Source organism: Parasteatoda tepidariorum, chromosome 10 (assembly GCF_982258835.1).
Source record: "Parasteatoda tepidariorum strain Cologne lab strain chromosome 10, Ptep-v5.0, whole genome shotgun sequence".
Classification (NCBI taxonomy): Eukaryota; Metazoa; Arthropoda; class Arachnida; order Araneae; family Theridiidae; genus Parasteatoda; species Parasteatoda tepidariorum.
The window spans coordinates 19,902,969-19,975,057 of NC_141764.1; the positions used below are offsets into that span (position 1 = coordinate 19,902,969).

At 30.8% G+C, this 72,089-nt stretch overlaps 1 long non-coding RNA gene across 1 annotated transcript; it reads left to right on the forward strand.

Annotated features, from left to right (window-relative positions):
- Positions 1-2,067: 2,067 nt before the first annotated feature.
- On the forward strand, positions 2,068-37,865 carry LOC147802208 (uncharacterized). Its single transcript, XR_015429643.1, has 10 exons — positions 2,068-2,232; positions 6,281-6,378; positions 9,798-9,904; positions 14,008-14,145; positions 14,235-14,301; positions 17,437-19,899; positions 20,106-20,163; positions 22,669-22,756; positions 32,389-32,479; positions 35,499-37,865. It is a non-coding gene; the product is annotated as an uncharacterized LOC147802208 (long non-coding RNA).
- Positions 37,866-72,089: the final 34,224 nt, after the last annotated feature.

Sequence of the window (72,089 nt, forward strand, 5' to 3'; positions counted from 1 at the left end):
TCTGAAAAACTTCATGGCCTCAAGTATACGAACTACATTGGGGATTGTGACTCTAAAACTTACCTTGCACTGTCTGAAAATAATCCATATGGTGACAGCTTCCCTATTCAGAAGGAAGAATGTGTAGGGCATGTTCAAAAGCGAATGGGCTCCCGGTTACGAACGTTAAAGACATTGTCCGGTAAAAAAAATTTGTCAGATGTTAAAACTATTGGCGGTAAAGGACACTTGACAGATTCCCCTATACAGAAACTGACAATATATTATGGTAATGCTATATGTGAAAACAAATAGTGTGGCTTCCATGAGAATGAGCAGTAGGGGGACATATCTTTTCAACAGATGATGAGCCAATGCATTGATTTTGTCCTAAGGGTGAAAATACTTGGCGATATATTGACTACCTATATATTATGGTAATGCTATACGTGAAAACAAAAAGCAGTGTGGCTTCCATGAGAATGGCCATATGGGCAGTTAGGGGCTATACCTTTTCAACAGATGATGAGCCAATGCATTGGTTTTGTCCTTAGGGTGAAAATACTTGGTGTAAGTATAATGCTGCAGTTATCAAAGGTGAAACAGTGAAGTATAAACACAAGCAATGGATTGCTAAAACAGTGAAAGATGCAGTAAAACCTGTATTCGCCGAACTGTGTAAAACAGAACTTTTAAAACTTTGTTTGGGAGGTAAAACTCAAAATCCCAATGAAAGCATCAATTCAGTTATTTGGAAATATTGCCTGAAAATTATTGGTTGCGGATTAAACGTTGCTGAGATAGTTGCAAATCTAGCAACTTGTGTATTTGAAGATGGACATCAGTGTTTTGGTGCTATTTTTAGTAAACTTGGGATTAAAATAAATAAAGACTTGTGCTTAAATTTGAAGAACATTGACCAAAGACGAATTACTGTTGCCGAAAAGAGGGCTTCCGCAGCTTCTTTTGAAGCTCGTAGAACCAAAAGAATGAAACTTGTGATTCAAAATGAAAAACATATGAAAGATGAAGGTGTAGTTTATGCAATAGGAGTGTTTTAACAGTTAATTTTATGTATAAAAATCAGTTTTACACTTTAAGTTCTAATGCAAGCAAGGAAGTCGAATTTTTAATGTTTAGTTTTATTATACGCTGTTTTTTTCTTTTTATAAGCAGCGCAAAAGTTTTTTTATAGAAATGTTTAGTATTTGTTCATCTTATACATATCCTAACTATGTTGTAATATATTTTAAACATTACAGTGTTTTTTTAAATAATGAAATACTTTTGACAAATAAAACATTATAAATTTGTTTTTCTTTTGAATGATATTTACGTATTTATTTTCTTCTCGTGCACTTAAAATCATACAAGGGAAATATAAATTGTTATTTTTCATATTTAAATTCCTAATTTTACTTATCAAACTACTAAAGTTCAATAATAATTTAGAGTTATACTCAAGTTTTAACAATGGTTCACATTTAATGCAGGACAGAGATACATATTATTCTCAAATACTCTTCCATTTTTAAACTGTTTCTTCAGTTTTTTTTCTTCATATTTTACTAGTGTATATTTAAACAATAAACTCTAAAACAGTTATCCACGAATAATAAAATTTACCATTATGCTTGAAGGCGTTTTTTTATAATTATTTATTTCAAGTGCAATTTCATTGAAATAGAATTACATTGTTTATAAATTTAATGAAATGTATACAAATTAAAGGTGTCATTGGAAGTAATATTTTCATAATTTGATTTTCTAAAAGAGTACCATAATTTTATGTCAATCTAGACATATAAGTATACAGAGAGCAAACCTCTCCAAAGAGAACCATTCACTCCAGTTACAGTTACAAATCTTAATTAAAGTCCAATTCTACAAAAACAAAATGTCTGCAGCTGTGACTGTTCAACCTACAAAAAAATAAAAGACGTTCCCTCCTGCTGTTACTTTACACTCATTTGCAAACAATGTAATAATATCTATATTGTTTAATTCCGTTTTCACTAAAAAGTTTAAAATAAATGTTTATTTCATATGCATATCATATCTCATTACTGTTAAACATTTCAGATGTCATGAATATTTTACAATAATTTGAAAAAATAAAGTTTTTTTTCAATAAAGGAAGCTCTTGAAAGGTCATGAAAAAAAATTTATGAATATCCACGGTATAAACTCTGATTTTTTTGAAACTTCAAGAATTAGGATTCAACAACCCTCTTTTTCAAACAAATTGCCTCTGTAAGTTTTTTATTTTTCAATTATCTTATTCATGTTATGTTTATTATATTCACTTATTGCATTTTTGCTTTAATTTTTTCATTTCATGTAGTTATATATTGATATTTCAGTTATTCCAGCATAAATAGAACACTTGTAAACAAGGACCAAATTTCAAAGAGCTTTAAGCAATAGCTTAATCGATTATTTTTTAGTTATTATGTATTAAATTTTAACTTAGTTTTAAGAATAAAGTTAACTAATAAATGTTTACTTTTATAATAGATGAAAATCCTTGTCACAATAAAGTTTACATAAGAATGAAATATTAGAAAAGTATAATTTACTTTCTCAAACTGAATATAAATATAACATTGATTTATAATTCATTTTACTAATATTTGATTATCATAAATTTGAGGGTAAACATTCAGAAATTTTCCTTCTGGGAATTATATTCTACTTCAATTTGTTTGATTGAAAAAATGTCAAAACTAATACAAATCTGATTATCTCAATATATATTTTCAGTAAAAAGCTAATTGAGGCTATGCTTGTAATTAGTAGTGTAATCACTATGACTTTTTAAGAAGCAATAAAAACTAAAAATTCAGTTTATTTTTTCTGAGTGGTTGAATCATATTAATAATGTTGAATAGGGAGTCCAAATGAACCACCCTGAATAACTTTTGATCCAATGATCGCATCTCCGCGTTTTAGGACTCAATCTTTATGGCTCGAGAGGGTGACCTCAAAGATGCTAAATAAGTGCAGATGCTATTTTAACGTAAGAAAGAAGACGCAAAAACGTATAATCTCTGAATAAATTTTTTCCCCGGCGGATTTGGGTTTCTCTTATCCCCAAAACATAAGGCGTAGCCGCTATATAGGAAATATGGTCCTAACAGTTTGAACAGTTTGTTTTTTCACTCAATTAAAATGGTCGCAATTATAATGACACGAAAATTTTTTTAATTGTTAGGTAGAACATTTTTGCCTCATTTTAAAGAATATAATTTTACATCACAAAATACAAAATTTGAGCAAAATCGGTTGAATAATTAATGAGAAATCGAATTTTGTAAAAGTCAGATATCTAAAATTTGATTTCTCAGGAACTATTAGTTTAGTAGTACTCTAGTAGTTTTTATAAACAGTTACCCTTGTTTTATCCTACCCTTTGCTTATCAAATCAGCATTATGTATCTGTTTTTTGAAAAAGATTTGGTTTCCTATTTTCGATAAGAAATATCACTAGATTTTCATGGACACCCGAATTTTGTTTCAATTCGCTTCAGACTTATTAGTGATTAATAGTCTATTTTATCTCTTATCATAAGAATACATACTTTTCATATCTTTAAAATAGGTATTTTTACGAGAGACTCGTGTCTGGTAAATAAGAATCAAAAAGTTCTGCATCCCCAAGACCCATAATTTCCTTAGGAATCACTTAACCACACATCATTTTTAAGTAAATGAAGTATATTGTAAAACCAGATAGCAGACCACCTAATAAAACTAATAAGTTAATGACCTATATTTCATTTTCTTGTATTTTCTTTCGTTTTTATGCATTTTAAGAGTTTATCTCTGATTTAAAACTGTTGTTTGTCTAAACACCAATATTTTTAGATGTGTATATTTGTTTTTAAACTGATTTTTTTATAAAAAAAAGCAAGTATTTTGATGTCCAAAATGCATATAGTATAAACAGGGGTCTGTCCAGGCCGAATTTACTACCGTTTAGCGGTACCTTCACAAATTCAACTTTAGGAAAAACGGTAGTTTCACAAATTCAACTTAAGGAAAAACGGTAGTTTCACAAATTCAACTTAAGGAAAAACGGTAGTTTCACAAAATACTTTTTCTTAAAATTTTGTTTTTGTATCCCTTAAGAAACGATAAATTCATATTTTTACCATATTTTTGTGTTGATTTTTTAACATAATTTTAAATTTTTCACAAATTATGTCTAAATTTTCACAAAATAGGTACCTCTCAGAAAAACCTAGACAGACCCCTGATAAATAAATATCAGTATCACAAAATCTTAAAGTATCAGTACACAAAAACATTTATGAAATTAGAAAATTTATCATGATTTTCATTTCAACTTTTTTAAATCTATTATTATGCTTACAAACCTATATTTTACAAAAACTCTTTGAATTTTTCTCTTGGAATCCACTCAAGGTTGGCTTTTGGGGCAATTATACATATTCAATGAAATTCTTATATACAACGTGAAAGCATTGAAAACTTGTAAGAAGTTTTCTTATGACAACTTATGAAAAATTGAGAATAAGAAGATAAATCTGACTTAAGTAAATAAACAAGATTGATTGAATAAACAGATAGAATAGACAGGTTAGTCAGGTTAGAAAGGTTTTGCTTTATTTAATATATGAAACAAATTTTATTTCTGGATAATAAAGTTAAAGTTGCCCGGATTCAATTCTAAGCAAAAGGTATTATTTAAATTCGTTTATATAGAATATGCAATTTTATTCTACTTTAAAAACTTCAAATTTTGTTATTGCCAAGTGTTTTTTTTTTTTACACATTGTTTTTATGACATTGGTGTTCTATTTCTACTGCGAACAATGCTAAAATTTGTAAAATATATAAAGTTGTCTTGCAAGTTTTGATTAAAAAAATTCAGCTTTTGGCTTTTTAAATATTTTATAATAAAAAAAATTTATGTATTTTTGTGAACTTGTGGCTTTTAAGTAAAATGTTTAAAAAAGAAAGTACGGCATCAATTCAAAGAACTACTTGTTCTGATATGTGATCGGTTTATTTTAGCTTAAAAGTTTGTGATTTTACATTGCTTTGTATTTCGTGATGTAAAATATTTTTAACATTTTTCATATTTTAGTGTTAGATAAAAATGCAATAGTATGCGTTTATTTTTTCTGTTTGTAATTTCTTTTTAATAGTTATCTATGATTGTAGCATTTCTTCCCAATGTGGTTTTAGCTTAATCTTAGCTTTATTTTTTCCCACTTTCCTGACTTGGTTAATTATACTTTTTATTCATTAATGTGAATTTTTTTAATACCCATCAGAAAAATTGCTTCCATTTGTTTTAAAGTAATGCCGTACATAGCAGCAAGCTTATTTGAAAACATTCTCAACTATCAATGAAATTTGCAAAATTCACCAGCAGTAAAATACCTAAAACAAATTTTTCAATTATATTCAAAAATATAACCTCATGCTTTATTGCTTGAACCAATTTGGGAATTCAGTCATTTGTTCTAAAAGAAAAACTAATTTAACAATTTTAAATCATCTTATTTTTATGGCTATAGATTTAGGGGTCATACGCATACTATTATTTTAAGCTAATGCAGTCACACAACTTTAGTGTGAATTTATAATTTCACAATTGATTAGTCTCTTTCATATGATTTTGAAATTATCGATTTCAATCATCAATACAGTATCATAAAATTTTAAAATAATCATTTGAGAGATCATCCACTAAAATCACTTGTGTACTGTATTGAAAATGTCATATTCACCGTCTTTTCAATTCGAGATTGTTGACACCTGAATTTATAATTGTTTGATTAAGGAAATCTTGAACTCAATTAAAAATGCTACTTACGCATTTTCATGCAGGAATATAAATTCTACTGGTTCTTAAAGCAATAGAACTACAAAACTTTTCCATGCATTGATTTGAAACTATTGAATTGTTCAGTATTGATAAAAAATGCTGGATAACTTTAAAACTTTTAGCTCTAATGATTCTGAAATAAAAAATATAAAAAATAAATATTTTATTATTTTTTGTGATAAAATTTGCTTTTATTATAATTTTATAAGCAACTTATATTTTCTTTAGTTTGCCTTTTTTAAAAGTGGGCTGGTATATGTGTACTCCTTCAAAAAAAAATGTCCTGACTGTGTTTTAATATTTTGAAAAATCTTTTTCGCCCATCTGCCTGATTTTCCTTGGCCCACTCTGAATCCTGCATATGTCACGCATGTCATTTTCTGGTAGCTGAATAATATGACTTTATTCATGTATTTTTCTAATGTGGTTGTTCATTTTTAGGGAAATGAAGTTGGATGATTTAGATGCTAAACCACTAAAACCATCATCTGATGCTCTTAAAACTTTGCTTTTGATGCAATCAGTTACAGTCGTCTCAGGTAAAAATTATGAAAAAAAATTTGTTGCAATTTATTTATGATTCACTATATTTGCAATGTTTTGAACGTTTTATTTTCATTTGCATATTCATATTTTTTTTTGTTTAATAATGTGTTTTTAAACTCAATTTACTGAAGATAAAATATAATTGTTACACCAGCTTCCAGGGTGAACTGGTCGTAGACTTGAAAAAGCGATTGCCTCTTGGGCCTTCCTTGAAGATGAAGCACCCTGAACCCATGTCATTTTGAACAAAAAAAAGCATTTAAAAAAGTCAAAATAGTTTTAAAACATACTTTGTCCTAATTTTATTTTTGATATTATGAATAAAATATTTATTTAGAATTTTATTTAATGAATAAGTCTGAACTTACATAAGTCAGTCACAATTTAAATAGTTATAGGAATTGCAATTTTAGCCTAATGCATGATGTGCAAAATACTCGAAAAATGTTTTTGTCATACCAAATTAGTTTCAAATTTAAAGAATGTAAATTTACTGGGAATTGTATTAGTGATGTTTAACCTATTTTCTGTGTAATTATTTACATTAATTATTCCTGTCAATAAAAAAAAGTAGCAGTATACAATGTTTTAGAAAAAAATGCTATCGGAAAAGTGACAATTTGTTATCTGTTAGTAAATTGTTTTTAGTAGATTGACAATTGCAATTTTGACACAGTGCAATTTTCAATTTTTCATGTACTCAATAGGTAAAATTTATTCTCTTTTCCTCACCAAATGGAATTTGTCTTCAATATTAATTTTTATCACTTTTGAATTAACTTGAATTCTTATATCTTATCTGAAGGTTTATGTTTTATGACAATACAAAAATTCAAAGCAATTTTATTTTTATCAGACCTAAAACAAAAATTGTAGGGGCAAACTTTTCTAATGTTTTTCTCCTACAAAACTCCTCCTTCCTCTTTGTTTTGAAAGTAGTATGTCTTATATTTTTCAAGTTTAGTTTTTAAATAGTTTTTAAGATACTAAAATTATTGCTCAGGAAATTTTGCAGATTTTAATTCTTAATATCTTTAGTATGTTTAAATTTAATTTCTTTTCATTTTTAACGTTTAAGTGTTAAATTTATTTGTGCCTAAAAATTTTTCTTGTACTTCTCAATAACTTTCCTAAACTTCAGAATTTTTTTAAAGTTATTTCTTTTTAAACAGCAAAACCCAAAAAAAGCATTTTCTTTTTAAATTTAAAGGCTTAAAAACCTTTAAAAATCAAGACTTTCATAGCTTATATATAATTTAATGAACTAATTTGAATGATTATTGTGTAAAGTTTATCTTAAGTAGTTGACGATTTTTTTTCAATTGTTACAAATCAATCTCACGTGACCAAAATTTAAGATGAAGTAATTTTTCAATGAAGCAAAATTTAAGTATTTTTTTAAATTAATTCTTTAGATTCTAATTGCAGTTAGCAGTTATTTTAGTTTTGTTATTTTAGTTAGTGGTTTGTTTAGTTAATAAACATGTTTTTTCTAGTTATAATTATTTATCAACACTTTACATTACTTCTTCAAAGAGTTTTTGAATATTTTAATTTACTAGGAGGCTTCGCTCTCCTACTCTTATGGTAAACTCAAATCATTTATCTCAGTCTTTCATTTTATCTCAAACTTAGATAAAATGAAAAACTTTTTGTGAGCACAAAATTTCAATAAAAAAAATTTTCTGCAAGCATTGATTTCCTTTGAGAACTAGTTTCTACACTTTCGTTGCCACAACATTTTGCAAAATTTCTTTGAAAATCCCAAGATTTTTTTTTAAAAATGCCCAATGCAATGAACGGTGAACTAAAGATGCTGTAGTGCTGTCTAGCACTACAAAAATACAATCCCAATTCACTTGTATATAAGACTTGTTAACTCGATTCTATGTTGGAGTATCTCTTCATAAATGAACATTGATGACCCGATCATGAGAAAATTAGTCATTGCAATTTATTTACGATATTTTTTATATTTGATTTAAAAAAATATCGTTATATTTATCATTATATTATGTAAAAAATATCGTCTTATATTTTGATAAATGAAACTTTATTCGTGTTTTTCGTGATTTCCATTTGCATATTCATATTTTTCGTTTAATAATGTGTTTTTAAACTCAATTTACTGAAGATGAAATATAATTGTGACCAGTTTCCTTACACTCGACTGCTAATGAAAACACAGGAGCGACCACGACAATGAACTTAATACAGCTTTCACGATCAGCATCAAGAAAGTCCGGTGATCTTAATACAGCTCTCCCGGCTTCTCACAAAACAGCAATAAATTAACTAGTATCCGCTTATCGAATTCTGTCACAGATATAATTCTGGTGGGTGCGTATTTTAGTGTTTCTACCACTGAAAAAATAAAGTTCCAATTCACTAGTATATAAGACATGTTAACTCGATTTTATGTCGGGGTTCCTTTTCACGGATCAACGCTGACAGCGTGGATAGCTCCTCTCCCCACATGATGACGTCATAATGAGGTTACACTTTATTAAATTAAATTAACATGCTTTTCATTTATATATGTGTAAGTGTGAGTGGCATTTTTTAGTACAGTAAGGAACCGATTATCCGGACCATCGGGACCGTCGCTATTCGGATAACTGATTTTTCCGGTTTCCTGAATCGCTGCAAAAAGCCTTTTTTTTTTATTGCTAACCCAACTAAAAAAAAAATATTTGAAAATAATCTTAAAACGAAGAAAAAGCGATGAAGTAATACACTAATGATAATTTCCAAAATGATGGTAAGGTAAACATCGTTCAAAAAAGAAGGTAAAATTCTAAAATCTTATGAGGAAAAAAAACAATTTTTTTTAAATGGTGGGAAAATTTACCGAATTTCTTTCCGGTTTTCTGATTTCCGGATAACGGGTTTTATACTGTACGCATTTTTTAGGTAGGCATTTTGTTATACTGCAAATCGGGGATAAACTGTTAAAACCAGATGAGTAATTTTTCTGCTTGCCAAATGAAATAAAAATTGGGTCAGTATTCATCAGCAAAATAACATTATTTTTATTTAAAATTAGGATATTGTGTCTGAAATCAAGGTATATACTTTTACACGTGTTTGATTGTATGCATAAAATTTAGAATCACAATTTTTCTCATATTATTGTTTTCTACTTTTTCTATTATTTGATGGGATATCGAAAAATTTCCAGATCATGAATAAAATGGAGGTAAAAAATTTACATTCTGCTCCCTATCACCAATATTTTATATCTTGAGTTTTAAAAATCAATAATATTTTCTCCCTTTTTCTTTATGTTTAAATTTTTGAGGCATTATTCATGCTATAAAAACATTTTTAAAAAATTAAAGGATAGTATATTTACTCTAAATTGAAGAAAAAGTTTTGTTTCTGTATTTATTTTGTTTACTTTGTTTTCCAGGAAAATGAAAAATCTTCTGGTCAGAAAATTGAAATGAGAATTCAGAATTATTTATCAAAATGATGTAGAATAGGATTAACTATCCAAAGAAACATTGAATTATTTCAGTAAGTATAATATTTATACATGTTTTGTGAAACATTTCTCTTGTTACAATTACAAATATCTTTCCGGGAAACAAACCTACATCTCCTGTTAAAATAACTGCCTTAATATTTCGAAGAACGAAGAATATTATTTGCATAAACAGAGTTTTAATAATGTAAATTTATTGTGCTTTAACATCTATTAATACAGGTACATTTTTATAATTTCTTTTACTGACTAGAGTAGAGTTAGAAAAATCTTAAAAGAAAAGATTTACCAGTGCTATTAAAAAATGTAAAAATTATATTCTTCTGAATAATTAATATTTTTATTACAGATACGAATTATATTTAAAAAAATTACTTATGCTTATTTTTGATATTAAGTGTTAAAGAGAATATGAAAGATTCAAATTTTTTAATGGAAATATGTATAATCTTCCTTATACACTGTATAAATTACGATATAAAGAATCTTTTGCAAGGTTATGACATGTAAAAAGGATTTTTTTCTAATATTGTAAATTTATTTGTTATAAAACAATTTCTAAGTTTAATTAGCTAAGCAAATACATAACCTAAATTTGATTCTTTTTTTTCTTTTTTTTTTTTGTTGAAAAAAGCACTTTCCATTTTAAGTTTTTGTAAATGTTCTGAAAGGTTTGTCAAGGATTATGAGGAAGAGAATAAGTCTTTCTCACAATCACACCTTATTGGATGATTGCTGATTTTGTTAGAGTTTGTGTTGTAGGTAAATTATTTCATTTCATGAGAAGAATTTGAATTCTTGATAGTAATTCTAGATAACAAAGTTAATCATGCTCTAAAAATATATAAACAAACAAGAATAGTAAAAAACAGTTTTTTTTTCTTCAAATGAACCGAAAAAATTGGTTTTTGGGGTTCAACTAGATTTTTCTTGGATTATTTACAGCAAGGTTTTGAATAATACTTCATCTTCTAAATTAAAAGTGATTAAGTTATTATAAAGTATAATTGTGATAACTTAAACAATCAATTGATAGTATAAAAGGATAATTATATTATATATAATATCCTATTGCGTTTCAAAAACAAGCATAACCAAGCCTAACATACTGATACGAAGCTTTTGTTCTTAACTTGACCCAAAATTACATTTTAAAGTAATTTTGAAAATTATCAGAACTTGAAGTAGATGATGGTCTTTGTTATTTTTAAGAGTTTTTAGTAGCATTATGACTTAACTTTACTAACATGAATTATTGTATAAAATTATATTTTCTGAAGAGCAAAATATTTATAAACATTTAAAAATTTCATTTATTTGTTTATATAAAGTAATACAGACTCACATTAGCAGTTAAGACTCCATATAAAAAATTTTATTAAAAAATATCACTTTTTTTCATTTGGTTATTTTTGAATTGATGATATATACTTAAATAAAAGAAAATAAAGTTACTTTAAAAAAGTTAGGATTTTTTTTTAAGTGTTTTGTTTTAACTATTGTTTAAATTGGCTAATCTTGTCGGAATAATATTGCTTAACAATACCATTCTCCCTCAAGAGTATTTAATTTTTACTAGGTAATTCCAATCACTAGCATTGCTTTCATCTGATACTGTATTAGTAACAAATTCTGTTATCTGAATAATAAAAGTTAATTTGTAATCAAATGAAATTTTTTGCATTTTTTTTACCGTGCACCGATAAATTCATTGTTATATATGTTATGTAATTTAGAAAACAATTTTTTATAATTAGTTTTAATCTAATAAGGAAATCTCAAACTTTTTACAAGTAAAAACTCGTTGTTGAAAGACTATAAATTTCTTAACTTTTCTATTTATAAATTTGAAAAATCATATTTTTAAAGAAAATTTATGGAGTGTTATCACTTCGCCTACTGTCACTCTATGGAGTGTTATCACTGAACCTATTGTAACTCTAACAGATATATTTTAATGGATACTTTCATTTTAGAGATACATAGTAGTTATATTGGTATTTGTCCTTTCTTTTTTTTCCTTTAAATTGAAAGAGATATTCCTAAAGGCACAGCAGTAATTTCTAGGGCTAATATAATGAAAATATTATGTTTATTACATACCCATTTAATGTACCCATACCCATTAATCTCCACCATGTACTTCTATACTTTGCTGTAAAAATTAGACCACTTTTAAATAGGGATGCAACGAATATTCTGCCCTTATTCGTATTAGGCCTTTTTGTCGAATATTTTATTATATGTTTAGCCTAGCATAGACAAAGTATTTTTCGAAAATTTTTTTTTTTTTTAATATGAATTGATTTATTAAAGAGTAATCTAAAATTATATTTTTTACTATATACTATTTGAAATAGTATTTTACACAAATTTGTTAATCTTAAAAACTTTCAAATTTACATTCTGAAAGGCAATTGAAAGAAATGATTTTTTAAAAAACTATAAGTATAATTGAAAAGGCAGTGCTGCCTTTGTCTCTATTTGTTACTGTATCTTATCTAATATTTTCGTTAACCCAACTGAATAAAATACTAAAGAATTTTCAATGATTAAGTCTGTAATATGATTTTCTTAAATTAACTATGATTGTATTTTATGGTTTTAATGTATAATTGATCTACACACAAACAATCCAGAGTTTTTCTAGATTTACAGTAATGCTCAGCCTTTCAAGTTTTATTAAAACAAAAAGGAAAAATAAGCATTTATTTGGTTAAATCAGTCCTGCTAAGTTTACTAGGTTTAACCTAGAAAAATATATAATGATTCCAATGTTGCTAAAACAGGATTTAGAGGATTATAGTTTGTTTGAGCCCAAAACTATTATCTACAACACACATTAATCATTATCATAACAATCTCATTAAAAATGTAAATGTATAGAAGCAATAATAACCTGCACCTTTAAAAATGTCAACGTATGGACAAAATAAATATCTCTTCAGCTTAAAAAAAACAGTATGGGAAGTACAAGACAATGGCCCTCAATATATCTTTAAGTTTTAAACGTGTCAGAACTATTAGACCTAGAACTAGCTGTTTAAAGGTAGAATCATGTGAGATTCTTCAAGTTGTAACTAGTTAGAATGAATTGTATTTAGATATTGTATGGACTTTAAAGTATTTTGTTTGCTTGATCTTCTGCCGTTACTTCCCACGACAAACTGTAAATCAAAGTTTATTTTATTATTTATTTTATTTTATTACAAAGTTATTCATACTATTTGGCAAATTTGATTGCCTAATAGCATGAAAGAACTCTTATTCTATTTATTTATCCTATTAAGATCTATAAGTGAACATGAATAATTTTGCGTTTAGTAATAAGTTTTTTGTAAAGAGGTGAGTTTACAGTCTTATTTAATGTCCTTGCTTGCCAAACATTAAATACCAATCGTGCATGCATCACAATGTATATGAAACAGATCTTTAAGCTCTAAATTATGTAACGAATATCTTTAACTTCAACTTCTTGAAGTATATTAATGTAATTTACGCCACAAAAAATTCTTACACTGTTGAAAAATTTAGACACCAATTCAATTATCCTAAAAAGCAGGTAACATCATAGAATTTTGTTATAATAAAGAAACAACTCTTTTAAGTTATTAATTTAGGAAAAATAATGATGAAAATCATAATGACAGAATAAATATTATTGTTAAAAACCTTTCAAATTTTGGGATGCAAAAATATTTTACAGGAAAACACTACTTTTATAACTTCAATTATTTTTTGTTTATGATAACAAAAAATATGGAAATTAATCTGGATAAACTGGATCCTAATATTTTATTTTCCTGTTGTCAAAAAAATGTACCGATAACAATAAAAAATTGCCACACCATCGTTATATTTCAATATATATTTAAATTCATAACATATAAATAACTGAAAACAGAAAAATAATGAATTATTTAGTTCGAAAACTATATCCAAGACACTTTTGCTTGATATGCATTGTTATCAATCAAATTTCATAGAAATGAATGATTTAAAATATTTTTTGTTATAATTATTTCTGAAAAATAGCAATGATGCATTTCTAAAAGTGTCCACAAGATATTAAATGAATGGATTAATGCCGATTATATTTGATATTAAGTTATAATTGGGGTTTGTTTCTTTCTAGAGGCTGATTCGTATAACTATTTAACTTATACTTGAGCTACAGTATACCTTGCTACAGTATATTGAAAGGAAAAGATTGCCTCAGCATTGAAAGATTTAAGTAAAGATATCAAAATCAATCCAGCTAGATTTAGCAGCTGTAAGTTTTCTTTCTTTTTTATAGAAATTTATATGTAAGTACTTAATTGAACATGAAATCTTTATATTGAAAATTTTTGATTAATTTAGACTCAGCTACAAACAGGAAATGTTTACTTGAAAAAATGAAGTTTTGATGATTGACTATGGAAGTGTGGTATGTAGGTTTAAAGTTCTTGTGTAATGTAATTTTTTTAATATAGACTTAAAACAATAATAAATTCTCATTTTTTTATCAAATATTTTTTTATTTTATTTTAAAATGTAGTGTAATCCTAGTATTTATTTTTTAGTATAAAATCTTAGATTCATACTATATTTATAGGTATGATTAAATTTTTTAATATCTTTTTTTCTTTAAACTAACACTTGTTTTAAATAATCGATTATGAATACGAATTTCGCAAATTATTGCGTCATACAAAAGAATGATGTTGCAAAAGTGAACCTTCTTAATATTTTCTTTATTTCCCAAATTGAAATCGGTTTGAACGAAACATATTATTGTTTGAAAGCTAAAACAACTAACAATTTACCTAATACTACTTATCTAAGCTTATTTCATTGATTTGTTGATAGCGGTATCAAGGATATGGGTTGGAAACCCCTTTTATTAATATATACTATTGTGGAGTAAAACTACCACTTTTGCCATTACTTATACTGCTCTACATTTGGGTCTTGGTCATTGATTTGCCAAGAATTTTATACTCTTAAAAGTAATCACCTGTTGGTTTTTTTAATATTTAAACAGGTTTCATGTGGTCCTTAAAGAAACTAAGTAAACCGAAGCTTCAACTTTGAAAATATATGTATATATATATATATATATAAAAAATTGAAATATTTATACATTTTATGTGTTGAAGCAACTGGTTTTAATGAATGTAATTTAAAATCTGAGACTTTATTCAGGTTTATTTTTATGTTTTTATTTTCATGCTAAAACAAGGTTACAAAAAGTTTGACTTTTTCAATTTCTGAGGCTAGCATGTTTGTTGTAAGCGAAAAACAAGATTTGTGTGAACTTTTTCCAAGAAAAATATCCAGATTGGATTCAAGATTAGCACCACCGAAAAAATTTAATAATATGCAATAAATAAACCTTTGCCTATTTTTTTGGGTAGTGTCCAGTTTTGAGCTTCGCTATCTGGACTAAATTCAATTGATTGGAGTGCCTGATTAAATTGAACTTTCTCTCATCATGTTTTTGTGGTTCAGTATCCATTCTAATGTATTGCTCTTCGTGGTTATTGAGGCAAAACTCCATTAATTTTTTAAGAGTTTCTAATTTACTCTTCTGAAGAGTTAATAGTATATCCTGGTATTCTTAATTTATTAGTTTTTTTTGCCCTGATGTACCTCAATTTTTATTTATATATTCAGAATATTTCATTACCTACAAATAAAAATGCGCGATTTAAAAAAAAAAAAAAACAATTCAAAGAATCGAATGAGTTACATTTTTGATCCAATATCTTTTTATTTTAAATTGATATTGATAGTAAAAAAGTCGTTCTTACTCGAAGTTAATAGTTCAGAATTTGGGACTGTTCAAGTATATTTTCTTAGCTGCAGCATTTACTGCTTCAATATAATATGGAAATTAACATTTTTACCTTATAAATTTTTAAGGGTGAAAAATACTTTGGTGATGCACAAACTTATTTATGATTTCCAGGAAATATTATTTAAATATTTAAAAATGTTTTTAAATTTCACAATTTTTAATTTGTATGATTTTAAAAATGACAATTTATGATCAACAGTACAAACTTATCATACACTTTTTAACTGGTGAATGTAGGAATTATCTATTAAATCACTTTTGTACAATAATGTCAAGCAGCATATTAACTTTGTTTCCGTTTCAATATTAGAAACGAAGTAGGAAATTTGATGGAATACAAATTTAATAGAATTTATACAGAAATAAAAAATTTGAATCCTACTTTAGAATGATTTGATTCAAGAAAACTGTGATTGTAAAATCTAATTACATAATTATTGCTGGTAGGAAATATTAACAAATTAAAAGGTTGTGTTTTAATCCCCCAACAGTTCAATAAAAATTTATCTATTTTGATATCAAACAATTTTGAGTTGTTCATTGCTTTGACCAATAAAAATATTTTGGAAGAAAATATTAAATTAAAATTAAGTGAAAAATATTCTGTTATGAAAAAAGTAATTCTAAAATTAAAAATTTTGTCGTTTTATTACTCTTTTGCTTTACTACTTATTTAGAGAAAACAAGTATTTTTTTTTTAGTTTCCTAATTTCCCTGATTCAAAAGTCTGTGTATCTGGTTCCAAAAAAAAGGCCTGATTGTTTCATGTAATATTGTCATGATTTTTTCTTTTGCAAGTCCTGCAGTAATTGACAGTGAGAAAGAAAAAATAAAAATAACTTGGCAACAAGTTTAGGATTAAGTGTTATGTCTAGTGTCACATTTTAGATGTTTTATTTTTGAAAATGTTACACTACATATAGTTTTCACTACAACAATTTTACACCTCGGCCTTACCAAAAAATATGGAACAAGGAATATGGGATTTATCCTATCTCCCTTTTCTATGAATCTTCCTCTACCACACACCCGTGTATATTACTAATTTTAACATAAATTCAACATGGGCTGCATTCTTATGAAAATTATACATGTCTGAGTATAGACATGTTGCTAACTTTTTTATATTTTATGGATAATGAATATTCTATATCCTATAAATAAAATTCTTAGAAAATGTTTAAGAATTTTAACACCTTGAGTATCAACTTTGTGGAATAAGTTGTCTTTTTTTTATTAATATATTTCTCAATACATAGTTGTGCTCATTTAATTAATGTTTTACTCTACTTTTCAGTAACATAATTGTTTTATGTACATGTCTGAAGTTACTTTCTTCACCATTGGCTACACGAAAAAAAAATTTTAAAAATATTTCAAGTTGGAAATTATTATTTTTTTCAAAATTAAGAACATTAAATGTTATATATACAGAAGAATATTGGGTTTTAATAGGGAAGAATAGAATGAATTGATTAATACAGCTTAAAAACGATATAATAAAATTAGCTTCCGTTGTTTTCAATATATCATAATATGTAATTGTTGGCAGAACAATGTTATGAAAATTTGACAATACTATTTTCTCGTATTAGCTCAACAAGTTTAGCAAAAAAACAATGTCGTATAAAAATTTTTAGCCCTTGGTATATAAATTGTTTTAATTAACTATCTTTCCTTTTTATTTCTTGAAACTTAAATACATATTTATTTTTTTCATAGGGTCAAGAAACATATTTTTGCTCATGGCGTCTTTTGCTGACAATAAGAAAATGGAGGAATAATGTTGCCAAGAATGGTGAAAAATCCTTTTGCCTTTTAGTGGAGGTGTATAAAGACCATCATCGGAAGATAAAAATTAATAGAATTATCAGCTGTACCGTTTGCTTATCTTGAAGAAAATTGAGTATCCAGCACCGTGGTCTAACAATATTATCAAATACTTTTGAAAGAAAATGTTTTTTTCGTTCTATCCAAACTGTATGGGCAATTTAAAACTTGTGGCGTCTTTTGCTGACAATAAGAAAATGAAGGACTATTGTTGATAAGAATGGTGAAAAATCCTTTTGCCATTTAGTGGAGGTGTATAAAGATCATCATCGGAAGATAAAAATTCATAGAATTATCAGTTGTACCGTTTGCTTATCTTGAAGAAAATTGAGTATCCAGCACTGTGGTCTAACAATATTATCAAATACTTTTGAAAGAAAATGTTTTTTTCGTTCTATCCAAACTGTATGGGCAATTTAAAACTTGTGGCGTCTTTTGCTGACAATAAGAAAATGAAGGACTATTGTTGATAAGAATGGTGAAAATTCCTTTTGCCATTTAGTGGAGGTGTATAAAGACCATCATCGGAAGATAAAAATTCATAGAATTATCAGTTGTGCCGTTTGCTTATCTTGAAGAAAATTGAGTATCCAGCACTGTGGTCTAACAATATTATCAATTACTTTTGAAAGAAAATGTTTTTTTCGTTCTATCCAAACTGTTTGGGCAATTGAAAACTTGTGGCATCTTTTGCTGACAATAAGAAAATGAAGGACTATTGTTGACAAGAATGGTGAAAAATCCTTTTGCAATTTAGTGGAGGTGTATAAAGACCATCATCGGAAGATAATAATTCATAGAATTATCAGTTGTACCGTTTGCTTATCTTGAAGAAAATTGAGTATCCAGCACTGTGGTCTAACAATATTATCAAATACTTTTGAAAGAAAATGTTTTTTTCGTTCTATCCAAACTGTATGGGCAATTTAAAACTTGTGGCGTCTTTTGCTGACAATAAGAAAATGAAGGACTATTGTTGATAAGAATGGTGAAAATTCCTTTTGCCATTTAGTGGAGGTGTATAAAGACCATCATCGGAAGATAAAAATTCATAGAATTATCAGTTGTGCCGTTTGCTTATCTTGAAGAAAATTGAGTATCCAGCACTGTGGTCTAACAATATTATCAATTACTTTTGAAGGAAAATGTTTTTTTCGTTCTATCCAAACTGTTTGGGCAATTGAAAACTTGTGGCATCTTTTGCTGACAATAAGAAAATGGAGGACTAATGTTGACAAGAATGGTGAAAAATCCTTTTGCAATTTAGTGGAGGTGTATAAAGACCATCATCAGAAGATAAAAATTCATGGAATTATCAGTTATACCGTTTGCTTATCTTGAAGAAAATTGAGTATCCAGCACTGTGGTCTAACAATATTATCAATTACTTTTGAAAGAAAATGGTTTTTTCTTTCCATCCAAACTGTATGGGCAATTTGAAACTCGTAGTGTCTTTTGCTGACAATAAGAAAATGGAGGACTAATGTTGACAAGAATTGTGAAAATTCTTTTTGCCATTTAGTGGAGGTGTATAAAGACTTATCATCTAAAGATAAAAATTCAAAGGACTATGTGTTGACCTTTTTGCACAATTCATTATCTCAAAAAATCTTTATGTGCCATTCAGCTGACTTGTATGGATTGGTATAAACAGTTTCTTCTGCCTGAAAAATCTTGGATTCCATTTTAACTTCCAAGTATCAGCAGAGAAATGTGCGTAAAGTGCCTTCTTTTTTTCATGCAGGGATCTAATGATACAAAACAGAGGTCATGAAGTTTATAATGAATATTCTACAAGAAGACAAAACCTCTTTTCAGTTAAATGCCATCAAATCTTTTTTTCGACATTTTCCTTCAACACTGGTTATTATAACTATCCTGTAAGCACCAGCTATATTAATATGTGCATCAAAGTATTCATCTTACTGAAACTGCAGTTAATAATTTGATTCAAAGCTGCTCCGTTTGGTTAATTGAGTTCAAATTAGATCAATTGCTTGAAATCAATGAAATGAAAAACATTTTATTTAGTGTGTGTTATGGACAGAGTGCTGTACCCAGGAGCCGAAACGAGACCCATTACTGAAAAAAATGAAATATCAAAGATGGATTTGAATGGGACACATACTGCGAATACCGGCTACTGAATTTATTGGTGCTGCTCTCACATGGGCGCAGGAAGGACGAAGAAAGCGAGAAAGTCAGAAAATGACATGGTGACGAATGATAGTTGGTGAAAGAGATGAGCTTGGAGGAGCTTGGCTGTTTTTGACTGCAAGCGTTGGAGGACAAGCCTTATGCCTCATACTGACATAAGAGAAATCTTGATGGTGATGATTATTGATCATGTTAATGGTAAGTCAGTTTCATTGAAGTTCTAATGGAATTCAATCAGCAAAGAAAAGCTAATTATAAAGCTCATTAAAAGCCCTCTATAACTTTTGATTTATAGATCACACATCATTTTTCAGTGTTCTAAGATTAAACTGTAAATGTATAATCAAATATTCTTACTAGCTAATGCTATCTATAATTTAAGTTCTAAAATCATATTTTTCTAGAGGCTGCAATCTGAAGAATGGGGATCCAAATAGATTGATTACTTAAAAGCTGTCAAAAGTAAGTTTCAACCTAAATCTTTTAATGGTTATTTCACTTTTTCCACCTTTTTTTATATTTCTTTGTGAATCAAGATATTTTTGCACGCATTATAAAACTGATTTTTCAAAAAATAACTTCATCCAAAGATTAGTTTTTAATCATTAATTTTACTATCAATTTCTTAATGTACTAATTATTGTTAATAATAATTTTGTTATTGTTAATAATAATTTTAAACTATAATTTATAAAAATTTTAATGTTCTTAAACAGACATTTTAAATTACAAATTTGGAAGAAACATTTTTTTTTTATAAACAATAACTTTTCTAAAAAATCATGTTTTTAAGACTTTATTTCTAGATCTAATTGCTAGATTTATAAAAAAAATGTCTTTAGAGGAACACTAATACTTTAAACATTCTGAATAATTATTATAATCTCATTAGCATGCAAAGAAGGGGTAATTGTCTCTGACAAAGGAGGCATCTAATTGACGACTAATAAGAATACCAATCTTAAATCTGTTTCCAAATTATTAATACCCATTTCTCAGGATATTAAAGTTTTAAATATTTTTTTAAACTAAATATGTCAAAAAGAGTCTTTCAAAATTTAAAATTAAGCTTTTAGTCTTGAAATTTAAATACTTTTACATTTAGGAAAATTGAAAACATTTTGGTTTGAAATAAATAAATTTCTACAAATGAAAAATTCTGCTGCCATACATGAAATTTAATTTAAACTATGAAAATAAATACGTTTCTTTTTTTTTTTTTCCTCCTCCTTACATTATTTTAATCCTTCTTTCAAAAGCATGTACTAGAAACATTTGGCCCTGGTATTCACATACCTGTGTACTCCATTGTTTGACCTTGCTGTTGATATTCATTAGAGCTCAAGAAATTTAATCTTTTGTTTCCTTTATTTCTTTTTCCAAATCTAGAATTACAATTATTAAATTTATTTGATGTAATTTGATATGAAAAATAGTTTATTTCTAAGATTATTATTAATAGAGGTTCATTTTTTTCTATTGAAGAAGCTTTATTGTGTTCATTTTTTATTATGATTTTCAAACATTTTAATTTTATTTCTTCATGAGTACAATTTTTAAAAGAAATTGAATCTGTACCGTGAATTGCACAGCTTCATCAGCATAAATTATTTTTCTTTTCTTTCCCTTTTTTTTCATTTTTTTTTTTCGTAATTTTATATCAAATCCACTGATAGCTCTTCTGACTTTAAATTTTGTTTTTAGTCTGAATTATTTTTAGCCCTTTTAAAAAACTAGAATCTTTATAAATTTTTCTAGTACTCACTTTCATTGAAGAGGGAATCAGTTTGTCTACTCATGGTGAAAAATTGCAAAAACATGAATGATACGAAAAAAGAGAAGGTTTGAATCTTCGAAGCAAATGTTACAATTCAGAAAGTTGAATAGAAAATACGACCTACCAAAATAATGTCCATATAATTACCAATATAATTAAATAGTTTCTGTAAAAGTGTAAAAATTGATTCTTTTTATATCAGCAGAACAAAATTTGTCGCTAAACAAGATTGTACACTTTAACCTTTGAACTATTCAATAATCAGCACACTTAAAAAATGTTGAAATTTTTTTAAATAAAAAAACCATATGAAATATGTTATATTAATTCATTTCATTATTAAATATTTTTTAATATATATTACTTTTTTAAAAGGTAGTGTGTGTGTTTTCTTGATACTGGTTGAAACCTATCTTTGTCTTTACAAAATCATTGAAACATAACTTTAAAATTAGTTAATTATGTTTGTTACAAATTTTAAATATACATTGGTATTATGGAATATTAACAAATTGAAACTGAAAATTTTTTTAAAGTAGCAGTACCATGAAAGGGTCTCAAACTTTACTTGTTCAGTACTTAACAAAAAAATTGAACTGTAAACTATTCAGACTTGTTGCTCTCAGCTAAGTTATTCTGAAATTAAAACAAATATACTTATTATATATTATTTTTTATATATTATTTTTTATATATTATTTTTTATATATAATAACTACATATGTTTCAATTTCATATATTTACAAATATATTATTTTTTGCAAATATGTGCCTTTATTATACTAGAGTACAACAAGTTTTTATTTTGTTGTTTGCTCTTTTTAAATACTATCTGGTACATGTATACTGTACCAAAAATTATCAGGTTTTATTTTATTAATTTATTTCTTCATGTGTTCATTTTTTATTTTATTTTAAGAATTTTTTTCTTCACATTTTATCCTAATTTTTCTTTGGTTGAGCCTGAAAAAATAAGCCAAAATCCTGTTTATAATAATAAATTAAGATTTTGTTTATGATTAATTTTTACTGTCAACTTAGTTGTGGTTAATAGCCCTCCTTGTAAAATCATCCTAATTTAACAAATCTTTTCAAATTTGAATATTGATTTATTAGTTTTGAAAATTTTTTGGCTTTGATTTAGTGTTTATTTTTTTATATATGAAATTTTTTTTTTGTATATCGCATAGATTTAATATTACAAAGTTGTCATCTATTCCTGATTTCAAGAAAGCCGCAGTTAGTTTTGATTCCTGAAAATTTACTACCATTTATATCGTAAGTATGATCAATTATATCAACATTTTTAATTGATGAAATTTTTATCACTTTTAACATATTTTTTTATAGGTCATCTTTTTTGTGAATGTATAAAATGTTGTTTAATTAATTTAACACAGAATCTTATGTATTGGAAAGAAACTGGGAAGTTTCTGCAGAAAAGTTTCTCTTAAAAGTAAAACGGTGCGAAATTCGGATGCAAATCAGTTTAGTTTTGATAATATAAAAACTAAAATAGAAATAGAAATAATAGGAATAAGTTTAGAAACAGAAATAAGTTTATGTTAGATTTTCAACTCTTTTCCATTTTTTGATTGGTTTGTTCATTCTTTTAATTAACTCTTGCAATAAGAACATTTGAAAGATAAGTTTTTAGCAAAAGAAAGGCATTTAGGCATTATAATTATGCCTTAGATTTTCCAAAGCATTAATTTTTGCATCAATATAATCCTCAGTATTGTTTCCATTAAGGTTTGCGGCACTATGTTTGTTTTTATAGTAAAAATAAGTTTATCTTACAGTTTCACCTCTTTCTTCCTTTTTTATTGGTTTGTTCATTTTTTTAATTGACTCTTGCAATCAGAACAATTGAAAAATAACTTTCTTAGAGAAAGAAAGACATTTTGACATTATGCTTGTTTGTCTCAAATTTTCGATTGCTTTACCGTTGACATTAAATTTATCCTTAGTATTGTTTCCATTTAGGTTCACTGCCCAATATTTCTTGTTAAGGTAAAAGCAAGTTTCTGTTAGTTTAAACTCTTTTAAATTTTTTTATTTGTTTTTTCTTTTAATTGATTCTTGAAGTCTGAACAAATTAAAGATAAGTTTCTAATGAAAGCATTGGCATTTAGGAAATCTAATTATAAGCCTCAGATTTCTAAATCTTTAATGTTTATATCATTCTCATCCTTAATATTGTTTCCATATAGTTCCACTGCATAATGTTCTTGTTTCTGTAGTTAAAATAAGTCTCTTAGAAATTCAGCTGTTTCCCATTTTTTTATTTGTTTGTTCTTTGTTTTAATTGAATCTTGCGGTTAGAACATTTGAAACATAAGTTTCTAGGTAGAAAATGATAGAAAGGCTTTTAGGCAACATAATTTTGAGCCTCATATTTTCTAAAACTTGAATTTTTTACATCAAAATAATCTTTAGTATTGTTTTCATATAGGTCCTTCGCACAATCTTTCTTGCTTAGTAGAAGTAAGTTTATGTTCGAGTTTTAACTTTTTTCCATTTTTTGAATTGCTTTTTTATTCTTTTAATTGACTCCTGCAGTCAAAACTATTAAAAGATAAAATTTCTAGGCTTTCAGTAATAAAGTAATATAATAAAGGCTCTTAAGCAATATAATTATAAGCCTCAGCTTTTCTGAAGCTTTAATTTTTGCATCAAACAATTTCTTAGTATTATTTCCATATAGATCCCCTTAATATTGTTTCTTCTCATAGTAAAAATATGTTTCAGAGTTCAACTCTTTTAAAAAATTTTAATTTATTGTTTTTTTTTTATTTATCTGACTCTTGCAATCAGACCAATTGAATTGAATTCTAGGTGGGGAAAAAATACAGGTCTTTGGCAATCGAATTATAAGCCTCATATTTTTTAAAGCTATAAATTTTACATCAAACTTAATATTTAGTATTGTTTCAATCTAGTTTCATGGCACTATGTTTCTTGTTAAGTTAAAAATAAGTTTTTGTTAGAGTCAAACTTTCAACTCTTTTCCATTTTTTCATTTGTTTGTTAATTGTTTTACTTGACTCTAGAGTTGACTTTAGAGTTTACCTATTTATTTTAAATCTTCTTCATAATTCCATATCATATTCAATGTTTTTGATGATGTTTTAAATCTGAATTATGTTTAGTTCTTTTGAAAACTTTAATACATTTTTTTTAGTATTCACATTCTTTGAAGATAGAATGTTTTCATCTGTTCATGCTTAAAAACTTGCGAAAACATGAATAATACAAAACAAAAATGCTTGAATCTTTGACACAAATGTTTAAATTCAGAAAGATGAAAAGGAAATACGACCTGCCAAAATAAATGTCACCGCAGTTATTTACATAATTTCTGTGGTAGTGTAAAAAATTTTTTTTTACTTATATCAGAAAATAAAATCAGAAGTAGTGTTATATCAGCAAAACTATACATTATATGACCCTTGCTCTTACGTATAAGGTTATTTGAATAAAATTAATTGTTACTGAAGGATAACTGAAGATTCTTGATCTGATTGATTTATAATTTTGAGCTAGGGTATCATGATATCTACCACTATATTTACTCAATTTCACTTTGAACTGAGATTTTACTAATTAATGCTGAAGATATTTTATTCTTCCTATTATGGTTTTAAAAAAAATGTATTTCTTTAATTTTGATATGTGTGTCTAGTGATAGGATATAAAATGACAGCTGTTCACAATTGGGTATTCCTCTTATTTTTAGAGATTCTTTTTTTATACGATATGTTTAGGAAAATAAACTAAGAGCCAATCTCTTATTGATATACAAAAGTTGAGATAACCTGAAAGTGATGTCAATGAAAGCAAAACAACTAGAAATGGGGTTTTAGCAAATTTGAGCGAAATTTGTCGCTAAACCAAGCGGAACTAGGTTGTTCACTTTAACCTTTAAACTATTTAATTCATTCTTTTAATTGACTTTTGCAGACAGAACAATCGAAAGATAAGTTTCTAGGTGGAAAAAGAATGGAAAGGTTTTACCCAGTATAATTATAATCCTTATATCTTCTAAGGCTTTGATTTCTACATCATACTCGTCTTCAGTATTGTTTTCATTTAGTTGCACTGTCCAATATTTCTTGTTATTAAAGTAAAAATAAGTTTCTGTTTGTTCCAACTCTTTTAAAAAAATTTATTTACTTTATTCTTTTAATTGACTCTTGCAGTCAGTATAATTGAAAGATAAGTTTCTTAATGAAAGAAAGCTTTCGGTAATTACAATTATAAACCTCATATCTTCTAAAGCTTTAATTCATACATTTTACTAATCCTTAGCATTGTTTCTATTAGGGTGCACTACCAAGTATTTCTTGTTGTTAGGGCAAAAATTAGTTTTAGTTAGAGTTTCACCTCTTTTCCATTTTTTTATTTGTTTGTTTATTTTTTCAATTGATTCTTGCAGTAAGACTAATTGAAATAAGCTTCTTGGTGAATGAAAGTCTTTTAAGCAATATAATTATAAGCCTCAGATTTTCTACAGCCTTAATATTTACATCAAACATTATCTTCCATATAGGTTCGCTAAATATTGTTTCTTGTTATAGTAAAGTTTCTGTTAGAGTTCAACTTATTCATACCTGCCAACTCTTCCGAATTTTCTGGAAGATTTTATTTTCATATTTAAAGTGGTAGCAATACACAGGCTATCCCAATTAACTTTTTGAATTATAATGATAATTATAAATGAGTTTGACTACCACTACGTATAAATAATTACAATAAATATATGAAAGCATAATAATCCTTGCGCAAGCGAATTTCAAGGCGATCAAAATATAAATATATTTTTGAGTCAGATTGTTTTTCGTTTATTGTTTTACAACCACTCTGAAAATCCATTCTCGGAAGGAGTGAAAGTTGGCAGGTATGCTTATTTAATTTTTATTTATTTATTGGTTTATTGATTTACCTGACTCTTGCAATCAGACCAATTGAAAGATAAGTTTTTAATTAGAAAAAGGAATCTTCGGCAATCTAATTATGAGCCTCATATTTTCTAAAGCTTTAATTTTAGCATCAAACTAATCCTTAGTATTTTTTTCATCTAGTTCCACTTCACAGTGTTTCTTGTTACATTAAAAATAGGTTTCTGCAAGAGTTTCAACTCCTTTCCACTTTTTCATTTGTTTGTTAATTGTTTTACTTGACTCTTGCAAAGAGAACAAATGAAGCTTTTAGACAATCAAATTATAAGCTTCAGATTTCTGAAGTTTATATCAAACTCATCCTTAGTATTGTTTCGATTTGGGTCCACTGTAAAATGTTTCTTGTTATAATAAAAATTAATTTTTGTTGGAGTTTCAACTCTTTTCCATTTTTTCTTTGCTTAATTACTCTTTTAAATGAATCTTGCAGACAGAAAAATTGTAAGATAAACTGCTTAGTCAAAGATACGCTTTTAAGCAATATAGTTATAGGCCTCACATTTTCGAAAGCTTTAATATTTACATCGAACTAGTCCTTAGAATAGTTTCGGTATAGTTCCACTGAGCAATGTTTCATATTGTTATAGTAAAAATGAGTTTCTGTCAGAGTTTAATCTCTTTTAAATTATTTTCTTTTATTCTATTAATTACCCCTTGCAGTCAGAAAAATCGAAAGATAAGCTTCGTAGTGAAAGAAAGGTTTTTTGACAGTATAATTATATGCTTCAGATTTTCCAAAGCTTTAAAATTTGCATCGAACAATTTCTTAGTATTGTTTTAATGTAGGTCTACAGCACATTGTTCCTTGTCATGGTAAAAATTAGTTATTGTTAGAGTTTCAACTCTATTACATTTTTTGTATTTATTTTTTCATATTTTTAATTGACTCTTTCAGTCAGAACAATTGAAAGATAAGTTCCTTAGTGAAAGAAAGGCACTATCTTTCTTTAAGCATTATAATCTTTCTTTATTAAGCATTATAATCTTTCTTTATTAAGCATTATAATCTTTCTTTATTAAGCATTATAATCTTTCTATTATAAGCTTTCTTTAAGCATTATAATCATAAGCCTCAGAATTTTTAAAGCTTTAACTTTGATATCAAATTTATCCTTAGTATTGTTTCCATGTAGGTGCAATACCCAAATGTTGTTATATTAAAAATAAGTGTATTTGTTTTTGTTTGTTTCTTCTTTTAATGACTTTTGCAGTCAGTAAAATTGAAAGATTAGTTCTTATTGAAAGAAAGGCTTTTGGCCATAATCATTATAAGAATGTCTTTTAAATAATATAATTATGACCCTCTGATTTTCTAAAGCTTTAACTTTTACTTTGAACTAACGCTTATAATTGTTTCCATTTAGGTCCTTTGCACATTGTTTCTTGGTTAGTAAAAATAATTTTCTGTTAGAGTTCAACCTTTTTTCGTCATTTTTTGATTTGTTTCTTCATTCTTTTAACTTTTGTAGTCATAACATTTGAATTATAGTTACTAGGTAGAAAAAGAAGAGAAAAGTTTTAGGCAATGTAATTACAAGCTTCAAAGTTTCCAAAGTTTTAATTTTTCCTTAAACTAGTCCTTAGTATTGTTTTCATATAGGTACACTGCACAATGTTTCCTGCTGCTATAGTAAAAATAAGTTTCTCTCTGAGTTTCAACTGTTTTCCATTTTTTTTATTTGTTTCTTAACTGTTTTAACTGACTCTTGCAACCGGAATGTTTGAAAGATAAGTTGATAGGTGGAAGAAAGGAGTTTTGGGGAATTTAATTATAGGCTTTAGTAATTCTAAAGCTATAACCTTTACATCAAACTAATTCTTAATATTTTTTCCATATAGTTCCACTACTCCCTGTTTTTGTTGTTATAGGAAAAAAGTTTCTGTTAGTTTCAATTTTTTTTTTGTTGCTTGTTTACTGTTTTAAATAACTCATGCAGGCAGTACGATTGAAAAATAAAATTTTTAGTGGAAGAAAGGTTTTAGGCAATATTATAATAAACCTCAGATTTTCTAAAAGTTTAATTTTTAACTCAAATTAATCCTGAGTGTTTCCATGTAGGACCACTGCTCAATGTTTCTTGTTGTTACAGTAAAAATAAGTTTTCATTAGAGTTTACACTCTTTTCTATTTTTTATTGGTTTGTTCTTTGTTATAATTGACTCTTGCAATCTGAAGTTTCTAGTGAATAAAGGCATTTAGGAAATCTAACAATGAGCCTCAGATTTTTACATCTTTAGTGTTTGCACCATACTCGTCCTTAGCATTGTTTCCATTATAGGGTCTATTGCATAATGTGTATTGGTTTTACAGTAGAAATAAGTTTAGGTTTGAGTTTCAACTCTTTTCAATTTTTCGAGTTGTTTTTTATTCTTTTAATTCTAACTTCTTTTATTCTTATTATTCTTTCTTATTGTTCTTTTTATTCTTATTCTGTTACAGTCAAAAAAATTGAAAAAAAAATTTGTTAGTGAAAGAAAGGTTTTTAGACAATATAATTATAAGCTACAGATTTTCTGAAGCTTTAATTTTTAAATCAAACAATTTATTAGCATTGTTTCCATATAGGTTCACCGCACATTGTTCCTCTCTATGGCAAAAATTAGTTTTTGTTAGTTTCATATCTTTGTAATTTTATTTTTAGTTATTTGTTCACATTTTAATTGTCTCTTGAAGTCGGTACAAATGAGAGATAAATTTCTTAATTAAAGAAAGGTTTTTAGGAATCATAATTATATGCCTTAGATTTTTTAAAGAAAGTTAATCCTTAGTATTGTTTACATATAGGTGCAATGCACAATTGTATAGGCCCTAGTGCGCACTATTGTTATAGTAAAAATAAGTTTGTATTAGAATTTCAACTCTCTTTCCATTATCGTATTTGCTTGTTTCTTGTTTTATACTGACTGCAAAAATCATTTATTGAAAGATAAGTTTATTAGTAAAAGAAATGCTTTTGGCCATTATCATTATAAGCCATAGATTATCTAAAGCTTTAACTTTTACATCAAACTAGTCCTCAAAATAGTTTCCATATTGGTGCGCTGCCTAATGTTTCTTGTTGCTATGGTAAAAATAAGTTTCTGTTCGAGTTTAACTCATTTCCATTTTTTTGTTTGCTTATTTATTATTTTAATCAAACCTTACAGTCAGAATAATGGAAAAATAAACTGCTTTTTTAAAGAATGGATTTTAGGCAATATAGTTTTAAGCCTCAGATTTTCTAAAGCTTTAATTTTTGCATCAAATTAGTTCATAGTATTGTTTTCATATTTGCACATCGTTTTAGTACTTGTTGAAGAACTTGTTGTTATAGTGAAAATAAGTTTCTTTTATAGTTTCAACTCTTTTCCATTTTTTTATTTCTTGGTTCATTGTTTTATTTGACTCATGCAATAGTATAATTGAAAAATAAAATTTTTAAGTAAAGAAAAGCTTTAAGGCAATATTATAAGCCAAAGATTTTCTGAAGGTTTAATTTTTAATTCAAATTAATCCTTATTGTTAATTCCATGTAGGACCACTGCACAATGTTTATTGTTGCAGTAGAAATCTGTTTCTGTTTGAGTTCCACTCTTTTGATTTGCTTGTTCATTGATTTTCTTGACTTTTTCAGTGAGAACAAATAAAAAATAAGTTTCTTAGTGAAAGAAAGGCCTTTACGTGTTATATTTAAAAAGTACATAATTTAAAAGGCTTTAATTTTTACATAAAACTAGTCACTGGTATTGTTTCCATTTAGGTCCACTGCACATTGTTTCTTGTTTAGTAAAAAAAACTTCTGTTAGATTTAAACTGTATTCCCTTTTTGATTTGTTTGTTCATTCTTTTAACTTTTGCAGTCAGAACTATAGAAAGATAAGTGTCTACTGAAAGAAAGGCTTTTAGGCAATATAGTTATAAGCCTCAGGTTTCTAAATCCTCAATGTTTCCATTAAACTCATCCTTAGTATTGTTTCTATTTAGGTCCACTTTACAATGCTTCTTGTTATAGTAAAAATAAGTTTTCGTTAGAGTTTCAACTCTTTTTTTTTTTTTTTTTTTGCTTATTTATTTTTTCAATTGAATCTTGCAGTCAGAATAATTATAAGATAAACTGCTTAGATGCGCTTTTACGCAATATAGTTAAAAGCCTTACATTTTCTAAAGCTCTAATTTTTGCATCAAACTAGTCCTTAGTATAATTTCAGTATAGGTCTACTGAGCAATGTTTCGTATTATTTCAGTAAAAATAAGTTTCTGTTCGAGTTTCATTTCATTAAAAAAAAATTTTGTTTCTTTTATTCTTTTAATTGTCTGTTGCAGTAAAAAAATGTAAAGATAAGTTTCTTTGTGAAACAAAGTCTTTTAAACAGTATAATTATAAACCTCAGATTTTCTAAAGTTTTAATTTTTACACCGAACTATTTCTCAGTATTGTTTCCACATAGCTCCACAGCACAGTGTTTCTTAAATACACAAGTGGGTGACCTTTGTGCTAAAATACAAACTAAGGTAAACAACGTTAAAGAGCACAAAAATATTATAAATGCAGACAACTGTTTCGGATGCTCAAAGGGCAACCTTCATCAGTGCAACAGTCCTGTTGCACTGATGTGTTTTTGTGCTCTTTAACGTTGTTTACCTTAGTTTTTTTAGAATTTTATCTCTTTTCTATTTTTTTTAATTTTATTTATTTGCTCATATTTTTTATTGACCCTTGCAGTGAGAACAATTGAAATATAAGGTTGTTTGTGAAAGAATGGTTTGTAAGTATTATAATTATAAACCTCAGATTTTTTAAAGCTTTAATTTTCACATCGAATTAATCCTTAGTATTGTTTCTATATAGGTCTACTGCATAAGGTTTTTGTTGTCAGATTAAAAATAAGCTTCTTTAAGAGTTTGTCTATTTTTTTTCTCTTCTTCATAATTCCATAACATATGAAATAAATGATTGCTGTTTTAATTTTAGATTAAGTTTTAAATCTGAATTATGTTTCGTTCCTTTAAAGATTTTAATGATTTTTCTTATTATTCACATTCTTGGAAGATAGAAAGTTTTCATCTATTCACGGTAAAAACTTGGGAAAAACTTAATGATACAAGAGATAAATGCTTGAATCTTTGGCACAAATGTTGAAATTCAGAAAGTTGAAAAGGAAATGCTAAAATAATGTTGCCACAGTTATTGACATAATTTCTGTAAGAGTATAAAAATTGCTTTTTTTATATCAGAACTGATGGTATATCAGCAAAACTATAAATTATATGTCACGTGCTCCTAAGCAGAAGGTTGTTTGAATAATATTGGCTGTTACTGAAGGATTGCTGATGTCTGAAAACTCTTGAAATGATTAAATTATATTTTTGAGCTTGGGTATCATGTCTGCCACAATGTAAATCTTTTAAGTAACTGAATTTCAAGATTTTTTTTTTAATATGATAATAACTTTATTTGATCCAGTCACATTTCTTAAATATTTTTAGGCAGATCTTAATTTTTTTACAGAATTATTAAAAAAAAATTACTCTATTTCACTTTGAACTGAGATTTTACTGATCATTGTTTAAAATATTTTATACTTAATGTTTTAAAAAATTATTTCTTATATTTTGATATGTGTGTAACTATCTGGGAAAGGTATAAAGTTTACCTGTTTTATTTTATTTATTTATTTATTATTTAATTTATTTGCTTTTTTTTTTTTTTTTTGAAAAATTTTATCCTAGTTTTTCTTTTCTTTTCTTGTTTTCTTTCCTTCTAAAATCCTGATTTTAATCATAAAGTAAGATTTTATTTATGATTAATTCATCACGTTATTTTAGTTGTGTTCATTAATCCTCCTTGTGAAACCGTCCAAATTTAACATATCCTGACAAATTTAATTTTGAATGTATTAGTTTTTCTAAATTTTTTATCCCTGATTTAGTGTTTATATATTTACATGTGAACTTTTTTTCTTTTGTAGATCATATCGATAAAGGTGTCATCTACTCGTGATAATTGCTAGGAAGCCACAAATTTGTTTGCATTCCTGAAAAATTGCTACCATTTATATTGTAAGTATGATAAATTTTATCAATAATTTTAATTGTAGCTGACAATTTTATCACTTTTAAGAAATGGTTTTAGATTTCCTTTTTCTTGAATGTATAAAATGTAGTTTAGTTAATTTAATTCTGAATCTTATGTTTTTGATAGTACACAAAACATTCTAGTTTTGCCAGAACAGTTTCTCTCAAAAGTAACAATGCTGATTTCTGATGTAAATCAGTTTGTTTTTTGATAATGCAAAATCTAAAATAATAATAAATAAAATAACATACTAGGATTTAAATTTAATCATTCAGGGTGGCAGACTATATTTTAAGTTACAAAATAAGGCACAAAAAATTACTTTCTCTAAATAAACGTGCCTTTTTTTCCCCCATCTTGAGTTCTTGACCCTCAAAATATGAAATGGGGGTAGCCAAAATCTTAAAAGTTGCATCCAAAGAGTTTGGTCAAAAGAGCGTTCATAATTTTGGATCTTTTCAGAGGACGCCATACCAGAGAAGAAACTTTTCGTCATAAATTCCTTTCTTTCCATTACTAATTTAAAATTTAAACGATCGAAAGAATGTGCTCTGGGAAACCTAGAGCAATCTATGAAGTTTCAATTTCTAAAAAAAGTTCAAAATATAAAAATACAAACAAATTTTTGGAAGAGAATTTCTCCATTTTGTAATTCTAAGTTATCTTCTCCTTTATTTTCTTTCTGATATTTTAAGAATTTCTTTTCAGCATTCGAAGCTTCATGGCTTAATCCAGGTTAGACTGAACTCACTTTTTCTGTACTTTAAAGTTTAAATTAGTCATGAATGTCAAAGAAAATTTATGATGAAAAACTTCTCCCTTGCTATGGCATTCTCTTAATGCCAATTATACTTTCTTCATATTTCGCAATATCTCGAGAACTTATTGGAATTGAAAACATTTTTTTCTATTAATTAATTAGTTTTTCCAATGATGATTCAATGCAAAAGATAAATTTTCATGAATATTTATTTTTATTGTTTTATATAAAAATTCTCAAAATTAAAAAAAAATGCAAAATTTTACATCATTTTAAAGAATGTAATAGCTAAATACGAAACTGGAATGAAATTGGTCGAATGATTCCTAAGAATTACCCTAAACTATGCCAGCTCATTCTTGAAATCAGGGTTGGGGATATTTTTTTTGGTAATAAAAATAATCTATTTATTTTATTTAAATTGTACTTTTTATTTAAAAAAAAATTTTTTTAAATTGAAAACTTTCATTTAATAAGTAGTTAAATTTCAAAAGAAGTAATTATAGATAAACTGTTGTTATAAATAAATCATAACAATTCTATATTGAAACTAATACTGCATTAAAAAACTGACTTAATACATTGTAAATGCAAATATGTAAAAATTAATAAATATGGATTAAAAATGAATTAACAACCGAAAAAGACGCTCAAATGAATCAAAATTTATTTCACCATTTTCTTTAATAGTTTTTTTTTCTTTTAACTAACATTAAAGTTATAACAAATATATCTTATTTGCAGAGTTATAAATATTTCAACGTGGAATAACTTAGCCACTTAAAAAAAGTCAGACAATAAGAAAAAGACAATGTGAATTTCTTTAAACACCTACTTTATGCCATAATAGGATTATTCCTTTTTAAAAATTCTTTTTAATATATTTGCAATAAATTGTGAAGATTGTATTTTAGAGCTAGGAATAAATAGCATGTTCCTTTCTATAATGTTTATTGAAAAAAGTAGTCCATATTAAATAACTATTCCTTACAGATGATGTATGTGTAAAGAAACTACATTACATATCCACTTTCTTTATTTGTATTCTGAAAAATCCAAATGAATTATAAGATTTTTAAAATGACATGCTTGCTAATTAAAATTTATTAATATAGCAATAAGCTTATAATAAAATATATTTAAAAAATAATAATCAATTTAAAAAAACATTCTAGCGATTACATGTGTAATTATTTTTTAAAGTGGTATAAGTCTAAGGTTTTTAAGGGTTAAAGTTTGAATAACTTTAAAAGTATGGGAAAGATAAATCAATTTGGGTTATTTTTTAACACTATAATTTGATCGGAAAAATTTAAATAAACTTTTTATTTGCTCGAAATAGACTTATTCCACTTTTGGAAATTATGGTTCACGTATTAAAATGCTTTGTAAATTTTTAAATCTGGTGATTTTTCTTTTAAAAAGTCATAAAAGTTTTTTGAAAAAATCAATTAGTTTAAAACAAGGAACTCTGCCTGAAATGTTTTTCGTATTAAACTGCAACTGATTACTATTAAAAGATTAATATTTGACTTAAAGTAATGGTAACCTTGTTGCGTCTCACTCTATGGCATGCAGAATGCTGTCACTCATTTTATGTAAATCCCTGTATTAAGCATTAAATTATTTCAATTCTGAAACAGAGCAAAAGCACTTCTCATTGAAGATATATATAAAAAGAAAATCCTTAGTTATAAAATTTCTCGAAGGAAAAAAAAGTAATGATCTAAATCAACTTAAAAAAATATATTAGTTTTTATGAAAGTTTTCTGTAAGTTTGCTTTTTTAAAAAGTTGGACTGATAGTTTTTAAAAACTAAAAATCATAATACAAAGGAATTTCTTATAGTAAAGCATTAAAATGTTAATCTGTACAAAAAATTAACAAGATTGAAGTTGGCCACTGGTTAAGTATTGTAAGAAAGGGTCCTCTTGTTTAATTTTTTTTTTTTTGGTCATTTTACGATCCTGTAGATTTGGTCTAGCTCAAATGCTAAACAGTTGGAATAATCATTGAAAAACAATTAGTAGTTTGTCTCAGAGAAAAAAATTTCTCTTTATATTCTTTTATCTTTTTATTTGAGAGCTCTTATCTTCTCAAAAAATGCTTGAATAAATTTAATGACATGAAAAGACTCGAAAAGATTTTGCTACAATTTTTTTTTTTTTTTTTATGATCTTTTAATTACTTTAAAATATATTTCTTGGTCTTTTATTATAACGAAAAATATTTTATTTTTTCAGTGGTTTTCCAAGTTTTTTGATGCCACTGGAACAAGTTTGTTTCTTTTTGTCCAATTATTTTCCCATTATTTGATACCAATTATGTGTTCTTGAATTTGAAAAAAAGTATTAATCTAGTAAATAAGTAATTTTATTGTAAAACAGCTTGTAATAACAATTTTATTAAATGGCTATATTGTAATCTAGCTTTATAAGACTAAAATTAATAAGTTCATGCACAGGTTTTAGTTCTAATTTTAACTTACGAACAAAAGGAAAACGCATGATGACAGTAAATAAAAATCGCTTATGCACTATTTTCCTCTTTAAAAAGAGAATAAGATTAATTATTTGTTGCAGTTATCCCGGGGTTAAACGCAAAGTTTTAAAATTAATTTAAACTTTCCTTAGGATTTAAAATAGTATAATTTCCTGGAAACCTGCCTGCTGAAATATTTTAGTGTTAGCAGAATTATAAAGTTTTCACTGAAGTTTTGTCAGCTTTTTAAAAATGAACTTTGACTTTCACTAGAACATTCAGCCCAAGAGAGCTAATCCTCGATGTGGGCAAAATCAAGGGTTGTTTTTAACAAATACTTTGCTTATATATACAACTCATGTAGAATTTTCCTAGTAAATCTGCAAACCATCGTCAAAAAATCGAATTTTGCTTCCATTTAAGTGACAAAGTCTTAGGTGAACATAATTTGCTGGTGAACTTCGCTCAGTTGTTAAGACAAGAGCAGTGAAAGGGAAAAAAACTTGAAGGATGAAATGGACAAAAAATATTAAGGAACAACAAATGAACAAATCAATTTTTCAACAAATGAACGATGCTATTTGAATTAGAAAGGGCACATAGCACAAGAAATAAATTATAAGAATGATTCATGTTGATCAACTTGTCTGATTCATGTTAATCAACATATGAATACAAAAGCATTCCAGCCTATTGTCACTAAACTGTTTCTTCCTGATTTGTGCATGATTTCGGTCGGTGGTCGATGACATCCAACATGAAGGAACATCATGCCCTAGTGCTGGTGTTGCACATGATCGGTTTGAAAAGTGCGAGGGATCGCTACTCTTCTCAGGTCTCCCCTTCTCCAGTCACCTGATCCCTATCTAGTTGAATGTGTGTGGGATGCGCTTGGAGGACACAGTACCTTGAAATCCTGATGACCTAACATTCCATCCACGATGCCAGTTTTCATAATGAAACAATCAATTATTCAATATATCAAGAAGCCCATGTCAATTTGAATTGCCACTGTTTAAAGGATGAAAGCGATGCACATATAATTTAGACTCAACTCCAACAATAATTATTAATGCTGCTATCTTACTCCATATATATATATATCTTACGTGTACTCCAAATTCTAATGATTATTTTTTCCCAATCTTAGGTATATGTTTTAAAAATGTGTAAGTACTTTAACAGTAAAACATTTGGACTAAAATTATAAAACACTATGTTAAGGAATTTTTTAATTTTCGACGGATGTCCATCGCAGTTTCAGGAGATGGGAGGTTGATAGGGAGGGGGGTATCCGGAAAACCATATGGGGTATGCCAGGAAATGACACACTCTTAATGGTTTTTTGACGAAATCCCATTTTTTCTCAATTTTGTAGTTTTCATTTGTAGGAAATATTTTAATTGTAAAAGTTATTTTAATTTTTTCATACATAACAACAAAGTTCCTGTGCTTTTAGAGTTGGTTAAGAAGTAAAAAACAATCTGTGTGCAGGCCTGTTTCATTGTTAGCATTGAAGGCATATTTGATATGAAATTCTTAAACCAACTGCCAATTATTTGAAATTGTCAATCACCTTTTACCATCTCAAATAATAAAGTAAATTCAATATTATTTTTTAAAATAAAGGAAAAATATACATAACTTGTTGAAATTTTTAACTTTATTCCACAAAAATTGCCACAACAATGCACATGCCACTATATCAATAGACAGTTAACCATGGCCTAAATTATTCTCAACCTATCAATAAAATAACATATTATTTAACTTGAAGCTAAATTAAACATGTTAATTAAATTTGTTGTTAAAAAATCTCATTCAAATTGATTTTTTATTAGTATAAACATTTTTAGGCTGGTTCAATTCTACCTGCAATAACATTGAATCGACTTTAATATTGATTGATTGTTGTGTGATAGATTTGGAATACATTAGATATAAAATAATTATATTCATGAAATTATTGCAATTATTGTTCATTGTTTTAGTCGTCATTTTGAAGTTAAAATTATTTCAAATCTTAAAAAGCATTTTGTATGAGACACAAGGCAGAGATTTTAAATTTTAATCTAATTTTTTTTTAATTGAGTGTTGAAAATTTTCGATATTTATAAAAAAGAAAAAAATTCACTACCTAAAAAGAATCAGAAGCAAAAACTGCTAAAAGCTAGTTGAAATCTTCTTTCAAAGTTTTTATTATGATTATTATTTTCTAATTCTCTAACAATTAGGAAAAAGTCGTTTTTTTATTCGTTTAAAGTTATTACCTAAGAGAATTAAGTAAAACTAAATTTTCATTAGAGTTTCACTATAATATTTTGCTAAAGTAGAGAAGTAAACAAGAGTAAATTTGATTAACTGAATATTATTTCGAATAAACAACTAAAATAATAAGAAATAATTTTGAAAGTTTTCTTAACTTTACAAATGCTACAAAATCTTTGCATCAAAAATTTAGAAAAATTTAATATTTATTTCTCAAGCATGCAATTTTTACAATCTATAAACTGAAATCAGTGGTTTTCTCCTATCTATTGTGTGTAACTGTTTTTAAAATCCTTGTTTTTGTCATGTCTCTTTCCAGTGTTAAATATTTTAAAGGTTACGAGTTTTTCGAAAACTAACCGGTGAGTTTTTACATCTTATTCTGTGTTTTAAACCTCCCATCCCATAAACATGTAGTTTATCTAAATAAGGACTACGTCTGGTCCTGTGGCGGTGACTATGGTAACGCGGTATGACTATTTCAAGTAGGGGTGCGGGGTCACTGTTTTGGAGTGGTTTCTAAGAGAAAGGGAATCTTTCTTCGGTCTATTGTGTTAGTCTTAGAGTAAAGCTACCCTCCCAAAAACGCGCCATTCTTGTTTCCATAGCACCAGACAACCTCAGACTTTGTGGCGAGAGGAGTTCTTAGCTTAGACAAACTATAGATAATTCCACCTGTTCAAAGTTACTCTATAAGCATGGAATTCTAGTTTCCACCCTACCAATAAGTCAGTTTAGGAGTTTAGTTGCATTTTATCCCATATTCCCTGTTTTTCAGTTGTCTTGTCTCTTTCAACGTTGAATATTTCAAAACTTCGGAGGATGAGTTCGGCAAGTTAAGGCACTATAAGACTAAGCCTTATGCTTCCACATCTTATTCTGTTCTTTATGCCATCCACCCCTTGAACATAAATATTTCAGACTATTCAATGAGACTGCATAAACATGTGACTGCTTGCTACCCCTCTATCACTAAGACAGCTTAGAAGTAATGTTGCATTTATCCCATTTTCCATGTAGTTTCATTACCATACATTTTTGATTGTTTTGTATTTTTATATCCATTGAGCTTGAATGCTTCCACCATTCACCTGAGATGACTTAGGATTTTGATTACCCTTTATTCCATAATCTGTGCAGAGTGTTTTTTTTTTCCTATAGATTTTGAATGCTCTGTACTTTGAATGAATGCTTCTACTCAGACAGTTTAGGATTGTGGTTGTATTTTACCTCATATTCTATATTGAATGTTTTTTCATGCAATTTGGGATGCTTTCTACTTTGAATCACCTGTCTATCAATGCTTCCACCCTATCCACTGAGATAGTTAAGAATTTTGGTTGCATTGTATTCCATATTCCAACTTTCTTTCTGTTTTATTTTTTTCTCTTACATTTTGATTGTTTTGTATTCCTAGTCCTTAAAAATGAATGAATGTTTCCATCCTTCCACTGATACTGTTTAAGATTTTGGTCGTATTTTATTCGGTGTTCTGCGTTGAGTCTTTTTTATTCTCAATACGTTTTGGATGTTTCGTATTTTCTTCATGCACTCTGAATCATTTGTATTTTTTCCATACGTTTTGACAGTTTCATATTTTGTCCATGCATTTTGAATATTTTGTATTTCTTCCATGCATTTTCAATGTTTCGTATTTTTACCACTTTCAATGTTTCGTATTTTTTTCCATACATTTTCAATGTTTCGTATTTTTTTCCATACATTTCCAATGTTTCATATTTTTTTTCGTACATTTCCAATGTTTCATATTTTTTTTCGTACATTTCCAATGTTTCATATTTTTTTTCTTACATTTCCAATGTTTCGTATTTTTTTCCATACACTTTCAATGTTTCGTATTTTTTTCCATACATTTAAAATGCTTCATATTTCTATCCCTTGTGTATGAATGTTTCCCCCTTCTAATGAGACGGTTTTGGTTGCATTATATTCTATTGTATTTTTTTCCCATACATTTTCAATGTTTCGTATTTTTTCCATACATTTTCAGCGTTTCGTATTTTTTTCCATACATTTTCAGTGTTTCGTATTTTTTTCCATACATTTTCAGTGTTTCGTATTTTTTTCCATACATTTTCAGTGTTTCGTATTTTTTTCCATACATTTTCAGTGTTTCCTATTTTTTTCCATACATTTTCAGTGTTTCCTATTTTTTCCATACACTTTCAATGTTTTGTATTTTTTTCCATACATTTTAAATGCTTCATATTTCTATCCCTTGTGTATGAATGTTTCCCCCTTCTAATGAGACGGTTTTGGTTGCATTTTATTCTATTATTGTATTTTTTTTTCCTATACATTTTGAATTCTTCGTATTTTTTTCACGCATCTTAAATGTTTCATATTTTGGTTTCATTTCATTCAATATTTTATGTTGATTTTTTTTTGTACGTTTTGAATGTTTGTCTATCCCATGTGAGTTGTTCCCTTTGTGTTATTACTGAGACTGTTTAGGACTTTGGTTTCATTCTATTCCATATTCTGTGTTGTTTTTTTTCTCTTTTAATTTTGAATGTTTCTTATTTTTGTTCTTTTATTATGAGCGTTTCCTCCTTTCTATTAAGTTTTTTGGATTTAGGTTGTATTTTATTTTGCATTTTGTTTTGATCGATTCTTTTCTATATAATTTTAATGTCTCATATTTTTTTTCCAAACATTTTGAGTGCTTTGTATTTTTCCATACCTTTTTGAATATTTCATATTTTTGTCCATGCATTTCGAATGTTTTGAATTTTATTCCACATATTTTTAATTGTTCATACTTTTCAATTTTCAATGTTCCGTATTTTTCCATGCATTTTGAATGTTTTATATTCTTCCTTACACATTGGATTAAAACTTTCAGAATATATGTTTTTTTTTACCCTACCCCTGAGACTGTTCTGGTTTTTGATTAATTATTTTTCAATGTTCTGTGTTGAGTGTTTCTTTTTGATTCATTTTAAATAACACAGATTAAAGATCCTAATTTAGGATCATAGATCCTAAGTCATCTCAGGTGAATGGTGGAGGCATTCAAGCTCAATGGATATAAAAATACAAAACAATCAAAATGTATGGTAATGAAACTAAGCATGGAAAATGGGATAAATACAACATTACTTTTAAGCTGCCTTAGTGATAGAGAGGAAGCAAGCAGTCACATGTTTATGCAGTCTCATTGAACGGTCTGAAATATTTATATTCAAGGGGTGGGTGGCATAAAGCACAGAATATAAGATGTGGAAGCATAAGGCTTAGTCTTATAGTGCCTTAACTTGCAGAACTCATCCTCCTAATTTTTGGAAATATTCAGCGTTGAAAGAGACAAGGCAACTGAAAAACAGGGAATATGGGATAATATGCAACCAAACTCCTAAACTGACTTATTGGTAGGGTGGAAACAAGAAATTTCATGCTCATAAAGTATCTTTGAACAGGTGGAAATATCTATGTTCATGGTATGGGAGGTTTAAAACACTGAATAAGAAGTAAAATTCATATTATACAACACTATTGTAGCATTTGTTAGGAAGTTTTAAGAAAACTGTAATAACTTTTAACAATGTATAAATTTTTTCGCAAAATTCCCTGATGGAAGAAAAATGATCTGTTTTCTATGTTTTAAAATGTTTTTTTTTAATAAATAAAAAATTATCTTTAAACTATGCGCAAAATTTATTAAATTTAATCATCAAATCGCTCTTGACGAAAGTCTTTACGTCACAAAAGCTTATTTCAAAATAAATTCATATTAAGGTTAGGACAATGTATTTCATTTGGCATCTGTAGACAGTTTTTTTCCTGAAATAACTTGTCGAAATTTCAAATATTTTGCAGCATGCGGCTTGAAACTCCTTTAAATTGCATTATTCTAAAATAAATTTCGTCCAATTTACTTACAATATAATGTGATAATAGTAGTACTTAAAAAGTAGTGCTAAAGATAAAACCCCTTCATCATATCATAAATGACTTGAAGACAGATTAGACTTTTCCAATTAATTCCAAAATTATAATGCTCTCATGTTTTTTAGTTTCTGGTCAACTTTAAAAAACAGGAATATTTTACATTACATGAAATTAATTTCTCATTTACTTACAATATAATGTGATAATAGTAGTATTTAAAAAGTAGTGCTAAAGATAAAACCCCTTCATCATACCATAAATGACTTGAAGACAGATTAGACTTTTCCAATTAATTCCAAAATTATAATGCTCTCATGTTTTTTAGTTTCTGGCCAACTTTAAAAAACAGGAATATTTTACATTACATGAAATTAATTTTACATTTACTTACAATATAATGTGATAATAGTAGTATTTAAAAAGTAGTGCTAAAGATAAAACCCCTTCATCATACCATAAATGACTTGAAGACAGATTAGACTTTTCCAATTAATTCCAAAATTATAATGCTCTCATGTTTTTTAGTTTTTGGCCAACTTTAAAAAACGGGAATATTTTACATTACATGAAATTAATTTCACATTTAATAAATAAAAATCTGTAAATATACGAAACTGAACCAAATGAAATCTCATTTTATCAAAAAACCAGTAAGTGCATGTCATTCCCACGCATGTCCTATTCATGGCAACCCCTGTATCTACTCTTTCAATTAAAAAAAAGTAGTTTCTGTTTCGAAAAAATTCTTTAATGTTACGAGATGTTTTGGGGGATCAAAATTGCACAGTAGGAAATAAGCAGCATTTCTGTGTTGAAGATTATGCATGAAACACATGCACGTACAAATCGTCTATAATGCATCGAAATCCTAAACTATCTAATCAGATGTATCTTTATGAGAAGAGTACCGGGGAAGAAGTTCATTGAGAGTGATAAATATAATCTGTATAACCAAAATACTAAGATCACCCATTCAGTTCTTTCTTGAACTTCTTTTAGTTTTTATTCAGTACTATTGATTTTGGTATGGGCTCCTCGAAATGTTGAATCCTTGTTTGTGCCTTCTGAGACCATGCATTGTGAAAGGGATGTTTCAGTTTATCTAGATCCCTTGGTACTGTATCTTTCAAGTTCTTCCCACGCGTGTTCACCGGATAGAAATCAGGTAGCTGTAAGAGAGGTGACCTAGGTTGAGTGTGGTTTCTTTCGTGTTCCTCAAACTACTTCTGTACAACACGAATGCACTGCCGTTGGTGCGTTTTCCTGCTGGAGGCCATCATCTTTGGTTTGGAAACTATGATTCGAACAGGAGAAATGCACTTAATAGTGAAAGTATCGAATAACTTATGCATTCGCATGTTAATCAACATAGATCAGAGGAGCTAAATGAAAGTAGGAATAGCAATGAGTGAAATGAGATTTAATTTGTATTGTGAGTATTTTAACTTTAATGACTCTTGACCCACTTAAATACAGAACATGCAAAATATTCACTGAAGAGCCTGAAAATTGGTACAAGTATGCTTATCCATATGACAAAGGTGTGCCACATGATCAGCAATGCATATATAAATCGATATGGAAGATAAGGATTTGAAGCCAAACAACCAAACACTGCAATTAGACCTACATTCAAAATTGAACCTAACCAGAAAAATGTGAATATCTACTTATGCAATTCCCTTCTGAGATCTCACTCTTCATTGAAAAGGGTGGCTAATTAGCTTGGTAATATTTAGTTTCCCACTCCAAGAGTTATCTTCTGAGTTAAGACGCTTACTTTGGCTGTCTAAATGTCGAAGTAATATTCAACACATCAGTGATGCCTTGCAACGTTTTGCTTAGAAAAAATGCATACCTGCCACACATGGTACTTCGAAGGTGCGAAATATGGTAAATTGATTAATTGAATAATCTGTCTTGAGACGCTAGTGAAATTATCGCATACGTTGTGCAACTTTTGCATTATCAAGATCAAGGGATGCTGGCAAAATTAGGCAAGTGAAAAATAATTTCTGGATCTTCAGTGTTTTGTATAAAAAAATTAATATTCATAGGGAAGAAAGATAAAAATAGAGAATTTCTAAGAAAGAATAAGAATATATATATTGAAAAAATAGGAATATTGAATTGACATTTCTCTTTTAACTCTAAAATTCTGAAAAAAAAGTGGAAGGAGAAAAAAAAATTTCACGCATTTATAAATTTTTAATCAAAAGGAAGAAAACAAAAAAATAAAAATATTTTATAAAAGAAATTTTAATAAAAAAGTGTAATTTTCTTGCAAAAATTTTAATTTTGGAGGACAAAAAAATTTAAATATTGAAGTTTTAAATTGGGCTTATTCAAATGGTTTTCTGGAGAGTTGCATCTTCATTATCAATTAAATATACACTTTTTTAATGAGCACACACCAATAACCGATTTAAAATAACATAATTTAGAAATCTGAGTTTTAATGCATGTTTTTTAAAAAACTTTTAATTGTGTCTCAAAAAGGGCTAAAACATGCCTCTTATTAATCCCAAATTTAACAGTGTAAACGTTTTTTGGGGGGTCACGATAAATAGCTTAAGAAGCTGTGATCAAAAGAGAGTATCGCATGCCTATCATATGATTAGCATTATACTAAGCATTAACTTTATAAAACTGATATGTAGTAAATATACCACACGCTGAGTTAAGAAATTATCATGCTTATATAATTAAATTCATCACTTGAAAACTTTTTTTATTTCCTTGATTGACTGGGGAAAGACACCTAATCTAACCAGAAAGGAAATGTAACGAAGCTGGATTTTTTTTTCCTGAAAAATTGTGCAGGACAGAACAATATTTACTAGTCACTCAGTCTTGTACATACTTAAATTATCCCCAAGGATATTGCTATTCCCTTCAATCTAAGACTATAAAATTATAATCAAATTTTTCCTGATATATCTCATACATGTTTTTTTTTCATACCTCATTTGGAATTTGTAATGGTTGTTTGTGCTAAATTCTAACAGTACGATGAATTATGAGATTTAAAAATTTGATCAAAAATAAAAGTTTGACTTTCATGAATTACCCAAAGAAATTTTGAGAACACACTACTCTCCAAAATAGAGGGTCCCCAAAGTTTTCTCTATTAATGCATTTCAGAATATTAAATGAGCAACAAACACTGTGTTTTTATCCTAAAGAATCGATGGATACCAGGTTCTACAAAGCATAAAGTTTAAGCAACCCGGCTATGTTATAACATTAGCTTAACTTAAATTAATAAATGTTGACATCATGAGAGTTTAAATACTTGCTGCAAATTTAAAAATTGGCTTTTCAAGAATGCTGTCGGTATTGAGCTAGCTAAGCCTTTAGCTGTTGGTTTTCGACATGAACAAATATTTTCCAACGTAAAATGTTCTAAAGAAATTATAGTATAATTTTTTTATTGAATAGTTTTTGTTAAAATGAAAAATAATTTCAGTAAAATGAACAATAAATTCAACTTGAAGGCTTGTAAAGCATGGTAAATTAAAAGGAATTGAATCAATAAGCAAAATGAGAAAATTTGCTAAACTAATTTTATTCTGTATTGTAAATTAATCCAACGTAACGTTTATAAGAAAATGTAACTTTACAATTATACATATTTTTGATAATTTTAAATAAATTTCTTGCAAACATTTTTTTTTTCAATTCAAGAAAACAATAATTGGTATCAGATAATACAAATAATTTTGTGACAAATCAACAAGTTAAAATTGTGTCAGCTAACTAAACATATGTTTACTGAAAGAACTGGATAAAACAAATAATAGAGATTGAACAGGGACTGCAAAAATCATAAGGAGGAAGTAAAGCTAGGAAGAGGATGCTTCTGAGAAACGCCAGAAAGATAGGAATTTCCAGGAGATGAAATGAAGATAAACTAAACACCATAAACCAAATCAAACAGAATGAGAAAGAAGTAGATTCAAAGTTACGGAGGAACAATATGGATGGAACAAATATAGAGATTGAACAAGGACTGCTCAAATCATGATGATGTAAAGCTAGGAAGAGACTGCTTCTGAGAAACGCTAGAAGGATAGGAATTTCCAGGAGAAGAAATAAAAAGAAACTAAACACTTTAGACGAAATGAAACAGAATGAGAAAGAAGTAGACGCAAAGTTATGGATGGAACAAATATAGAGATTGAACAAGGACTGCTCTAATCATGAGGATGTAAAGCTAGAAAGAGACTGCTTCTGAGAAACGCTAGAAGGATAGGAATTTCCAGGAGAGGAAATAAATAGAAACTAATCTCCTTAGACGAAATGAAACAGAATGAGAAAGAAGTAGATGCAAATTCATGGATGGAAAAAATATAGAGGTTGAACAAGGACTGCTCAAATCATGAGGATGTAAAGCTAGAAAGAGACTGCTTCTGAGAAACGCTAGAAGGATAGGAATTTCCAGGAGAGGAAATAAAAAGAAACTAAACACCTTAGACGAAATGAAACAGAATGAGAAAGAAGTAGATGCAAAGTCATGGATGGAACAAATATAGAGATTGACCAAGGACTGCTCAAATCATGAGGATGTAAAGCTAGAAAGAGACTGCTTCTGAGAAACGCTAGAAGGATAGGAATTTCCAGGAGAGAAAATAAAAAGAACCTAAACACCTTAGACGAAATGAAACAGAATGAGAAAGAAGTAGATGGAAAGTCATGGATGGAACAAATATAGAGATTGACCAAGGACTGCTCAAATCATGAGGATGTAAAGCTAGAAAGAGACTGCTTCTGAGAAACGCTAGAAGGATAGGAATTTCCAGGAGAAGAAATAAAAAGAAACTAAACACTTTAGACGAAATGAAACAGAATGAGAAAGAAGTAGATGCAAAGTTATGGATGAAACAAATATAGAGATTAAACAAGGACTGCTCAAATCATGAGGATGTAAAGCTAGAAAGAGACTGCTTCTGAGAAACGCTAGAAGGATAGGAATTTCCAGGAGAGGAAATAAAAAGAAACTAAACACCTTAGACGAAATGAAACAGAATGAGAAAGAAGTAGATGCAAAGTCATGGATGGAACAAATATAGAGATTGAACAAGGACTGCTCAAATCATGAGGATGTAAAGCTAGAAAGAGACTGCTTCTGAGAAACGCTAGAAGGATAGGAATTTCCAGGAGAGGAAGTAAAAAGAAACTAAACACCTTAGACGAAATGAAACAGAATGAGAAAGAAGTAGACGCAAAGTCATGGATGGACCAAATATAGAGATTGAGCAAGGACTGATCAAATCATGAGGATGTAAAGCTAGAAAGAGACTGCTTCTGAGAAACGCTAGAAGGATAGGAATTTCCAGGAGAGGAAATAAAAAGAAACTAAGCTCCTTAGACGAAATGAAACAGAATGAGAAAGAAGTAGATGCAAAGTCATGGATGGAACAAATATAGAGATTGAACAAGGACTGCTCAAATCATGCGGATGTAATGCTAGAAAGAGACTGCTTCTGAGAAACGCTAGAAGGATAGGAATTTCCAGGAAAGATAAAAAGAAACTAAACACCTTAGACGAAATGAAACAGAATGAGAAAGAAGTAGATGCAAAGTCATGGATGGAACAAATATAGAGGTTGAACAAGGACTGCTCAAATCATGAGGATGTAAAGCTAGAAAGAGACTGCTTCTGAGAAACGCTAGAAGGATAGGAATTTCCAGGAGAGGAAATAAAATGAAACTAAACACCTTAGACGAAATGAAACAGAATGCGAAAGAAGTAGATGCAAAGTCATGGATGGAACAAATATAGAGATTGAACAAGGACTGCTCAAATCATGAGGATGTAATGCTAGAAAGAGACTGCTTCTGAGAAACGCTAGAAGGATAGGAATTTCCAGGAGAGAAAATAAAAAGAACCTAAACACCTTAGACGAAATGAAACAGAATGAGAAAGAAGTAGATGCAAAGTCATGGATGGACCAAATATAGAGATTGAACAAGGACTGCTCAAATCATGCGGATGTAAAGCTAGAAAGAGACTGCTTCTGACAAACGCTAGAAGGATAGGAATTTCTACAAGAGGGGACATAAAAAGAAACTAATCTCCTTAGACGAAATGAAACAGAATGAGAAAGAAGTAGATGAAAATTCATGGATGGAACAAATATAGAGGTTGAACAAGGACTGCTCAAATCATGAGGATGTAAAGCTAGAAAGAGACTGCTTCTGAGAAACGCTAGAAGGATAGGAATTTCCAGGAGAGGAAATAAAAAGAAACTAAACACCTTAGACGAAATGAAACAGAATGAGAAAGAAGTAGATGCAAAATCATGGATGGAACCAATATAGAGATTGAACAAGGACTGCTCAAATCATGCGGATGTCAAGCTAGAAAGAGACTGCTTCTGAGAAACGCTAGAAGGATAGGAATTTCCAGGAGAGGAAATAAATAGAAACTAATCTCCTTAGACGAAATGAAACAGAATGAGAAAGAAGTAGATGCAAATTCATGGATGGAAAAAATATAGAGGTTGAACAAGGACTGCTCAAATCATGAGGATGTAAAGCTAGAAAGAGACTGCTTCTGAGAAACGCTAGAAGGATAGGAATTTCCAGGAGAGGAAATAAAAAGAAACTAAACACCTTAGACGAAATGAAACAGAATGAGAAAGAAGTAGATGCAAAGTCATGGATGGAACAAATATAGAGATTGACCAAGGACTGCTCAAATCATGAGGATGTAAAGCTAGAAAGAGACTGCTTCTGAGAAACGCTAGAAGGATAGGAATTTCCAGGAGAAGAAATAAAAAGAAACTAAACACTTTAGACGAAATGAAACAGAATGAGAAAGAAGTAGATGCAAAGTTATGGATGGAACAAATATAGAGATTAAACAAGGACTGCTCAAATCATGAGGATGTAAAGCTAGAAAGAGACTGCTTCTGAGAAACGCTAGAAGGATAGGAATTTCCAGGAGAGGAAATAAAAAGAAACTAAACACCTTAGACGAAATGAAACAGAATGAGAAAGAAGTAGATGCAAAGTCATGGATGGAACAAATATAGAGATTGAACAAGGACTGCTCAAATCATGAGGATGTAAAGCTAGAAAGAGTCTGCTTCTGACAAACGCTAGAAGGATAGGAATTTCTAGGAGAGGACATAAAAAGAAACTAAACACCTTAGACGAAATGAAACAGAATGAGAAAGAAGTAGATGCAAAGTCATGGATGGAACAAATATAGAGATTGAACAAGGACTGCTCAAATCATGAGGATGTAAAGCTAGAAAGAGACTGCTTCTGAGAAACGCTAGAAGGATAGGAATTTCCAGGAGAGGAAATAAAAAGAAACTAAACACCTTAGACGAAATGAAACAGAATGAGAAAGAAGTAGATGCAAAATCATGGATGGAACAAATATAGAGATTGAACAAGGACTGCTCAAATCATGAGGATGTAAAGCTAGAAAGAGACTGCTTCTGAGAAACGCTAGAAGGATAGGAATTTCTAGGAGAGGACATAAAAAGAAACTAAACACCTTAGACGAGATGAAACAGAATGAGAAAGAAGTAGATGCAAAGTCATGGATGGAACAAATATAGAGATTGAACAAGGACTGCTCAAATCATGCGGTTGTAAAGCTAGAAAGAGACTGCTTCTGAGAAACGCTAGAAGGATAGGAATTTCCAGGAGAGGAAATAAAAAGAAACTAATCTCCTTAGACGAAATGAAACAGAATGAGAAAGAAGTAGATGCAAATTCATGGATGGAACAAATATAGAGGTTGAACAAGGACTGCTCAAATCATGAGGATGTAAAGCTAGAAAGAGACTGCTTCTGAGAAACGCTAGAAGGATAGGAATTTCCAGGAGAGAAAATAAAAAGAAACTAAACACCTTAGACGAAATGAAACAGAATGAGAAAGAAGTAGATGCAAAGTCATAGATGGAACAAATATAGAGATTGACCAAGGACTGCTCAAATCATGAGGATGTAAAGCTAGAAAGAGACTGCTTCTGAGAAACGCTAGAAGGATAGGAATTTCCAGGAGAGAAAATAAAAAGAACCTAAACACCTTAGACGAAATGAAACAGAATGAGAAAGAAGTAGATGCAAAGTCATGGATGGAACAAATATAGAGATTGGACAAGGACTGCTCAAATCATGAGGATGTAAAGCTAGAAAGAGACTGCTTCTGAGAAACGCTAGAAGGATAGGAATTTCCAGGAGAGGAAATAAAAAGTAACTAAACACCTTAGACGAAATGAAACAGAATGAGAAAGAAGTTGATGCAAAGTCATGGATGGAACAAATATAGAGATTGAACAAGGACTGCTCAAATCATGCGGATGTAATGCTAGAAAGAGACTGCTTCTGAGAAACGCTAGAAGGATAGGAATTTCCAGGAGAGGAAATAAAAAGAAACTAAACTCCTTAGACGAAATGAAACAGAATGAGAAAGAAGTAGATGCAAAGTCATGGATGGAAGAAATATAGAGATTGAACAAGGACTGCTCAAATCATGAGGATGTAAAGCTCGAAAGAGACTGCTTCTGAGAAACGCTAGAAGGATAGGAATTTCCAGGAGAGGAAATAAAAAGAAACTAAGCACCTTAGACGAAATGAAACAGAATGAGAAAGAAGTAGATGCAAAGTTATGGATGAACCAAATATAGATATTGAGCAAGGACTGATCTAGTCATGAGGATGTAAAGCTAGAAAGAGACTGCTTCTGAGAAACGCTAGAAGGATAGGAGTTTCCAGGAGAGGAAATAAAAAGAAACTAAACACCTTAGACGAAATGAAACAGAACTAGAAAGAAGTTGATGCAAAGTCATGGATGGAACAAATATAGAGATTGAACAAGGACTGCTCAAATCATGAGGATGTAAAGCTAGAAAGAGGCTGCTTCTGAGAAACGCTAGAAGGATAGGAATTTCCAGGAGAGGAAATAAAAAGAAACTAAACTCCTTAGACGAAATGAAACAGAATGAGAAAGAAGTAGATGCAAAGTCATGGATGGAACAAATATAGAGATTGAACAAGGACTGCTCAAATCATGCGGTTGTAAAGCTAGAAAGAGACTGCTTCTGAGAAACGCTAGAAGGATAGGAATTTCCAGGAGAGGAAATAAAAAGAAACTAATCTCCTTAGACGAAATGAAACAGAATGAGAAAGAAGTAGATGCAAATTCATGGATGGAACAAATATAGAGGTTGAACAAGGACTGCTCAAATCATGAGGATGTAAAGCTAGAAAGAGACTGCTTCTGAGAAACGCTAGAAGGATAGGAATTTCCAGGAGAGGAAATAAAATGAAACTAAACACCTTAGACGAAATGAAACAGAATGAGAAAGAAGTAGATGCAAAGTCATAGATGGAACAAATATAGAGATTGAACAAGGACTGCTCAAATCATGAGGATGTAATGCTAAAAAGAGACTGCTTCTGAGAAACGCTAGAAGGATAGGAATTTCCAGGAGAGAAAATAAAAAGAACCTAAACACCTTAGACGAAATGAAACAGAATGAGAAAGAAGTAGATGAAAATTCATGGATGGAACAAATATAGAGATTGGACAAGGACTGCTCAAATCATGAGGATGTAAAGCTAGAAAGAGACTGCTTCTGAGAAACGCTAGAAGGATAGGAATTTCCAGGAGAGGAAATAAAAAGTAACTAAACACCTTAGACGAAATGAAACAGAATGAGAAAGAAGTTGATGCAAAGTCATGGATGGAACAAATATAGAGATTGAACAAGGACTGCTCAAATCATGCGGATGTAATGCTAGAAAGAGACTGCTTCTGAGAAACGCTAGAAGGATAGGAATTTCCAGGAGAGGAAATAAAAAGAAACTAAACTCCTTAGACGAAATGAAACAGAATGAGAAAGAAGTAGATGCAAAGTCATGGATGGAAGAAATATAGAGATTGAACAAGGACTGCTCAAATCATGAGGATGTAAAGCTCGAAAGAGACTGCTTCTGAGAAACGCTAGAAGGATAGGAATTTCCAGGAGAGGAAATAAAAAGAAACTAAGCACCTTAGACGAAATGAAACAGAATGAGAAAGAAGTAGATGCAAAGTTATGGATGAACCAAATATAGATATTGAGCAAGGACTGATCTAGTCATGAGGATGTAAAGCTAGAAAGAGACTGCTTCTGAGAAACGCTAGAAGGATAGGAGTTTCCAGGAGAGGAAATAAAAAGAAACTAAACACCTTAGACGAAATGAAACAGAACTAGAAAGAAGTTGATGCAAAGTCATGGATGGAACAAATATAGAGATTGAACAAGGACTGCTCAAATCATGAGGATGTAAAGCTAGAAAGAGGCTGCTTCTGAGAAACGCTAGAAGGATAGGAATTTCCAGGAGAGGAAATAAAAAGAAACTAAACTCCTTAGACGAAATGAAACAGAATGAGAAAGAAGTAGATGCAAAGTCATGGATGGAACAAATATAGAGATTGAACAAGGACTGCTCAAATCATGCGGTTGTAAAGCTAGAAAGAGACTGCTTCTGAGAAACGCTAGAAGGATAGGAATTTCCAGGAGAGGAAATAAAAAGAAACTAATCTCCTTAGACGAAATGAAACAGAATGAGAAAGAAGTAGATGCAAATTCATGGATGGAACAAATATAGAGGTTGAACAAGGACTGCTCAAATCATGAGGATGTAAAGCTAGAAAGAGACTGCTTCTGAGAAACGCTAGAAGGATAGGAATTTCCAGGAGAGAAAATAAAAAGAAACTAAACACCTTAGACGAAATGAAACAGAATGAGAAAGAAGTAGATGCAAAGTCATGGATGGAACAAATATAGAGATTGACCAAGGACTGCTCAAATCATGAGGATGTAAAGCTAGAAAGAGACTGCTTCTGAGAATCGCTAGAAGGATAGGAATTTCCAGGAGAGAAAATAAAAAGAACCTAAACACCTTAGACGAAATGAAACAGAATGAGAAAGAAGTAGATGCAAAGTCATGGATGGAACAAATATAGAGATTGGACAAGGACTGCTCAAATCATGAGGATGTAAAGCTAGAAAGAGACTGCTTCTGAGAAACGCTAGAAGGATAGGAATTTCCAGGAGAGGAAATAAAAAGTAACTAAACACCTTAGACGAAATGAAACAGAATGAGAAAGAAGTTGATGCAAAGTCATGGATGGAACAAATATAGAGATTGAACAAGGACTGCTCAAATCATGCGGATGTAATGCTAGAAAGAGACTGCTTCTGAGAAACGCTAGAAGGATAGGAATTTCCAGGAGAGGAAATAAAAAGAAACTTTTCTCCTTAGACGAAATGAAACAGAATGAGAAAGAAGTAGATGCAAATTCATGGATGGAACAAATATAGAGGTTGAACAAGGACTGCTCAAATCATGAGGATGTAAAGCTAGAAAGAGACTGCTTCTGAGAAACGCTAGAAGGATAGGAATTTCCAGGAGAGGAAATAAAATGAAACTAAACACCTTAGACGAAATGAAACAGAATGAGAAAGAAGTAGATGCAAAGTCATAGATGGAACAAATATAGAGATTGAACAAGGACTGCTCAAATCATGAGGATGTAATGCTAAAAAGAGACTGCTTCTGAGAAACGCTAGAAGGATAGGAATTTCCAGGAGAGAAAATAAAAAGAACCTAAACACCTTAGACGAAATGAAACAGAATGAGAAAGAAGTAGATGAAAATTCATGGATGGAACAAATATAGAGATTGAACAAGGACTGCTCAAATCATGAGGATGTAATGCTAGAAAGAGACTGCTTCTGAGAAACGCTAGAAGGATAGGAATTTCCAGGAGAGAAAATAAAAAGAACCTAAACACCTTAGACGAAATGAAACAGAATGAGAAAGAAGTAGATGCAAAGTCATGGATGGACCAAATATAGAGATTGAACAAGGACTGCTCAAATCATGCGGATGTAAAGCTAGAAAGAGACTGCTTCTGACAAACGCTAGAAGGATAGGAATTTCTACAAGAGGGGACATAAAAAGAAACTAATCTCCTTAGACGAAATGAAACAGAATGAGAAAGAAGTAGATGAAAATTCATGGATGGAACAAATATAGAGGTTGAACAAGGACTGCTCAAATCATGAGGATGTAAAGCTAGAAAGAGACTGCTTCTGAGAAACGCTAGAAGGATAGGAATTTCCAGGAGAGGAAATAAAAAGAAACTAAACACCTTAGACGAAATGAAACAGAATGAGAAAGAAGTAGATGCAAAGTCATGGATGGAACAAATATAGAGATTGACCAAGGACTGCTCAAATCACGAGGATGTAAAGCTAGAAAGAGACTGCTTCTGAGAAACGCTAGAAGGATAGGAATTTCCAGGAGAAGAAATAAAAAGAAACTAAACACTTTAGACGAAATGAAACAGAATGAGAAAGAAGTAGACGCAAAGTTATGGATGGAACAAATATAGAGATTGAACAAGGACTGCTCTAATCATGAGGATGTAAAGCTAGAAAGAGACTGCTTCTGAGAAACGCTAGAAGGATAGGAATTTCCAGGAGAGGAAATAAAAAGAAACTAAACACCTTAGACGAAATGAAACAGAATGAGAAAGAAGTAGATGCAAAGTCATGGATGGAACCAATATAGAGATTTAACAAGGACTGCTCAAATCATGCGGATGTCAAGCTAGAAAGAGACTGCTTCTGAGAAACGCTAGAAGGATAGGAATTTCCAGGAGAGGAAATAAATAGAAACTAATCTCCTTAGACGAAATGAAACAGAATGAGAAAGAAGTAGATGCAAATTCATGGATGGAAAAAATATAGAGGTTGAACAAGGACTGCTCAAATCATGAGGATGTAAAGCTAGAAAGAGACTGCTTCTGAGAAACGCTAGAAGGATAGGAATTTCCAGGAGAAGAAATAAAAAGAAACTAAACACTTTAGACGAAATGAAACAGAATGAGAAAGAAGTAGATGCAAAGTTATGGATGGAACAAATATAGAGATTAAACAAGGACTGCTCAAATCATGAGGATGTAAAGCTAGAAAGAGACTGCTTCTGAGAAACGCTAGAAGGATAGGAATTTCCAGGAGAGGAAATAAAAAGAAACTAAACACCTTAGACGAAATGAAACAGAATGAGAAAGAAGTAGATGCAAAGTCATGGATGGAACAAATATAGAGATTGAACAAGGACTGCTCAAATCATGAGGATGTAAAGCTAGAAAGAGACTGCTTCTGAGAAACGCTAGAAGGATAGGAATTTCCAGGAGAGGAAGTAAAAAGAAACTAAACACCTTAGACGAAATGAAACAGAATGAGAAAGAAGTAGACGCAAAGTCACGGATGGACCAAATATAGAGATTGAGCAAGGACTGATCAAATCATGAGGATGTAAAGCTAGAAAGAGACTGCTTCTGAGAAACGCTCGAAGGATAGGAATTTCCAGGAGAGGAAATAAAAAGAAACTAAGCTCCTTAGACGAAATGAAACAGAATGAGAAAGAAGTAGATGCAAAGTCATGGATGGAACAAATATAGAGATTGAACAAGGACTGCTCAAATCATGCGGATGTAATGCTAGAAAGAGACTGCTTCTGAGAAACGCTAGAAGGATAGGAATTTCCAGGAGAGGAAATAAAAAGAAACTAATCTCCTTAGACGAAATGAAACAGAATGAGAAAGAAGTAGATGCAAATTCATGGATGGAACAAATATAGAGGTTGAACAAGGACTGCTCAAATCATGAGGATGTAAAGCTAGAAAGAGACTGCTTCTGAGAAACGCTAGAAGGATAGGAATTTCCAGGAGAGGAAATAAAATGAAACTAAACACCTTAGACGAAATGAAACAGAATGAGAAAGAAGTAGATGCAAAGTCATGGATGGAACAAATATAGAGATTGAACAAGGACTGCTCAAATCATGAGAATGTAAAGCTAGAAAGAGACTGCTTCTGAGAAACGCTAGAAGGATAGGAATTTCTAGGAGAGGACATAAAAAGAAACTAAACACCTTAGACGAGATGAAACAGAATGAGAAAGAAGTAGATGCAAAGTCATGGATGGATCAAATATAGAGACTGAACAAGGACTGCTCAAATCATGAGGATGTAACGCTAGAAAGAGACTGCTTCTGAGAAACGCTACAAGGATAGGAATTTCCAGGAGAGGAAATAAAAAGAAACTAAACTCCTTAGACGAAATGAAACAGAATGAGAAAGAAGTAGATGCAAAGTCATGGATGGAACAAATATAGAGATTGAACAAGGACTGCTCAAATCATGAGGATGTAAAGCTCGAAAGAGACTGCTTCTGAGAAACGCTAGAAGGATAGGAATTTCCAGGAGAGGAAATAAAAAGAAACTAAGCACCTTAGACGAAATGAAACAGAATGAGAAAGAAGTAGATGCAAAGTTATGGATGAACCAAATATAGATATTGAGCAAGGACTGATCTAGTCATGAGGATGTAAAGCTAGAAAGAGATTGCTTCTGAGAAACGCTAGAAGGATAGGAGTTTCCAGGAGAGGAAATAAAAAGAAACTAAACACCTTAGACGAAATGAAACAGAACTAGAAAGAAGTTGATGCAAAGTCATGGATGGAACAAATATAGAGATTGAACAAGGACTGCTCAAATCATGAGGATGTAAAGCTAGAAAGAGACTGCTTCTGAGAAACGCTAGAAGGATAGGAATTTCCAGGAGAAGAAATAAAAAGAAACTAAACACTTTAGACGAAATGAAACAGAATGAGAAAGAAGTAGATGCAAAGTTATGGATGGAACAAATATAGAGATTAAACAAGGACTGCTCAAATCATGAGGATGTAAAGCTAGAAAGAGACTGCTTCTGAGAAACGCTAGAAGGATAGGAATTTCCAGGAGAGGAAATAAAAAGAAACTAAACACCTTAGACGAAATGAAACAGAATGAGAAAGAAGTAGATGCAAAGTCATGGATGGAACAAATATAGAGATTGAACAAGGACTGCTCAAATCATGAGAATGTAAAGCTAGAAAGAGACTGCTTCTGAGAAACGCTAGAAGGATAGGAATTTCTAGGAGAGGACATAAAAAGAAACTAAACACCTTAGACGAGATGAAACAGAATGAGAAAGAAGTAGATGCAAAGTCATGGATGGATCAAATATAGAGACTGAACAAGGACTGCTCAAATCATGAGGATGTAACGCTAGAAAGAGACTGCTTCTGAGAAACGCTACAAGGATAGGAATTTCCAGGAGAGGAAATAAAAAGAAACTAAACTCCTTAGACGAAATGAAACAGAATGAGAAAGAAGTAGATGCAAAGTCATGGATGGAACAAATATAGAGATTGAACAAGGACTGCTCAAATCATGAGGATGTAAAGCTCGAAAGAGACTGCTTCTGAGAAACGCTAGAAGGATAGGAATTTCCAGGAGAGGAAATAAAAAGAAACTAAGCACCTTAGACGAAATGAAACAGAATGAGAAAGAAGTAGATGCAAAGTTATGGATGAACCAAATATAGATATTGAGCAAGGACTGATCTAGTCATGAGGATGTAAAGCTAGAAAGAGATTGCTTCTGAGAAACGCTAGAAGGATAGGAGTTTCCAGGAGAGGAAATAAAAAGAAACTAAACACCTTAGACGAAATGAAACAGAACTAGAAAGAAGTTGATGCAAAGTCATGGATGGAACAAATATAGAGATTGAACAAGGACTGCTCAAATCATGAGGATGTAAAGCTAGAAAGAGACTGCTTCTGAGAAACGCTAGAAGGATAGGAATTTCCAGGAGAAGAAATAAAAAGAAACTAAACACTTTAGACGAAATGAAACAGAATGAGAAAGAAGTAGATGCAAAGTTATGGATGGAACAAATATAGAGATTGAACAAGGACTGCTCAAATCATGAGGATGTAAAGCTAGAAAGAGACTGCTTCTGAGAAACGCTAGAAGGATAGGAATTTCCAGGAGAGGAAATAAAAAGAAACTAAACACCTTAGACGAAATGAAACAGAATGAGAAAGAAGTAGATGCAAAATCATGGATGGAACAAATATAGAGATTGAACAAGGACTGCTCAAATCATGAGGATGTAAAGCTAGAAAGAGACTGCTTCTGAGAAACGCTAGAAGGATAGGAATTTCTAGGAGAGGACATAAAAAGAAACTAAACACCTTAGACGAGATGAAACAGAATGAGAAAGAAGTAGATGCAAAGTCATGGATGGAACAAATATAGAGATTGAACAAGGACTGCTCAAATCATGCGGTTGTAAAGCTAGAAAGAGACTGCTTCTGAGAAACGCTAGAAGGATAGGAATTTCCAGGAGAGGAAATAAAAAGAAACTAATCTCCTTAGACGAAATGAAACAGAATGAGAAAGAAGTAGATGCAAATTCATGGATGGAACAAATATAGAGGTTGAACAAGGACTGCTCAAATCATGAGGATGTAAAGCTAGAAAGAGACTGCTTCTGAGAAACGCTAGAAGGATAGGAATTTCCAGGAGAGAAAATAAAAAGAAACTAAACACCTTAGACGAAATGAAACAGAATGAGAAAGAAGTAGATGCAAAGTCATAGATGGAACAAATATACAGATTGACCAAGGACTGCTCAAATCATGAGGATGTAAAGCTAGAAAGAGACTGCTTCTGAGAAACGCTAGAAGGATAGGAATTTCCAGGAGAGAAAATAAAAAGAACCTAAACACCTTAGACGAAATGAAACAGAATGAGAAAGAAGTAGATGCAAAGTCATGGATGGAACAAATATAGAGATTGGACAAGGACTGCTCAAATCATGAGGATGTAAAGCTAGAAAGAGACTGCTTCTGAGAAACGCTAGAAGGATAGGAATTTCCAGGAGAGGAAATAAAAAGTAACTAAACACCTTAGACGAAATGAAACAGAATGAGAAAGAAGTAGATGCAAAGTCATGGATGGAACAAATATAGAGATTGAACAAGGACTGCTCAAATCATGCGGTTGTAAAGCTAGAAAGAGACTGCTTCTGAGAAACGCTAGAAGGATAGGAATTTCCAGGAGAGGAAATAAAAAGAAACTAATCTCCTTAGACGAAATGAAACAGAATGAGAAAGAAGTAGATGCAAATTCATGGATGGAACAAATATAGAGGTTGAACAAGGACTGCTCAAATCATGAGGATGTAAAGCTAGAAAGAGACTGCTTCTGAGAAACGCTAGAAGGATAGGAATTTCCAGGAGAGGAAATAAAAAGAAACTAAGCACCTTAGACGAAATGAAACAGAATGAGAAAGAAGTAGATGCAAAGTTATGGATGAACCAAATATAGATATTGAGCAAGGACTGATCTAGTCATGAGGATGTAAAGCTAGAAAGAGATTGCTTCTGAGAAACGCTAGAAGGATAGGAGTTTCCAGGAGAGGAAATAAAAAGAAACTAAACACCTTAGACGAAATGAAACAGAACTAGAAAGAAGTTGATGCAAAGTCATGGATGGAACAAATATAGAGATTGAACAAGGACTGCTCAAATCATGAGGATGTAAAGCTAGAAAGAGACTGCTTCTGAGAAACGCTAGAAGGATAGGAATTTCCAGGAGAAGAAATAAAAAGAAACTAAACACTTTAGACGAAATGAAACAGAATGAGAAAGAAGTAGATGCAAAGTTATGGATGGAACAAATATAGAGATTAAACAAGGACTGCTCAAATCATGAGGATGTAAAGCTAGAAAGAGACTGCTTCTGAGAAACGCTAGAAGGATAGGAATTTCCAGGAGAGGAAATAAAAAGAAACTAAACACCTTAGACGAAATGAAACAGAATGAGAAAGAAGTAGATGCAAAGTCATGGATGGAACAAATATAGAGATTGAACAAGGACTGCTCAAATCATGAGAATGTAAAGCTAGAAAGAGACTGCTTCTGAGAAACGCTAGAAGGATAGGAATTTCTAGGAGAGGACATAAAAAGAAACTAAACACCTTAGACGAGATGAAACAGAATGAGAAAGAAGTAGATGCAAAGTCATGGATGGATCAAATATAGAGACTGAACAAGGACTGCTCAAATCATGAGGATGTAACGCTAGAAAGAGACTGCTTCTGAGAAACGCTACAAGGATAGGAATTTCCAGGAGAGGAAATAAAAAGAAACTAAACTCCTTAGACGAAATGAAACAGAATGAGAAAGAAGTAGATGCAAAGTCATGGATGGAACAAATATAGAGATTGAACAAGGACTGCTCAAATCATGAGGATGTAAAGCTCGAAAGAGACTGCTTCTGAGAAACGCTAGAAGGATAGGAATTTCCAGGAGAGGAAATAAAAAGAAACTAAGCACCTTAGACGAAATGAAACAGAATGAGAAAGAAGTAGATGCAAAGTTATGGATGAACCAAATATAGATATTGAGCAAGGACTGATCTAGTCATGAGGATGTAAAGCTAGAAAGAGATTGCTTCTGAGAAACGCTAGAAGGATAGGAGTTTCCAGGAGAGGAAATAAAAAGAAACTAAACACCTTAGACGAAATGAAACAGAACTAGAAAGAAGTTGATGCAAAGTCATGGATGGAACAAATATAGAGATTGAACAAGGACTGCTCAAATCATGAGGATGTAAAGCTAGAAAGAGACTGCTTCTGAGAAACGCTAGAAGGATAGGAATTTCCAGGAGAAGAAATAAAAAGAAACTAAACACTTTAGACGAAATGAAACAGAATGAGAAAGAAGTAGATGCAAAGTTATGGATGGAACAAATATAGAGATTAAACAAGGACTGCTCAAATCATGAGGATGTAAAGCTAGAAAGAGACTGCTTCTGAGAAACGCTAGAAGGATAGGAATTTCCAGGAGAGGAAATAAAAAGAAACTAAACACCTTAGACGAAATGAAACAGAATGAGAAAGAAGTAGATGCAAAGTCATGGATGGAACAAATATAGAGATTGAACAAGGACTGCTCAAATCATGAGGATGTAAAGCTAGAAAGAGTCTGCTTCTGACAAACGCTAGAAGGATAGGAATTTCTAGGAGAGGACATAAAAAGAAACTAAACACCTTAGACGAAATGAAACAGAATGAGAAAGAAGTAGATGCAAAGTCATGGATGGAACAAATATAGAGATTGAACAAGGACTGCTCAAATCATGAGGATGTAAAGCTAGAAAGAGACTGCTTCTGAGAAACGCTAGAAGGATAGGAATTTCCAGGAGAGGAAATAAAAAGAAACTAAACACCTTAGACGAAATGAAACAGAATGAGAAAGAAGTAGATGCAAAATCATGGATGGAACAAATATAGAGATTGAACAAGGACTGCTCAAATCATGAGGATGTAAAGCTAGAAAGAGACTGCTTCTGAGAAACGCTAGAAGGATAGGAATTTCTAGGAGAGGACATAAAAAGAAACTAAACACCTTAGACGAGATGAAACAGAATGAGAAAGAAGTAGATGCAAAGTCATGGATGGAACAAATATAGAGATTGAACAAGGACTGCTCAAATCATGCGGTTGTAAAGCTAGAAAGAGACTGCTTCTGAGAAACGCTAGAAGGATAGGAATTTCCAGGAGAGGAAATAAAAAGAAACTAATCTCCTTAGACGAAATGAAACAGAATGAGAAAGAAGTAGATGCAAATTCATGGATGGAACAAATATAGAGGTTGAACAAGGACTGCTCAAATCATGAGGATGTAAAGCTAGAAAGAGACTGCTTCTGAGAAACGCTAGAAGGATAGGAATTTCCAGGAGAGAAAATAAAAAGAAACTAAACACCTTAGACGAAATGAAACAGAATGAGAAAGAAGTAGATGCAAAGTCATAGATGGAACAAATATACAGATTGACCAAGGACTGCTCAAATCATGAGGATGTAAAGCTAGAAAGAGACTGCTTCTGAGAAACGCTAGAAGGATAGGAATTTCCAGGAGAGAAAATAAAAAGAACCTAAACACCTTAGACGAAATGAAACAGAATGAGAAAGAAGTAGATGCAAAGTCATGGATGGAACAAATATAGAGATTGGACAAGGACTGCTCAAATCATGAGGATGTAAAGCTAGAAAGAGACTGCTTCTGACAAACGCTAGAAGGATAGGAATTTCCAGGAGAGGAAATAAAAAGTAACTAAACACCTTAGACGAAATGAAACAGAATGAGAAAGAAGTTGATGCAAAGTCATGGATGGAACAAATATAGAGATTGAACAAGGACTGCTCAAATCATGCGGATGTAATGCTAGAAAGAGACTGCTTCTGAGAAACGCTAGAAGGATAGGAATTTCCAGGAGAGGAAATAAAAAGAAACTAAACTCCTTAGACGAAATGAAACAGAATGAGAAAGAAGTAGATGCAAAGTCATGGATGGAACAAATATAGAGATTGAACAAGGACTGCTCAAATCATGCGGTTGTAAAGCTAGAAAGAGACTGCTTCTGAGAAACGCTAGAAGGATAGGAATTTCCAGGAGAGGAAATAAAAAGAAACTAATCTCCTTAGACGAAATGAAACAGAATGAGAAAGAAGTAGATGCAAATTCATGGATGGAACAAATATAGAGGTTGAACAAGGACTGCTCAAATCATGAGGATGTAAAGCTAGAAAGAGACTGCTTCTGAGAAACGCTAGAAGGATAGGAATTTCCAGGAGAGAAAATAAAAAGAAACTAAACACCTTAGACGAAATGAAACAGAATGAGAAATAAGTAGATGCAAAGTCATGGATGGAACAAATATAGAGATTGACCAAGGACTGCTCAAATCATGAGGATGTAAAGCTAGAAAGAGACTGCTTCTGAGAATCGCTAGAAGGATAGGAATTTCCAGGAGAGAAAATAAAAAGAACCTAAACACCTTAGACGAAATGAAACAAAATGAGAAAGAAGTAGATGCAAAGTCATGGATGGAACAAATATAGAGATTGGACAAGGACTGCTCAAATCATGAGGATGTAAAGCTAGAAAGAGACTGCTTCTGAGAAACGCTAGAAGGATAGGAATTTCCAGGAGAGGAAATAAAAAGTAACTAAACACCTTAGACGAAATGAAACAGAATGAGAAAGAAGTTGATGCAAAGTCATGGATGGAACAAATATAGAGATTGAACAAGGACTGCTCAAATCATGCGGATGTAATGCTAGAAAGAGACTGCTTCTGAGAAACGCTAGAAGGATAGGAATTTCCAGGAGAGGAAATAAAAAGAAACTTTTCTCCTTAGACGAAATGAAACAGAATGAGAAAGAAGTAGATGCAAATTCATGGATGGAACAAATATAGAGGTTGAACAAGGACTGCTCAAATCATGAGGATGTAAAGCTAGAAAGAGACTGCTTCTGAGAAACGCTAGAAGGATAGGAATTTCCAGGAGAGGAAATAAAATGAAACTAAACACCTTAGACGAAATGAAACAGAATGAGAAAGAAGTAGATGCAAAGTCATAGATGGAACAAATATAGAGATTGAACAAGGACTGCTCAAATCATGAGGATGTAATGCTAAAAAGAGACTGCTTCTGAGAAACGCTAGAAGAATAGGAATTTCCAGGAGAGAAAATAAAAAGAACCTAAACACCTTAGACGAAATGAAACAGAATGAGAAAGAAGTAGATGAAAATTCATGGATGGAACAAATATAGAGATTGAACAAGGACTGCTCAAATCATGAGGATGTAATGCTAGAAAGAGACTACTTCTGAGAAACGCTAGAAGGATAGGAATTTCCAGGAGAGAAAATAAAAAGAACCTAAACACCTTAGACGAAATGAAACAGAATGAGAAAGAAGTAGATGCAAAGTCATGGATGGACCAAATATAGAGATTGAACAAGGACTGCTCAAATCATGCGGATGTAAAGCTAGAAAGAGACTGCTTCTGACAAACGCTAGAAGGATAGGAATTTCTACAAGAGGGGACATAAAAAGAAACTAATCTCCTTAGACGAAATGAAACAGAATGAGAAAGAAGTAGATGAAAATTCATGGATGGAACAAATATAGAGGTTGAACAAGGACTGCTCAAATCATGAGGATGTAAAGCTAGAAAGAGACTGCTTCTGAGAAACGCTAGAAGGATAGGAATTTCCAGGAGAGGAAATAAAAAGAAACTAAACACCTTAGACGAAATGAAACAGAATGAGAAAGAAGTAGATGCAAAGTCATGGATGGAACAAATATAGAGATTGACCAAGGACTGCTCAAATCACGAGGATGTAAAGCTAGAAAGAGACTGCTTCTGAGAAACGCTAGAAGGATAGGAATTTCCAGGAGAAGAAATAAAAAGAAACTAAACACTTTAGACGAAATGAAACAGAATGAGAAAGAAGTAGACGCAAAGTTATGGATGGAACAAATATAGAGATTGAACAAGGACTGCTCTAATCATGAGGATGTAAAGCTAGAAAGAGACTGCTTCTGAGAAACGCTAGAAGGATAGGAATTTCCAGGAGAGGAAATAAAAAGAAACTAAACACCTTAGACGAAATGAAACAGAATGAGAAAGAAGTAGATGCAAAGTCATGGATGGAACCAATATAGAGATTTAACAAGGACTGCTCAAATCATGCGGATGTCAAGCTAGAAAGAGACTGCTTCTGAGAAACGCTAGAAGGATAGGAATTTCCAGGAGAGGAAATAAATAGAAACTAATCTCCTTAGACGAAATGAAACAGAATGAGAAAGAAGTAGATGCAAATTCATGGATGGAAAAAATATAGAGGTTGAACAAGGACTGCTCAAATCATGAGGATGTAAAGCTAGAAAGAGACTGCTTCTGAGAAACGCTAGAAGGATAGGAATTTCCAGGAGAAGAAATAAAAAGAAACTAAACACTTTAGACGAAATGAAACAGAATGAGAAAGAAGTAGATGCAAAGTTATGGATGGAACAAATATAGAGATTAAACAAGGACTGCTCAAATCATGAGGATGTAAAGCTAGAAAGAGACTGCTTCTGAGAAACGCTAGAAGGATAGGAATTTCCAGGAGAGGAAATAAAAAGAAACTAAACACCTTAGACGAAATGAAACAGAATGAGAAAGAAGTAGATGCAAAGTCATGGACGGAACAAATATAGAGATTGAACAAGGACTGCTCAAATCATGAGGATGTAAAGCTAGAAAGAGACTGCTTCTGAGAAACGCTAGAAGGATAGGAATTTCCAGGAGAGGAAGTAAAAAGAAACTAAACACCTTAGACGAAATGAAACAGAATGAGAAAGAAGTAGACGCAAAGTCACGGATGGACCAAATATAGAGATTGAGCAAGGACTGATCAAATCATGAGGATGTAAAGCTAGAAAGAGACTGCTTCTGAGAAACGCTCGAAGGATAGGAATTTCCAGGAGAGGAAATAAAAAGAAACTAAGCTCCTTAGACGAAATGAAACAGAATGAGAAAGAAGTAGATGCAAAGTCATGGATGGAACAAATATAGAGATTGAACAAGGACTGCTCAAATCATGCGGATGTAATGCTAGAAAGAGACTGCTTCTGAGAAACGCTAGAAGGATAGGAATTTCCAGGAGAGGAAATAAAAAGAAACTAATCTCCTTAGACGAAATGAAACAGAATGAGAAAGAAGTAGATGCAAATTCATGGATGGAACAAATATAGAGGTTGAACAAGGACTGCTCAAATCATGAGGATGTAAAGCTAGAAAGAGACTGCTTCTGAGAAACGCTAGAAGGATAGGAATTTCCAGGAGAGGAAATAAAATGAAACTAAACATCTTAGACGAAATGAAACAGAATGAGAAAGAAGTAGATGCAAAGTCATGGATGGAACAAATATAGAGATTGAACAAGGACTGCTCAAATCATGAGGATGTAAAGCTAGAAAGAGACTGCTTCTGAGAAACGCTAGAAGGATAGGAATTTCTAGGAGAGGACATAAAAAGAAACTAAACACCTTAGACGAGATGAAACAGAATGAGAAAGAAGTAGATGCAAAGTCATGGATGGATCAAATATAGAGACTGAACAAGGACTGCTCAAATCATGAGGATGTAACGCTAGAAAGAGACTGCTTCTGAGAAACGCTACAAGGATAGGAATTTCCAGGAGAGGAAATAAAAAGAAACTAAACTCCTTAGACGAAATGAAACAGAATGAGAAAGAAGTAGATGCAAAGTCATGGATGGAACAAATATAGAGATTGAACAAGGACTGCTCAAATCATGAGGATGTAAAGCTCGAAAGAGACTGCTTCTGAGAAACGCTAGAAGGATAGGAATTTCCAGGAGAGGAAATAAAAAGAAACTAATCTCCTTAGACGAAATGAAACAGAATGAGAAAGAAGTAGATGCAAATTCATGGATGGAACAAATATAGAGGTTGAACAAGGACTGCTCAAATCATGAGGATGTAAAGCTAGAAAGAGACTGCTTCTGAGAAACGCTAGAAGGATAGGAATTTCCAGGAGAGAAAATAAAAAGAAACTAAACACCTTAGACGAAATGAAACAGAATGAGAAATAAGTAGATGCAAAGTCATGGATGGAACAAATATAGAGATTGACCAAGGACTGCTCAAATCATGAGGATGTAAAGCTAGAAAGAGACTGCTTCTGAGAATCGCTAGAAGGATAGGAATTTCCAGGAGAGAAAATAAAAAGAACCTAAACACCTTAGACGAAATGAAACAGAATGAGAAAGAAGTAGATGCAAAGTCATGGATGGAACAAATATAGAGATTGGACAAGGACTGCTCAAATCATGAGGATGTAAAGCTAGAAAGAGACTGCTTCTGAGAAACGCTAGAAGGATAGGAATTTCCAGGAGAGGAAATAAAAAGTAACTAAACACCTTAGACGAAATGAAACAGAATGAGAAAGAAGTTGATGCAAAGTCATGGATGGAACAAATATAGAGATTGAACAAGGACTGCTCAAATCATGCGGATGTAATGCTAGAAAGAGACTGCTTCTGAGAAACGCTAGAAGGATAGGAATTTCCAGGAGAGGAAATAAAAAGAAACTTTTCTCCTTAGACGAAATGAAACAGAATGAGAAAGAAGTAGATGCAAATTCATGGATGGAACAAATATAGAGGTTGAACAAGGACTGCTCAAATCATGAGGATGTAAAGCTAGAAAGAGACTGCTTCTGAGAAACGCTAGAAGGATAGGAATTTCCAGGAGAGGAAATAAAATGAAACTAAACACCTTAGACGAAATGAAACAGAATGAGAAAGAAGTAGATGCAAAGTCATAGATGGAACAAATATAGAGATTGAACAAGGACTGCTCAAATCATGAGGATGTAATGCTAAAAAGAGACTGCTTCTGAGAAACGCTAGAAGAATAGGAATTTCCAGGAGAGAAAATAAAAAGAACCTAAACACCTTAGACGAAATGAAACAGAATGAGAAAGAAGTAGATGAAAATTCATGGATGGAACAAATATAGAGATTGAACAAGGACTGCTCAAATCATGAGGATGTAATGCTAGAAAGAGACTACTTCTGAGAAACGCTAGAAGGATAGGAATTTCCAGGAGAGAAAATAAAAAGAACCTAAACACCTTAGACGAAATGAAACAGAATGAGAAAGAAGTAGATGCAAAGTCATGGATGGACCAAATATAGAGATTGAACAAGGACTGCTCAAATCATGCGGATGTAAAGCTAGAAAGAGACTGCTTCTGACAAACGCTAGAAGGATAGGAATTTCTACAAGAGGGGACATAAAAAGAAACTAATCTCCTTAGACGAAATGAAACAGAATGAGAAAGAAGTAGATGAAAATTCATGGATGGAACAAATATAGAGGTTGAACAAGGACTGCTCAAATCATGAGGATGTAAAGCTAGAAAGAGACTGCTTCTGAGAAACGCTAGAAGGATAGGAATTTCCAGGAGAGGAAATAAAAAGAAACTAAACACCTTAGACGAAATGAAACAGAATGAGAAAGAAGTAGATGCAAAGTCATGGATGGAACAAATATAGAGATTGACCAAGGACTGCTCAAATCACGAGGATGTAAAGCTAGAAAGAGACTGCTTCTGAGAAACGCTAGAAGGATAGGAATTTCCAGGAGAAGAAATAAAAAGAAACTAAACACTTTAGACGAAATGAAACAGAATGAGAAAGAAGTAGACGCAAAGTTATGGATGGAACAAATATAGAGATTGAACAAGGACTGCTCTAATCATGAGGATGTAAAGCTAGAAAGAGACTGCTTCTGAGAAACGCTAGAAGGATAGGAATTTCCAGGAGAGGAAATAAAAAGAAACTAAACACCTTAGACGAAATGAAACAGAATGAGAAAGAAGTAGATGCAAAGTCATGGATGGAACCAATATAGAGATTTAACAAGGACTGCTCAAATCATGCGGATGTCAAGCTAGAAAGAGACTGCTTCTGAGAAACGCTAGAAGGATAGGAATTTCCAGGAGAGGAAATAAATAGAAACTAATCTCCTTAGACGAAATGAAACAGAATGAGAAAGAAGTAGATGCAAATTCATGGATGGAAAAAATATAGAGGTTGAACAAGGACTGCTCAAATCATGAGGATGTAAAGCTAGAAAGAGACTGCTTCTGAGAAACGCTAGAAGGATAGGAATTTCCAGGAGAAGAAATAAAAAGAAACTAAACACTTTAGACGAAATGAAACAGAATGAGAAAGAAGTAGATGCAAAGTTATGGATGGAACAAATATAGAGATTAAACAAGGACTGCTCAAATCATGAGGATGTAAAGCTAGAAAGAGACTGCTTCTGAGAAACGCTAGAAGGATAGGAATTTCCAGGAGAGGAAATAAAAAGAAACTAAACACCTTAGACGAAATGAAACAGAATGAGAAAGAAGTAGATGCAAAGTCATGGACGGAACAAATATAGAGATTGAACAAGGACTGCTCAAATCATGAGGATGTAAAGCTAGAAAGAGACTGCTTCTGAGAAACGCTAGAAGGATAGGAATTTCCAGGAGAGGAAGTAAAAAGAAACTAAACACCTTAGACGAAATGAAACAGAATGAGAAAGAAGTAGACGCAAAGTCACGGATGGACCAAATATAGAGATTGAGCAAGGACTGATCAAATCATGAGGATGTAAAGCTAGAAAGAGACTGCTTCTGAGAAACGCTCGAAGGATAGGAATTTCCAGGAGAGGAAATAAAAAGAAACTAAGCTCCTTAGACGAAATGAAACAGAATGAGAAAGAAGTAGATGCAAAGTCATGGATGGAACAAATATAGAGATTGAACAAGGACTGCTCAAATCATGCGGATGTAATGCTAGAAAGAGACTGCTTCTGAGAAACGCTAGAAGGATAGGAATTTCCAGGAGAGGAAATAAAAAGAAACTAATCTCCTTAGACGAAATGAAACAGAATGAGAAAGAAGTAGATGCAAATTCATGGATGGAACAAATATAGAGGTTGAACAAGGACTGCTCAAATCATGAGGATGTAAAGCTAGAAAGAGACTGCTTCTGAGAAACGCTAGAAGGATAGGAATTTCCAGGAGAGGAAATAAAATGAAACTAAACATCTTAGACGAAATGAAACAGAATGAGAAAGAAGTAGATGCAAAGTCATGGATGGAACAAATATAGAGATTGAACAAGGACTGCTCAAATCATGAGGATGTAAAGCTAGAAAGAGACTGCTTCTGAGAAACGCTAGAAGGATAGGAATTTCTAGGAGAGGACATAAAAAGAAACTAAACACCTTAGACGAGATGAAACAGAATGAGAAAGAAGTAGATGCAAAGTCATGGATGGATCAAATATAGAGACTGAACAAGGACTGCTAAAATCATGAGGATGTAACGCTAGAAAGAGACTGCTTCTGAGAAACGCTACAAGGATAGGAATTTCCAGGAGAGGAAATAAAAAGAAACTAAACTCCTTAGACGAAATGAAACAGAATGAGAAAGAAGTAGATGCAAAGTCATGGATGGAACAAATATAGAGATTGAACAAGGACTGCTCAAATCATGAGGATGTAAAGCTCGAAAGAGACTGCTTCTGAGAAACGCTAGAAGGATAGGAATTTCCAGGAGAGGAAATAAAAAGAAACTAAGCACCTTAGACGAAATGAAACAGAATGAGAAAGAAGTAGATGCAAAGTTATGGATGAACCAAATATAGATATTGAGCAAGGACTGATCTAGTCATGAGGATGTAAAGCTAGAAAGAGACTGCTTCTGAGAAACGCTAGAAGGATAGGAGTTTCCAGGAGAGGAAATAAAAAGAAACTAAACACCTTAGACGAAATGAAACAGAACTAGAAAGAAGTTGATGCAAAGTCATGGATGGAACAAATATAGAGATTGAACAAGGACTGCTCAAATCATGAGGATGTAAAGCTAGAAAGAGGCTGCTTCTGAGAAACGCTAGAAGGATAGGAATTTCCAGGAGAGGAAAGAAAAAGAAACTAAACTCCTTAGACGAAATGAAACAGAATGAGAAAGAAGTAGATGCAAAGTCATGGATGGAACAAATATAGAGATTGAACAAGGACTGCTCAAATCATGCGGTTGTAAAGCTAGAAAGAGACTGCTTCTGAGAAACGCTAGAAGGATAGGAATTTCCAGGAGAGGAAATAAAAAGAAACTAATCTCCTTAGACGAAATGAAACAGAATGAGAAAGAAGTAGATGCTAATTCATGGATGGAACAAATATAGAGGTTGAACAAGGACTGCTCAAATCATGAGGATGTAAAGCTAGAAAGAGACTGCTTCTGAGAAACGCTAGAAGGATAGGAATTTCCAGGAGAGAAAATAAAAAGAAACTAAACACCTTAGACGAAATGAAACAGAATGAGAAAGAAGTAGATGCAAAGTCATGGATGGAACAAATATAGAGATTGACCAAGGACTGCTCAAATCATGAGGATGTAAAGCTAGAAAGAGACTGCTTCTGAGAAACGCTAGAAGGATAGGAATTTCCAGGAGAGGAAATAAAATGAAACTAAACACCTTAGACGAAATGAAACAGAATGAGAAAGAAGTAAATGCAAAGTCATGGATGGAACAAATATAGAGATTGAACAAGGACTGCTCAAATCATGAGGATGTAATGCTAGAAAGAGACTGCTTCTGAGAAACGCTAGAAGGATAGGAATTTCCAGGAGAGAAAATAAAAAGAACCTAAACACCTTAGACGAAATGAAACAGAATGAGAAAGAAGTAGATGCAAAGTCATGGATGGAACAAATATAGAGATTGAACAAGGACTGCTCAAATCATGAGGATGTAAAGCTAGAAAGAGACTGCTTCTGAGAAACGCTAGAAGGATAGGAATTTCCAGGAGAGGAAATAAAAAGAAACTAAACACCTTAGACGAAATGAAACAGAATGAGAAAGAAGTAGATGCAAAATCATGGATGGAACAAATATAGAGATTGAACAAGGACTGCTCAAATCATGAGGATGTAAAGCTAGAAAGAGACTGCTTCTGAGAAACGCTAGAAGGATAGGAATTTCTAGGAGAGGACATAAAAAGAAACTAAACACCTTAGACGAGATGAAACAGAATGAGAAAGAAGTAGATGCAAAGTCATGGATGGATCAAATATAGAGACTGAACAAGGACTGCTCAAATCATGAGGATGTAACGCTAGAAAGAGACTGCTTCTGAGAAACACTACAAGGATAGGAATTTCCAGGAGAGGAAATAAAAAGAAACTAAACTCCTTAGACGAAATGAAACAGAATGAGAAAGAAGTAGATGCAAAGTCATGGATGGAACAAATATAGAGATTGAACAAGGACTGCTCAAATCATGAGGATGTAAAGCTCGAAAGAGACTGCTTCTGAGAAACGCTAGAAGGATAGGAATTTCCAGGAGAGGAAATAAAAAGAAACTAAGCACCTTAGACGAAATGAAACAGAATGAGAAAGAAGTAGATGCAAAGTTATGGATGAACCAAATATAGATATTGAGCAAGGACTGATCTAGTCATGAGGATGTAAAGCTAGAAAGAGACTGCTTCTGAGAAACGCTAGAAGGATAGGAGTTTCCAGGAGAGGAAATAAAAAGAAACTAAACACCTTAGACGAAATGAAACAGAACTAGAAAGAAGTTGATGCAAAGTCATGGATGGAACAAATATAGAGATTGAACAAGGACTGCTCAAATCATGAGGATGTAAAGCTAGAAAGAGGCTGCTTCTGAGAAACGCTAGAAGGATGGGAATTTCCAGGAGAGGAAATAAAAAGAAACTAAACTCCTTAGACGAAATGAAACAGAATGAGAAAGAAGTAGATGCAAAGTCATGGATGGAACAAATATAGAGATTGAACAAGGACTGCTCAAATCATGCGGTTGTA